The sequence below is a fragment of the Nelumbo lutea genome, chromosome 3 (genome assembly GCF_056320005.1).
Source record: "Nelumbo lutea isolate HS-2025 chromosome 3, American lotus-T2T, whole genome shotgun sequence".
NCBI classification, from domain to species: Eukaryota; Viridiplantae; Streptophyta; class Magnoliopsida; order Proteales; family Nelumbonaceae; genus Nelumbo; species Nelumbo lutea.
The window spans coordinates 21744716-21816804 of NC_142686.1; the positions used below are offsets into that span (position 1 = coordinate 21744716).

The following is a 72089-nucleotide window of genomic DNA, read 5'->3' on the forward strand; positions in this document are numbered from 1 at the left end:
TAATTGTTGTTGTTCCTGTCTCGTTAAAGAGTGCTGAGAGGCAGCAGATGCTATTGAGTTGAACTTGCCTGGTCATGGTTTCATCCATATGAATGCGTGCTACGAGTTCTATAACTATGACATGCAGGAAACAACCGGGAGAGATTTTAACTGCATCCTTTTTTTTGTCTGTAAAATGTAAAATGTAAACTTTGATAGTGCAAGCACATGCCGTCAGATTAAGTTCATCAGATTTTAACAAAGAAAAATAGATGTACAAATTATATTTTAATTTCTACAATGATGAAAAGTACAATGTTAAGATTTTTTGGATAGTTAGACTGAGTCTTCAAGAATTAAGACAAAACGATAAGTTTATAAATAGAATATATAGGGAAATACTGGGATTTATTTTAGAAAGGACGATGATTCATTCAACAAAGATAAAGATAAAATGCTTACTATTTGAGGATTACCATATGACTCGGCCCAGAAAGGCTCTTCATTATTCTGCTCTCCAATCTCCGGTACATATCTCCAGCCTGCCAGCCATGTGCCAAGGCAATCCCTACCACAGGCACCAAATGACGAACGAAAAGAATCAAGGAGATAATGTGGCAGGGAAAACGTCACCGATTTTATTTTAGTAAATGCTTTCCCCAATTTGGAGTATGTTCATATATTTTCTAAGTATATTTCTGTTTCCAAAATAGTCTAAAGTAAGCTGACTGGAACGATTAAAACCTCAACTACAAACCAAGCACCACAAAGGGAACCAAACCCTGATCAAGTGCCTCCTCAGAGGCCTATACATCTCTTGGAAGGCCCAATTGTATTAACTCATCAGAGATTCAGAATAGACCTTGCAAAACTTGGTACCATGTTCATGTGGTGTACAGGATTCGTTTCTTGCTGTTCTTAAATAAATTGGGAGGTCCATTATCAATATCTTGCTGTTTCAGTTCTTCCCAGATCAGCAACAAATAAGCAACTCGTGCGACAAGGACAAAATATCACTGTTCACAAATGTATGGCAGGCTGAAAAGCTTCTAATGCTACAACAGCTGCATATATTAGAAGATTTTGAGAGCACAAAACTGCAAGTTGTAGAAAACTAGACCTCCTCACATCCATCTTCCATAACAAAGCTTGTTGGAATAATAATCAATAGCATGTTAACCTTCCTCCCAGTGTATGTCATCCTCATCATCTCCAGATGCATCAGCTTGAACGTTCAAGTCATTTAATTTATGAGTTTCACTTGTGCCTGTAGTGAAGATGAAAATAAGGTCATTGTTATTTGAATTACAAGGACCCAATTCCCAGAGGAAGTCTGTGTCACAATTCACAACTTAATCTTATCGGACTTAAAAATGCATGGCCATTCTTTAAAACAAAGATATTGAAGTCAACTTTAATCATGTTGATAGCCAACAATAACAAATAAAAATTATTGATGTTAAAGAACTGATGGAGTTGCATAACACTGCATATGAGTTAGATGATGAGCACGCTTTATGTTAAATGAGCTACAAAGAGTAGTAATATCTTATGACTCTATCACAATTTCACAATGACTCCTCCTAGTTGTTAAGGCAATGCCTAAGTTGAGTTCGAAAGGCTGTCGACAAGGGTTCATGGGTGGCCTGAAACTGCATTGCTTGGTTACTTCATCGGCGGCCTGAAGGAAGAAATAAGAATAGAAATGAAGTCCCTCCAAGGCTCCAACCCACCCTATCGGCGACAATGGGTTTGACAAGAATGGTTTAATCGACTGAAAAGATTGGGTTGACCAGACGCATTCAACTCTAGACCAGTCTTGGAACCGACAACTAAACTGACCAGGTAATCCTTCTATCCTGGGATCCAGCCTAGCAGTCACAAGAAATCAGACACATGGGCAGGCTGAAAATCCTCAACCTAAGGACCAAGCCATTGTACCCGCCCCAGTGCCATTAAGAAGATTATCTTGGGCCGAGATGCAAGCCCGAAGAGATCACAGTCTTTGTTATAACTGTGGCGATAAGTTCAGTCTAGGCCATAAATGCAAGAATCCCCAACTATTCTTACTACAGACAAATGAAGCTGAACCTCAGGAGGAAATCCCTTACACACCCATTGCGATACCTACTGAATTAGAAAGTTCGGATGGGCCAGACCCACCCGAGATATCCTTTCATGCATTAACAAGACTGACCTCCACCCAGACAATGAGAGTGGCTGGGTCAATACAGGGCTGAGCAATTTCAGTTCTAATTGACAGCGGGTCATCTCTCAACTTTGTGACCTAAATGGCAGCAAAACAATTGGACCTAACACAAGAACAAGTGTTACCATTCAATGTACATGTAGCGGATGGCAACAACATCAGCTGTGATAGCATATGTAGAGGGGTCCACCTGAAGTTACAGCAACATTCATTTCTAGTAGACCTCCATCCATTAGACATGAGCAGAGCAGATGTGGTATTAGGTGTGCAGTGGCTACAATAGTTGGGACCGGTTGTATGTGATTGGTCAAGACTAACAATGGATTTCTCCATTAATGGACAAAAGTATCATCTGAACAAGGTGGCTAAGGGTGCACCACAACAGGAAGGATTGAGATCCATCCTCAAGACTAGTTGCAGTGAAGAGCAACCCCTCCTATTGCATATGGGATTGAATACCAGACTGGTTTTAACAAGTCCAAAGGAAGCAGCCACGCTACTGGAAAACCAACAAGCACTCCAGCGGTTACTCAAATGTTAGACCTCCTTCCAGATCCATGGACCACAGAATTGAGATCATCCCGGGGAAAGCTCCATTAAATGTTAGACCTTATCACTACCCCAGATTTCAGAGAAGAGATGGAGAAAATTGTTCAAGAATTACTAGAGAAAAACATCATACAGCCCAGTTCAAGCCCATATTCAGCACCCATCCTTTTAGTCAAGAAAAAAGATGGAACATGGAGGCTGTGTAGACTATCGGGCTCTAAATCAGATCATAGTAAAGGACCGGTTCCCCATTCCAATCATTTATGAGCTACTGGATGATTTACATGCTGCTACCATATTCTCCAAAGGGGGTGATATCCATGAGGGACTTGGAACCCTCTTAGTCTGGGCAGAACTTGCTATCTCTTTCTAGTTTCTCAACAGGTCATCCAAGGACAAATCTTGTGAATAAGTCAAAGAATTCCAGCCATTGTGTCACACCCATATATGGATCAACTCTATTAAGTTCTCAATGTTTCTCTCCTTTTCTGAGAAAATTCTTGAATTTCTTTCCTCCCATAAAGTCCAGCATACAGCAGCCCTAATACACCTACACATGATCATACCTCTTTTCATTGGCCAGCTGAAGAAGGATAGAGAAAACAGGCTTTGTACATTCAATGGGGGGGTTCCAATTACACCCAAAAAGTGAGAAAACCCATTCCCAAATAGCTTTAGCCAAAAAGGCAAGACACCAATAGGTGGTATCCAATTTCCTCATCAACTTTCAGAGAGTGCATCTATGTGGGGATAAACAAGTCATGGATCTTTTTCTTTCAAACAGATCACTTGTGTTGATTCTTTCCAGGAAAGCTTCCCAACAAAAACTCCCAACCTGAGGAGGAATGGGCTTGCACAAACCTCTTTAACAAGGAAAGGCAAACCAAGGGCAGTAGGTTGTTGAGTTAAGGTTTAAAAAAACGATACACAAGAGAAGGATCCCGAGGGAGAGGGCCTCCAAAATCTGAAGTCTTCCTTTGAAGAGAACAAAAAAAAACCATTTTCAAGGGTGGCCAAGAGGGTCAGGGTGCTACCCAAGTCTGTATCTCTGACAGCCCTTCTCAGGCCCAGATTCCACCCAAAGCCAAAGGTCGATTCTTAAGGGACTAGGAAAGAAGAAATAGGCTCATTTTTCAGGTTAGAGAGAGGTTACCTAAATTCAAATCATACTTAATAAGGGGAGAAAGCCGGTAGAAGGTCATGGATTGCTTTCCATGGAGAAGCACTTGTAGTCCTTGCCAAAATTCTAAGATCTCAGCCTTTGCCTCCAGCCCATGAATGGTAGCCACTATCTTAGTCCACAACTTGTCCTTTTCTAAAGGAAACCTCCACAGCCACTTGCCCATTAAAGCCATATTTCTTTTCTTAATATTCCCAATCCCAAGACCTCCTTGCTCCTTAGTTCTAGTTAGCACCTCCCAACCCACCCAATGGTTCCTCTTTTCCTCTCCAGGCTCCCCCAAAAAATCCCTCATCAGCTTTCCAATTTTTTAGAGACCTTTGTAGGGATCTTGAACACTGACAAAAAGCAGACAAGTAGATTAGCTAGGGTAGACCTAATCAGTGTAATCCTCCCCCCAAGAGAGAGATAATTTCCCTTCCAAGATGTAAGTCTTTTCAAAAAACTTCTTTTCACCATCGAATTTCAAAAGCTTCCTTTCCGCCATAGGTCTGTTTGCTCTTTTACCTTTCAATAAGGGTTAAAAACAATTGATGAACTAATATAATAGGATATATATACATACACACACACACACACACACACACACACATATATATATATATATATTTTTTTTTATGTATTGCTTTTCACCAATGGTCTTGACTTACATATAGTTTTCACAGCTCAACAAGAGAGAAAGAGAGAGAGATTGAGCATCATTCTCTTCTAATTCATTTTCTCTTTGTTTTATTATTTCAAGAAATCATAAACATTAGACCCAAGTTACGTCTCTTTATTTCGTTTGTTCTTGTCTTATTTATTGAAGATTAGTTGACTAAGCGACAGGATTGCATGCAACCTGTTGTTGCACTTCTCCACAAAACACCCAGATCTAATGGCTCATTCAGTTTTTTGTTCCATCCTGGTTAACTGTTGAACTGTCCTGTAGAGTAATAAATTCACAGGCCCATGACTAACTTTTCGGGCTAATCTAGTTTTAAAACATTGGTTTTCCCTAAAACCACCTTTGTAGTAGAGGAGTTTGACACATGGTACTACCCTAACACCATCCTCATAGAAATGTCCAAACAATAGCTGCTCCCATCCGTTTCAACATGATTTTTTGTCTTCTTTTAGATGGGATAGAATATGACAATTGAATAAGACTTTCAATATCTTTATATGGGGTCTACTTGCAACCAAATAAAGAAACCAATTCCAAATACTGAAGGAAAATGTGCGAGGGATTAGTATATTGCCCTCAACTAGTATATTGCCCAACTAGTATATTGCTTTTGTGGGGATATATCACCAGTTAAACCTCCTTTTTGTAAGGTTTCGTAGGAATTGGTCTTCAACTAGTATATTGCCCAACAAAATGCTCTAATCTTGGGTAGGAGTGGTCCCACCCAAACACATAGGAAAAGCCTAGGATGAGTCCTTAAGACCTAAAGAAGGGTGGACAAGAAAAGCAACCTCTTAGGACTCATACAAGGCCCACAACTACATCCACACCCCGTTCACCTATCACATGCAATTTGCCTACCACTAAACAAGTCTACCATCAAAGGCCACATGCACTAGCTTCCCAGGAATGATTCCAGACATAAGATAGAAAATCCCATGTAATTGCCTGAGTAGAGCACTTCTAATTGCCTGAATAGAGCATATAAATAAGGTATATCAATCAAATCATTCTGTAGAGAACACTGATGTGGGCCCCACGCAGTGGTCCCCACTGTGTTCGTAGGACAGCAGTATTTGTTTTAGTTATAGTAGTGTCAGTTTGAGTCAGTTTGCTAATTCAGCTTTTATTTATTTCAGTTTTATTTACTTTCTTTATTATGTAAGTACCAAGGGCAGATGTGTCCTTTCATCATGTACTAAACATAAACCTATAAATATTAAGAGAGTGGTGGTGGCAGATCTGTTAGAATCTGTCCCTCCTTTCAGCAACTTGTGTTCTCTTGCTTCTCTTCTATTCTCTCCTTTTCTCTCATCTTCTCTTCTGTTTTACAAACCTAAAACCTTTTAGGATTCAAGACTGATTACAGTCTTGATCTTCTACATGGTATCACAGCCTATCTAGGGCTTCTCATGTGTATCTAGTCCAGCCGACCACATGAGAACTAGCTAGGGCTGGAAGTCTTGAAGAAGTTTTTCGGCGGCTGAATCTTGGAGATTACCAGGAGAGGTTCGCAGTAGTTGAAGACTTGCCGCAGCCTGCAGAGAGTTGGTAATCAGGAAGAGGCAGCAAAGGTTAGGGTTCAGGTAACCCTAAAAGACAGTACACCGAAGGCAGGTAATCAGTAAGTAAGTTTGTTTCGTTACTGATTTTTAGAGATTGCAATCAGCCGAGATAGGTTGGACCTATCTAGAAAGAGGGGCCGAACTGTGTTCAAGTTTGCTCTAGGGTTTGGCTTGCCGAACTGTGATTAAGTTTGTGTCTATGGTTTGATTGTTGGGTCGAATCCTCCTCTTCAAAGGGGATTAGTTTTTAGGGTTTCACAGTGCCTTACGACAAGTCCCACTGGTGCGGACTGCTTGGAGAGTGCAGCTGAGAACTTTAGTGATTTCAGATCACTAGTTTTCCTCAAACCTACAATTACAACCCTATTTTTGCTCTCACGGTAGTGGGCCCCACAGTAGTGATTTCAGATAACAGCATCTCAGATTGATAGGCGATTGATTTCAGATCAGTTTTGTGTTGGTATTCCTGATCGGATCAGACCAGTTTCAGATCACATCGGTTTTGTGTTGGTATTTCTGATCGGATCAGATCAGTTTCGGATCAGCTTTCAAACTTACTCTGTTTGAAAAGTAATTGTCTTTTCAGATCAGATCAGTTTCGGATCAGCCTTCAGCTTTCAGATCAATTCTTTTCTTGTAAGTCATTTACTTTTCTAAGAAAAGATAGGTTAAAGTGATCTTGCAGCAAGCCCTAGTGCTGGACTGAACCTTGTGATCTACCTAGAGCTGTCCTCAGGTTTATTGTTGGCATTGATCAGATTCTAGGGTTTCATATTAACCCTACTGCAAGTCTATCTATACAGTACTGATTAGATTATGCAACTGAATTGATCACTTTAAGGACTGATTAAAACCCTAATTCTGCAAAGGCAAATCAGACCTCCTTCTAAGCTGTTTTTCAGAGTTTTTTTGGGGGGTTTTCGAACTCTCTTAAAGGGGTTAGAGCTCTATGGACAGCCACTGTTGTGTTTGTTTGTTGGTTTCATATCAGAGTTATCCCAATTGTGCACATACACTGTGAATACAAATCAGGCCTATACTGTTTTTGGTTGTGATTGGTAGTCCAAGTGCTGTTTTAAGACTTGACCGAGATTGAATTTAAAAATCAGGCAGAAGGCAGCTTTGGGAGCATCAGTTATGGTAGTTTTTCTGAGATGGGTTGTCAGCTTACAACCGTAAATTCAGGTACTCTAGCTTCAGCCTACCATGCCTCAGCTCCAGGTACTACTGAACCTTGTTTGGTAATAGATTCAGGTGCATCCGACCACATGACTAGCTTGCCTTCATTGTTTACCTCTTACCATTTGTCATATGGTAAGGATAGAGTATCTATTGCTGATGGCTCCCTGGTTCCTATTTCTGGGAAGGGGGACATTAAGTTATCAGATACGATCTCCTTGTCTTATATCTTACATGTTCCTAAGCTTGATACTAACCTCCTTTCAGTCAGTAGTATTACCAAACACATGAACTGCTCAGTAACTTTCTTCCCTGACCGGTGTGTTTTTCAGGACCTGGAGACGAAAAAGGTGATTGGGACTGGCCGTGAGACGAATGGGATCTATCTGCTCGGAGAGAGTTCTCGTCAGGAAGAGTCAGTGGGTAAGAGGTCACTTGTTTCCCAGAGTGTGAGTTCGGTTATGCTTTGGCATAACCGATTGGGTCATTTGTCTTTTCGATCCTTAAAGAGTTTGTTTCCTACTTTGTTTGAGTCTATTGAGTTGTCCCAGTTGCAATGTGAAAGCTGTGAGTTTGCTAAACATTGTAGAAACTCTTATTCATTGAGTAATAAAAGGAGTAATCGTCCTTTTGATCTCGTGCATACGGATGTTTGGGGGGCATATCACATTCCTTCTATGGGTGGATACAAATATTTTTTGTTATTTGTTGATGACCATACCCGCTTTTCTTGGGTTTATCTTATGCGTTCACGAGATGAGGTTCCCGCCCTGACCCAAAACTTTCACCAAATGATCCTAACCAAGTTTGATGCCAAGATTAAAGTTCTTAGATCTGATAATGCAAAGGAGTACTTTGCTAAGTCATTGGCATCTTACCTTCTTACTCATAGGGTTATCCATCAGAGCTCTTGCCCTCATACACCATAACAGAATGGGGTTGCCGAAAGGAAGAATAGGCACATCTTGGAGGTGGCTAGAAGTCTTATGTTTACCTCCAATGTCCCTATTCGCTTCTGGGGTGATGCTATCCTCACAGCGGTCTATCTTATTAATCGGATTCCTTCCCGGGTTCTTGATTTGCGATCTCCTTTTTCCCTTCTATACCCACATGAGGAGTTGTTTTCTATTCCCCTTAAGACATTCGGTTGTACCTGCTTTGTTCAGCTTCTCGGACCCCATCACTCCAAGTTTGAACCCAAGGCCTCCAAATGCATTTTCCTTGGTTATGCACGAATTCAAAAGGGGTATTGCTGCTATGATCCTGTCTCAGGGAGGAAGTTCATCTCCATGGATGTCACTTTCTTTGAGGAGACACCCTATTATCCTCGGGTTTCTCCTCAAGGGGAGAGCAGTGAGAGTAGGGGTTTAAGTCCTTGTCTCCAGGGGGAGAGCAGTGAGAGTAGGGGTTTAGGTCCATGTCTTCAGGGGGAGAGCAGTGAGAGTGGGGTAGTTCCTTTACCTATTCCATTGGGTGATGGGAGCTGCAATGGTGAGGGTGGCCAGAGGGATCGGGAGTTGAGGGGGAGCTGCAATGGTGAGGGTGGCCAGAGGGATCAGGAGTTGAGGGTCTATCACAGGCAGTGCAGGCAGGTTGATCCCGATCATCAGTAGTCCAGGCCAGCTCCAATCTCATATGCGGCTCCAGGTCCAGGCATTACAGTCCCAGGACCCACAGAGACTTCTTCTATTGTTGCCATTTCACCTCCTACAGATGACCTTGATCTTCCGATTGCAGTCCGTAAAGGGAAACGACATTGTACCACATCTACAGCCCACTGTATTTTCCATTTTTTTATCCTATGAGCGCCTATCACCTACCTACAGGTCCTACCTTAGTTCCATTTCCAATGTCCCTATTCCAAGAACAGTGCAAGAGGCTCTATCAGTCCCGGAGTGGAGAAGTGCAATGCAAGTTGAAATGGATGCCCTGTTGAAAAATAATACCTAGGAGCTAGTTGACTTACCCAAAGGAAAGAAACCAGTTGGATGCAGATGGGTATTTACTGTAAAGCACAATGCAGATGGTTCCATTGAGAGGTACAAAGCTCGGCTAGTTGCAAAAGGGTTCACTCAGACTTATGGTATAGATCACTTGGAGGCGTTTGCCCCGGTAGCCAAGATGACCACCATTCGGGTTTTATTATCTCTTGCAGCAAGCCACACTTGGCCTTTGTACCAAATGAATGTTAAAAATGCCTTCCTGAATGGGGACTTGCAGGAAGAGGTTTACATGCAGTTGCCTCCTAGATACTATGATACAGAGACAGGTAAGAAGGTCTGCCGATTCAATAAGGCATTGTATGGTTTGAAGCAGTCACCTAGAGCTTGGTTCGACAGATTCAAACTAGCTCTTGGGAAGTTCGGTTATGTACAGGCCCAATCAGATCATACACTGTTCATCAAGAGGGTGGAGTCTTCATTGACACTACTTGCAGTATATGTTGATGATATTGTGGTGATAGGAAATGACAGCCATGAGATTGAGTCCCTCAAACAGCTCCTTCATCAAAAGTTTGAGGTGAAAGATCTGGGTCCACTACGGTATTTTTTGGGTATTGAGGTTGCTAGATCTAAACAGGGGATCTTTGTCTCACAGAGGAAATATGTTTTAGATCTGTTGGCTAAAACTGGAAAGCTGGGTGTTAAACCTGCAGATACACCCATTGAACAGAACCACATGATTAGTGCAGAGAGTGGAGAGCTGCTTGAAGACAAAGTCATGTTCCAACGGTTAGTGGGAAAGCTCTTATATCTGTGCCTCACTCGGCCAGATATTAGTTATGCAGTTAGTGTTGTCAGTCAGTACATGCATTCTCCTAGAACCACGCACCTTCTAGCAGCAGAAAGAATACTAGCATACTTGAAGAGATGCCCAGGTAGAGGTATACTGTTCAAGAACAATAACCACATGAAGGTGGAGGTCTATACGAATGCCGATTGGGCTAGGAGTTTTGATGACAGACGGTCTACCTCAGGATATTGTGCCCTTGTGGGAGGAAACCTTGTCTCCTGGAGAAGTAAGAAGCAGAGTGTTGTCTCCCGGTTGAGTGTTGAAGCAGAATACAGGTCCATGGCCAATGGAGTGGCTGAAATCCTATGGCTAAGATCTCTACTTGAGTTGGGTATTGAGTATGAGAAGCCTCTGATGCTATATTGTGATAATCAAGCAGCCATTAATATAGCACATAATCCAGTGCAGCATGACGGAACCAAACATATCGAAGTTGATCGACATTTTGTGCGAGAAAGAGTTATATCACAAGAAGTGTGTCTTCCGTACATCACATCCAATATGCAGCTCGCGGATATCCTCACCAAGGTTGTACCAAGGAAGAAGTTAGAGACAGACCTATCCAAGTTGGGCATGATAGACATCTACTCCCAACTTGAGGGGGAGTGTAGAGAACACTAATGTGGGCCCCACTGCAGTGGTCCCCACTGTGTTCGTAGGACAGCAGTATTTGTTTCAGTTATAGTAGTGTCAGTTTGCTAATTCAGCTGTTATTTATTTCAGTTTTATTTACTTTCTTTATTATGTAAGTACCAAGGGCAGATGTGTCCTTTCATCATGTACTAAACATAAACCTATAAATATTAAGAGAGTGGCGGCGGCAGATCTGTTAGAATCTGTCCCTCCTTTCAGCAACTTGTGTTCTCTTGCTTCTCTTCTATTCTCTCCTTTTCTCTCATCTTCTCTTATGTTTTACAAACCTAAAACCTTTTAGGATTCAAGACTGATTACAGTCTTGATCTTCTACACATTCCAATTCTCCTTCTTCTCTTTTTCTCTAGAGGTGGGTTCCCATTGAAGGAACCTTGTGATAGGCAGAACTTATCATCTAGTATCAGAGCAAGGCACAATGGCAAACACAAGAGTGTCTATTGGCGGTGTTGTCCATGGTCAACCAGATGTCTCAAGGTGGGAGCAAGGAAAGTGAGCTAGAAGGATCGAGTACCAGTAGTGAGCAGTGACCTGGGGCAATGGCTGATAAATCTATTAAACTGGTTTTCCCTACTTTTACTGGCGATGACCCAATTCCCTAGATCTTCCAAGTTGAGCGATATTTTGATTATAATAAAGTACCTGAACCTAATAGGGTGCCCTTAGCCTCACTATACTTCGAAGGAAAAGGCAGTTCTCTGGTACCAATGGTACCACCGCTCCCATTCTCGGATGACCTAGCTTGACCTAACTGACACAGTCACAGCTTGATTTAGGCCGACAGGATTCGTAGGCTACGACGAAACCTTATCAAAACTAAGTCAGATGGGACCTGTTAGGGAATATTAGGTGAAGTTTGAATGCCTAGCTACCCACAAGGGTGGTTGGAGTCACCGGACAAGGTTTTAGTTGGTTGTTTTATTAGGGAGTTGAAGGAGGAGATAAGGTTGGGGTTGAAGGCCATGCAACCTATCATGGTGATGGAAACGGCTAGGCTGGCCCAGTTATAGAAAGAGAATTTGAGTCGGGTCAGGCAACTGGGCTAGCCAAGTGAGCCAATCAACTAGAACCTGGGTGTAGTTATTAAACAAATTGGCTTTTGGGGAAACCCAATAACAACTTAGTTCGACCTAAAATTCCCTTTAAGAGGCTAACATGGGCTAAGATGCAAGAAAAGAGGGAGAAATGGTTATGTTACAATTGTAAGAAGAAGATTGGGCTTGGGCATCGATGCAAGGCCCAACAAGCTTTCTTGTTACAAACCAAAGGGCCAGACTATGAGGAGGAAGGGGGTGACCAGGAGATATAACCAACTTCCATGACCGACCCTCAGGAGACTAAAACCCTTGATCTCTCTACAGGCCCTTATTGGGCTAACTTCCCCCCAAACTATGAGGGTTACAAGGCTTTTGGAAGGGTGCCACATGGCAATTCTGATTGACAATGAGACTACAATGAACTTTATAACCCATCCCCTTGTGAGGTAACTAGGCCCGGTGGTGTAGCCCACTCTTGCCTTCATGGTGCACATGGCCAATGGCAGCCAACTGAAGTGTGATGGGATTTACACTAAGCTGACACTGAAGATTCAGGCTCACCAATTTTCTATGGATCTTCACCCATTGGAATTCAGTAGGGCCAATATTGTCTTGGGGTGCAGTGGCTGGATCAGCTTGGGCCAGTATTTTGTGATTGGGCCCGATTAACAATGGATTTTATGAAAGAAGGGAGTGTGATCCATAATACAAGGCCACTTTGGTGGGGGATCAATGAGGGAGAGTATTGCCTCAATTTGGGACCCAGGGCAGCCCATTTTCATGCACTTGGGGACTGTAACACTTAGCCCAACAATATCACAGCCCCTTGGGCCCAATGAAGACCACCCATATTTTTCTCAACTACAGGACGTACTCACTGAGTTCACTGAAGTGTTCTAGGAGCCACCAGGCATACCACCTAGTCGCATGCATGAACACCGGATTCCCCTCTTACTTGGAACTGTTCCAACTAATGTGAAACCATACCATTAGCCCCACTACCATCAAGAGGATGGTCCAGGAATTACTTGACAAGAAGCTGATACAACCCAGCCATATCCATTCTCCTCACCCGCATTTCTAGTTAAAAGGAGAGATTGAACTTGATGGTTCAGCATGGATTATAGGGCCTTGAATCATGTAACTATTAAAGGCCAGTTTTCCCATTCCATCATTGATGATCTTTTGGACGAGTTGCATATGACTAGGGCATTTTCCATAGTTGACCTACGGGCTGGTTATCATCAAATCCAGGTCCATGAAGATGATGTACATAAGACTGCTTTCCGCACCCATGACAGTCATTACGAGTTTCTAGTCATGTCCTTCGAGCTAACAAATGCCCCAACTTTCCAGGCTCTTATGAATGATGCCTTCAGGCCCTACTTAGTAAATTTATCTTGGTTTCTTTTATGACATTCTTGTGTACAGCCCAAAGTGGGAACAAGTGAACAACACTTGGTCCATTTTCTGATTGCTCTTAAAACTCTCAATGAAAACAACTTGTATGCTAAAGAAAGCAAATGTGCCTTTGGGATAACTCAGATATAGTATTTGGGACATGTTGTGGGGAACGGAAGTGTGGCAGCAGACCCAGAAAAGATAGAAGCAATGGTTCAATGGCCCGAGCCTAGATCAGTTAGGGACCTCAGGGGATTCCTTGGACTCACCAGCTACTACCAGCAGTTTAATAAAGATTATGGAAGGAGAGCAGGCCCGCTAACTCAGTTGTTGAAGAAAGGCTCATTCAACTAGGTTCCAACAGCAAACAGCCCAGCAGGCCTTCAAAATTTCAAGTCAGTTGTGTCCTCACTGTCCACCTTAGCCCTACCAGATTTCTCTAAAGCGTCATCAAGTGTGCTGCTTCCAATTCAGGGGTGGGAGCTGTACCTATGCAGGATGGGAAACCTCTGGCCTTCTTAGCAAAGCTTTCTAAAATTCCACCATGTCCAAATCAGCCTACAAAAAGGAGTTAATAGCCATGGTGTTAGTTGTCCAACAGTGGAGATCCTACCCTCTAGGGTGGCAATTTACTATACGCACAGACCACTAGAGCCTCAAATTCTTCTAGACTCTTGTCAGTCATCTGCCTTGGAATACATCAGTCAGCATCCAAATAAGTCTAGCATATCTCCATGGCATTCTAGATTGGGTCATCTTAATTTCAGTTGCTGATTGTCTTTAATCCTGAATTATTTGTTTGTGTCAGTGTGTAGTCTTTGTTGTGAAGTGTATCAGTATTCAAAGCAATGTAGAACATCATTGTACCATACTAATAAAAGAAGTTTAGCTCCTTTTGATATTGTTCATTTTAATGCTCGTGGACCTTTTCCTATTTCTGCTATGGGTGCCATACGATATTTTATCATATTTGTGAATGATTGCACAAGATATGTCTGGTTATGTGCTTTTCTCTCCAGGGATGAAGTGCCAAGAATTGTAAAGAATTTTTTATCAAATTATTCAAAGTCCTCTACTGCGATCAGTAGGAGGTATCTCAAGCCCCCCACCACCAGCTCTAAGGATTTAGGGATATCTTTCACTGACCTGCTCCAGACCAGCAGATAAAGGGCTTCGAGGTTTCTCCATGCCGAGTTACTCGGATCTACTGCAATACCAGTCGCATTTCCGATCTCCTTGAACACCATAGGGCACCAGGCTGAGAGAGGTATGTCGAATATTCTAATCTACCATTTCCAAAGCCTTTCGCAAGCCCCTCTCCGAGCAACCTCGAAGAGACCAACACGACAGTGAGACTTGCAGGCCATTTAACGATGACAAGCCAGACAAGAGGGACCCGCTAGCTTCTTCCTACGACGCAAAGACGATGAGCCACTTATTCCCTTCCATCTTTCTCACCGTCAGTTTCTGCAGGTTCCTCCATCGCAAAGGCAGAGCAGGTTCAACCTCTTTGTTTGAAGGGATGCACCAGAGAAATGAAGAACCAGACATATTCGAAGAAAACTCTCATGTTCCATTTTCCTTGTAGTACCTTCCCAAGTTATTCCATTTTCAATGTCTATTGATGGTTCTTTACTCAATATTCCTATTGATGACTCTCCTATTCACATTGAATCTCATGTTGATGGCCCCAATCTTCCTATTGCCCAAAGAAAAGGAGTTAGTGTACCTTACATTCTATGTCAAGATTTATTTCCTACTCTCATTTATCCATGTCTTATAAAACCTTCCTTACAGCCATATCATCCATTCCTATTCCTAAAAGTGTATCTAAAGCCCTTCCTAAACCAAAATGGAAAGCTACCACAAATAATGAAATGGGGCTTCTAATTAAAAATGAAGCCTAGCAAATGGTGGATCTTATGAAAGGGAAGGAACCAGTTGGGTGTAGAAGGGTCTTTATATTTAAATACAAATCAAGCAGGTCTATGGAGAGGTACAAGGTTTGACTTGTTGCAAATGGTTATACCAAAACTTATGGTATTGCTTATATAGAAACTTTTGTTCCTATTGCTAAGACAATTCAATAAGGGTTCTATTGGCTTTGGTTACTAATAAATCTTGGCCTCTGCATTAGTTAGATTTCTCCATGGTGAACTGAAAAAAGAAGTGTAGATGCTTCCTCCTCTTGGTGTTGTGATACCTTCAAGGAAGGTTTGCAGGTTGAACTCCAAGAGCTTGGTTTGAATGATTTAGTATTGTTATCAAGCAATTTGGGTGCACTCAAAGCTGGACAGATCATACATTTTTTGTTAAGCTTGAAAATGGTCCTACATCTGCTATTATTGTATATGTTGATAATAGTTGTTATTAGTGATCATCATGTGAAGATTGAGAAGCTTAAGATTTTTTTGGCCTCTAAGTTTGCAAATGAAGATTTGTGGAGATCTTAAATATTTCTTGGGCATTAAAGTGACAAGGTCCATGAGGGGATCGTCTATATTTCAAAGGAAGTATACTCTTGATCTTCTTAAAAGAAACAAGGAAAATGGATACTAAGCCACTTGAACAAAACAAATTGACCAAAAGAAAACATTTCTCATGCAAATAATGAGATACCAGAGATAAACTAAGACACTTGAAATTGAATCAGGCCCCATTTGGTTTGCAGAAATAGGGGTCTGGAATTGGAATCGGAATGGCTATTCTTATTCCAACTGTTTGGTTGGGCGGAATTGGAATCCCATTCCCATTCCTGGTGGCATGGCCTTCTCCCATTTGAGGGAATGGCCATTCCCTCCCCCTCGGAAATGAAATCCCATTCCTGCTGATTCCAATTTTCATTCCCATTCCTTTTGAACTAAACGGACTATGGGAATAAACCATTCCGATTCCGACAACAAACCAAATGGACCCTTAGAGTAATAAAAATAATGAACTAGATGTAGATGACAAATAAGAATGTTTCATCTTATAACAAGAATGAATTTTCTTCAATTTTAAGAGGAACCCAATTGATATACAAGCGCCCATCCTAATCATGAGTTTTAGACCATGAAACTTGACACCATTTAGAGCCCATCCAATTACTTCTTGCATACAGAAACAAGTCATTTTAATAGCAATCACATCTTCCCAGAAAAGAATATTGAATTCATATGGTGCATAAAGATAATGCTTGTAGTGTTCTATGCAGAATAAGATTTCCTCTAGAGAGAGCTATTTGAAAGTGTGGATAGAGTTTATTGATGAATACCTGTAGTTGGAGCCTCTTCCCACTCAACATCATCATCCCTCTCATCCTCTTGACGTTTTGATTTCATTCCAACCTTACGATCAGAAGATATGTCATTAGGAGCATTACTTGCATTCTCCGATTCTTGTTGTTTCTTCTTTTCGGCTTCTTGCTCCTGTTGCCTCTTGATAAATGCAGCATAATAAGCTTGAATGTATGCATCCTGTAAAAAGTCAGAAAATACCAACGAACTGAGCTTAAAGAAAAAGTTAAAAATCATAGGGAGATCAACCATGGAAGGAATCTTTCTACTAGGATGATTGATAGAAAAGTTCAGAGAGAAAAACAGAGATCTTCATATGGTTTTTCACTGGTCTACAGAAAGCATACTATAGATACCTAGAGAGGCAATATGATGGGTTTTGGAAAACAAAGGAGTCTCAAATAGGTATAATGTGCACCTATTTAATGATATGTATGACGGTACAAAATCAAATGTTAGGGCACCTGTAGTAGAGACATCTGATTTTGCAGTTACAATGGATTTTCACCAAGGTTCAGCACTTAGTCTTTGTCTATTTGCACAAGTCATGGATGAATTACCTAAACATATTCAAGAGGAGGTCCCATGGTGTATGATGTTTGCTGCTGAAACAGTATTAATTGATGAAACTAGTGAAGGATTAAATGCAAAATTAGGTTTAAGGACAGTTGCATTAGAAATAAGAGGTTTAAAATAATTAGGACTAAAATAGAATACATGCAATATAAATTTAATAATAATAGGAGTGCAAGCCAGAGTACACTTAGGATTGGAGATCAAGAGATAACTCAATGTGACCTCTTCCATTACCTTGGTTCAATAATTCATAACAAAGGAGAAAATGGGGAGAACATCACCCATAGAATTAGAGGATGGACAAAATAGAGGGGTGCACTCAGTCTTATGTGATAGGCAAATACCACTTCAACTGAAAAGAAAATTCTATAAAATAGATGTAAAGCCAACTATTTTGTATGGAGCAGAGTGTGTGTTGGGCAGTTAAGAAACAGGTGTCCAAAAATAGTGTGGCAGAAATGTTTATGCTCAGATAGATGAATGCTAATACTTGAAAGAACAGGGCTAGAAACGAATTCAAATGAACCAAGGAGTAACTCCAATAGGTGGTGATAAAATGAGAATAGATTGAGATGGTTTAGTCATGTCCATAAAAGGCAACCTACAGTGCTTGTTAGGAAAAGTGATCTGTTACAAGTTGAAGGGGCTAGAAAAGCTAGTAGCAGACCAAAAAGAAATTGAAAGTAAAAAATAAAAAAAAAATGAAAAAAAAAAGATTTAAGCACCCATAACTTAACAATGGTATGGCACTGAGTAGAAAGGAATTTCAAAACAGGATTCATGTAGCCAACACCATATAGTTGGGACAAGGCTTAGATGATGATGACGATGATTAGAAATAACAGATATAAAAATGGCTTTCCTTGAACTTACTGATAAAAGGTACATATATAAAAAACCAGAAAAAATACTCCAGCATTCATCTCTCTGTAACAACCTGTATGTCCTTTTCATCCTCTTTGTCATTAACTTTTGACTTCTTGTCATCAGACAATCCTGAAGATGTTAAATTATGATCAACTTTTGGTTCCTGCTTCACCTCCCCACGTTGTTCTTTTGTAAGGTTCATTCCTTGCTTAATCATCCAAGGAGGCAAAACTTTCATAGATGTAGATGCAGCATCGGGCTTGCTATCTTCTTCCTTGACCTCAACACCAGATAAAGCAACTTCAACCTGCCAAGAGACAGTCATAAAACTGTTTATAGATATTGCAAATTTATTATAATCTTAGCTGAATAACTATTAGCTCAAATATTTTATTCAATTACTTCCTTGATGGAAAATATTATAGAAACTAGCTGAAGACCAACTGGTTGGTTACAGGGATAAGAAGTGAAGTTGCCATAGAAACAATCATATGGGCTGGTAGGTAGAAGGCAACGTGTATAGCCTTGAGTCAAAATTCCACGAAGTAGGCTCTGAATATAGGGAAAAATCCATACAGTAGTTGCTGCCTTGCAGGCTTTCTTCCAGTAGCAAAGAACTATCATAAAATAACAAAGAGAAAAGAAGTCACATGTTTCTCCAACACTGATTTCAAGAGGAGAAGAAAGGTAGCTACAAGGAAAAATAAAAATTAAATCACTCATTTTCTTTGATTGGGAACTGATAATTTTATTAATTATGTTAAGGCTGCATTTGGCATTTCTTAGTTTAAGGACTTGCCCCTTTTGAGGAGAAAAGTCTTTTAAATAAGGAATGCCAAATGCAGCCTAAAAGAATGAGTATATGCAAATGCTGAGCATCCCCCAAGAAGTAAGTGTCAATCACCCTATTGAGGCATATTCCTTACCCTATACTTTGCTTTTTATATCAAATGGACCCATAACATTTGTGCCCTGCTCAACCCTTTCCTAGACATCGCATCAGCAAGCAGGCAAGCAGCCAAGCACTTCTGTTGATCTATACCAAGCAAAGCTTGCCTTCACTTTTGTGTGGGCGTGTGTGTGTGTGTGATAATTAATATGAAATTCATTAAGATGAGGAACATATATACAAATTTACAATCCTCTGTTCTAGATATATTTACATGTATCTATAGAACCCTTCAAAGCTTTGATTAAGTAAAAAATTTAGCAATTACTAAAGTTACAGCTGACTCCTAATTAGGGTCCTAAGAACTTCTAAGAATAAAAACTCAAAAAATAGTATTTCGCTTAAACTAATAATTTCCTAAAGAAAATAGGAAAATACTAATTGCAGACCTTCAAAAAAGAATTGGACACTCAAAAAGAAAACAATAGATGGTTTGAAAACATAAAAATAGAAAGTTTGAATTTAGAAACTGCCATCAACATTCAAATCTGGATTTAGGCAATTATTCCTCCTCTCATATATTTTAGTAACTTCAGGATGCTCAAACCTCTCTAGAAATTGATTCGTTGTATCCTCTATTTCTATAGATGGCTGAATTACATCATTCAAAAATTTAGCAATTACTAAAGTTACAGCTGACTCCTAATTAGGGTCCTAAGAACTTCTAAGAATAAAAACTCACAAAATAGTATTTCGCTTAAACTAATAATTTCCTAAAGAAAATAGGAAAATACTAATTGCAGACCTTCAAAAAAAATTGGACACTCAAAAAGAAAACAATAGATGGTTTGAAAACATAAAAATAGAAAGTTTAAATTTAGAAACTGCCATCAACATCCAAATCTGGATGTAGGCAATTATTCCTCCTCTCATATGTTTTAGTAACTTCAGGATGCTCAAACCTCTCTAGAAATTGATTCGATGTATCCTCTATTTCTATAGATGGCTGAATTACATCAGTCACATCCCCCATCCCCCTGAAAAGAACTTGCCCTCTAATTCTCACTATCATGGTCCCCCCATAATATAAAGTAAAAAATGTCATACATTGGAAATGACAACTATTGCAAATCTAGTGGCAACTTTACTTTGTAGACATTATCAATAATCCTTGCTAGAACCTCACAAGGACCAATCTTTTAAGGGGCTTATGATGCTCTCCACTATGATACCACTCTTTAGAAAGATGCACCTACGCTTCATCTCCAACTTCAAAGACAAGTTTATAACAATGTTGACCAGCTTGCTCTTTTAGTGGCGTCCTGTAACGAGGCTTGTTGAAAAGGAATGCACCAAGTATAAGATCAATAAGATGTTGCACACTATACATAGGAGGCGATTTAGGTAGCAATTCGTCAGTCAAAACATCCTTAAACTCTTCTAATAGGGGTTGTACTTGTTCTGGAACACCATCACTACCTTGTTAGTATGAGAAGAGCAAATACAATCTTCTATTGTTTAAGCCCATTCTCAAATTCAGGTCTAGAAAGACATACTATGTTCTTCCCCTTTTTCAAGTTCTTGTTCACCTTTAGAAGGCATAAAGGTAAACTTGTTACCATCCTTATAAAAGGTATAGCTCTTGGTCTAGCATCATGCTTAAGTTTTCTATCAAACTCTCAAGGTCTACCGAGGAAAAGATGGTGTGCATCCATGGGCACATCACAGCACAAAGTATTCTTATATGCATCATAAATGGTAAATGACACGAGACAATATTTAATAACATTTACCTCATGGTCTTTATCCAATTATACAAGCATGTAAAATTGTGGATGAAGCTCTTTCTTCAAGTTGAACTTATTGGGAGTTGGGAAATTACATTCTCACACCTACCTGGGTCTAATATCAAGTGTGGCACAATGACCAGGAATAGTGTACTTAATGGGAAAGGTATTATGCTTCAACAAACATTCACTGTTACCCTTTGGAACATAATATAATCGTCTATTAATTAAACTAGGACCACAGAAGTCTTCATAGAGAGCATGATTTGTATCCTTTGCTTTTTCTTTATTAGGACCTTCAGTTTCTTCTAGCGGTAATTGATTTTCAATCTCTCTAACTTCTTGCACAAATAGTGCGTATTGGGTATGCATGCAGTCTGCTACAACATGACTCCATTCTCCATAGAAAAAGCGCTTCACACCAACCTTATTAGTTATTGGTTTGCGCAAATTGGCTTGTTTAATAGTAGATAGAAAAGTTATTTTTTAAATTTTGTGGACTGAAGAAGGCCTTGACCAAGACTAACACTATGAAAGTTGAGATAGGCCTGCTAAGCTAGTAAAGCATCTGAAATAGATTTCTGAGGCTGGGTTCCCCAACAAACTCTTTTGACTGACTAGAATGTGGTTTTTTAGGGTTGTGCCTGCTGCTTGATTCAACTTCTTAATTGTGTGATCAACTCTACCTTAAACTCTTGTTCATGTTGTAACAGGTCTTGTTTGTGTTGTTTGTGTCTCTCTTCTCGTTGCCCTGCCATCTCTTGTTGCCGCAACAATAATTCCTTTATTTGTCTTCATAGTAACTTTGCTGGTTTTTCCATTGGAAATAAGATCAAAGTTCAAACTTCAAAGGCCTTTTTAGGAGGCATATTAGCTCTGATATGAACTAGCCTAGTGATTGGGAGGTAAACTCTCTCCTAAGTTTGCTGCAGACTTTATACAGTGTCAGATTAAATGGAGATTTGAAAACTCAGGAATTCTCTGTCAAATCTTTCTATAACAGCCTGACAAGGGAGGAGTTTTCTGTTTTCCAGGACAAGAAGATTTGGATAAGGAATGTCCCTTCAGTAGTGTCTTTTTTTGTGAGGTCAGCAGTGTTAGACAGAATTCAGAATAGAGAAAACCTAGTTAGAAGGGACATTCAAGTGCAGGATGAAAGTTGTGTCTTGTGCAATAAAAGCACAGAAACCTCTAATTGTTCAGGGTTAAGGTGTGTTTTCCTTCTGATGTGAAGAGTTTTTTGCTTGCTTGGTGGCTAAAGGGTCTAACTGAGGCTGGAAGAGTTGCTTGCAACACTGTTCCTGCAGCTGTATTCTGGGTAGCTTGGCGTGAAAGGAATCAGAGAATCTTCGAAGGGCATCGCATTTCAAAGGAGGAAGTTCTTAAAAATATAATGGGCGTGCTGTATTATGGTTGCCTGATCACTCACTTTTTAAATCTAGACATACAGTTACTTTTTTTGACAAAGAGTTTAGTTTTGGATAGTTTTATCTGTAAATGCCTAAAGGCTTAGTTTTGGGGTTTCCTCCAATACAGCTTCTCATTGTACAGGTAATTGGGGCTGATTGTATATCTTCTTTCTTTTTGCGTTTTAATACAATACCTTATCTTTTACAGAAAAAAAAAAAAAAAGACAAGGTCGATGAGTAGCCTTGCTTCAAAATCCCAAAAGTAGGCTCTGTTCTTCTACGAGAAAATAACTACTAGAAAATGGAAAAGAGAAAAGAAGAAATTATGTGCTTCTCCAAGACTTATTTCATGAAGAGAAGAAAAGCGGCTCTACAAGGAAGAATAAAACTAGCTTAGTTCTCATTCAATTCTATTATTCTGGATGGATATATAACAAACTCCTCAAAGCTTTGACTAAAATAGAAATTTAGCAATTACAAAAACTGCAGCTCACTCCTAATTAGGATCCTAAAAACTCCTAGGCATAGAAACTCAAGAAATATAAACATATAAAAAGAGTAATTGATTTTACCAAAAAATAAATAAAAGGAGTAGTTGACTGAAACTAATAATTTCTTTTGAAAAAGTTGTATTAGTATAGCCAAAAAGATGCATCAGCTCATATACATTAAAAAGTTTTATAGTGGAAATATACAAGAGTATTTCTTGTGAGAAATCATAGAAATAAGGATTCAGTACAAAAAAACCAAAGAAAAAGTTAAAACTGAATGCCCTGGAATGGTTTCTCTATAAAAGATTGAATGAAGTGCTTAAGAATTTGTTTTCATCCTAAATATCAGACCACTTGCATGTGCGTGGCATACAAGTATCAAAACAGAAAACCATTTCATGCAAATCCTAAAGCTATTAAATTTTAGATAGGGAGAGGGGGAGCACCCTTGTTTCACCAAGAAATGGCATTGGTGTACCACCATAACCTTGTCCTTGAGATGATTTAGATGAATCATTAGCACCAGAATCACCATTAGCTGCACGTCCAGCAGCATTTGCTCGAGCTTCCCATGCCTGGAGACTTCCAAATTCAGGAACAGGCAAGTCCTTCACTCTGGCAAGTTGATCCATCAATGGCTTTAGTTGTACCTGCACTGATTTCCAGCTTGTCCAATTTAGGAAGGAAAAGGGCAATATTTCATTTACTGTGAAACTTCAGAGATAAAATGATAAGTATTCAACTACTAGTAAAGAGGTATCAGCATCATCCAAGTTTTGTCCCAACTATATGGGGTCGGCTACATGAATCCAGTTTCACCATTAAGAAAAACTCAAAATTACATGAAGTCAAAATGAAGGGATGTTTTTGGCACATAATTATTACACTGTTAACTGTTCCTTTTAACATATCAATATACTAACAGTTACTGGTCAAAAAAATTAACTACAAGTATCTATCATATTGAAGCAAATTGATTAAAATAGAAATGATTTCCAATTAAATAAACTGTTAAAGGTATTGAAGCAATCAACTGGTAGGAAATGCAACGTATTTATTCCAAATAAACATCAAAATCAACATAGAACATGGCATATTGGACTATGAAGAAAGATCGGGAATTATTAATTCCAATACTTCCTAAAGACCTGATTATTCAGATAACAAGATTGAAAGACTAACAGCTTAAGACAGAACAACATTTTAACTAAAAAGGGGGTGGAAATAATAGCTGAAACATTTCAATTTGAAAAGCTCCACATCCCCTTTACATTGAAACAGTCTCGAGAACAAAACAGTATATATCTTATAATGAACGACTATACTAGCCTCCATCTTTTGAAGCATATCCCTCAACTTTTCACGCTTTCTCCTCCTCGCATTATCATCCCCATCTCCCATTTCTTCTGCAGCCAATTTGTCACTCTCAGCAACAAGTTCAGCATTGCAATTTTCACAATGAAAATATTCATCATTGGGGGAAACCAGCCGCATTGCATCAAAAGCATTATACCTGAACACAAGAATACCGCATAATTCTGGAGTATTAAGGAAATATGCCGATACAACAATACATAAATGGAAAGTAGAAGCAAAGAAAGAAGTGATTAAGACCTTCTCCCACAATCAGGGCATATATATTCCTGAACTGTGTTTCTGTCCTCCAATTCATCTTTTAATTTTTTCTTCATACGGTGCAACCTGTACCTCACAACATCATATATCTGCAACATATTCACTATTAGGCCTTTCAACAGATACAGTAGCCCAAATCTTTCAACATTCTTTTATCAATTAGTATATAAAAAAACAATATAGGTAATAGTGGGTTCATAATGGTGCTAACTGTCCAGGACAATAACACAAATGTATTATTCCAAATATTCCCCATGGTCTTGATGATATCAATGTCCATCTAAATATGTGGATACAACCTAGAGAAACAAAGGCCCAAAAGTTGAACCAAGACTTACACAGAACATGGGATATGAAAATGAAACTCCCATAAATGGTAGCAAATTAAGATTATTGATGGAAATTTGTTATCTAAAATTTAAAAAAACAAAAGCAAGCTAATTTAGGTACTTTCAACACAGTAGTTTCAATCATTCCCCCACTTGCCGCATGCCTATCTGAAAAGCTAACTTTATCCAATATTTTTTTAACTATTTATCTGATATTAAAGAAAGAAAAGGCAAAAGTATATATAATCTTCGCCATGGAGCCTTGTTATCAAATAAAAACTAAGCTCCATTAAGAGATATATGAGTAGATTTATAAAAAAGAGCAACCTGTGCATAATCTAAACAACAATAAGAGTGTGTGTGCAGCTTCTGCTTTTCTTCTCCCTCCTTCCCAGTTTGTTGGCCTTCACTGGTAGCAGCTACTGCAGCACTAAAAATTTTTGCACCTTTAGCTGTCTGCAATGAAATCAAACAGAAAATAAACCAAAAGATGAATTAGTATAAATAACATGGAGCAAGCAATATGTGTATGACCATGAACTTCTTTAGTAAACTATTAAGCATGGCAACCAATGTACAGACTGCAACATTCCAATAATTTCCTATTCAAAAAATTCAAAAAAATATGCATTTTTTGAGAAAAAGTATATTGTACTAATTGTATAAAATGTGCCTACAAAAAAAAAGTATAGAATGGGTAAACCCATTACAGTGAGTCGCTCTACAAGAGGTGAGAATAGCCAAAAAACAGAAAACATAGTAATTACAAAAGAGGGCACTGGTTGTGACTTGTGATTTTGAGGCCTTTGCCCAAGAGAAAATCTTTTTCTAATGATTGGAAACAGCAACTTTCATTAAAATTAGTAATTCATCACTATACATTGTCAACCACTCAGAAAATGAGTGTTGACCCCAATCAAACTAGAAAGTTACAATACAGCCCAGAAAAAGTTCTCCCTGAAGGTCCCCTGTTTTGCCAAACCATCAGCCACAGAGTTGGCTGATCTCCTTACCCATTTGAATATTACCCCAGCCTCCCTTGCTAAGCACAGTATTTCCCTTATCTGTTGTCTGAAAGTCCTTACACCCAGACTTTTTGTCTGCAGCCATCCTATTAACAGTTGAGAATCTCCCTCCACCTCAAAGTTCTGAAATCCCCATTGCTTAGCCAATCTCAAGCCTTGTAGTAGAGCCATAATTTCAGCTCTCAGAGTCTCCCACAACCAAGAGAAAATCTTTGCTAACATGTTGTGTATGATTTAATCTATTTGAGAGGATTTTCCTTCAAAAATCCTGCTGTTCCTCTCCATCCAAGTAGTCCAGAACACATCTGCAGGAAGCATACTCCCCCGGGCCCAAATAAGTGTGCCATTGCTAGATAGACCTTCAATATGCCAGCTATTTAAGAAGTTAGAAAGGGTACTAGAAAAGACCCAGTTCAGGTGCAGTCATGCAGGTTGTAATGGCAAATGATTCTGTAGTTCGGCAGACCTAGAAGAGAGAAGGGAGAAGAGAAGAGAGAAGAGAGAAAAGAAAAATCTATTCAAAAGTACTGTAGCTGGCGGTGCCTAAGTTAATATTTATACTTAGGGCAACAGTTCATAACTAATACACTGAGAAAAAGACAAAAAACCCCTTAGTAGGCCGCAGGCCTCTACATACACATTACAACACTCCCCCCTCAAGTTGGAGCATATATGTCAATTATGCCCAACTTGTCACACAGTTCATTATGTCACAAATAGTGAAGACCCTTAGTAAGGACATCAGCTAGTTGTTCCTTGGAACTGATGTAAGGAGTACAAACTTCCCCCTTTTCAACTTTCTCCCTTATGAAGTGCTTGTCGACTTCAATGTGCTTGATCCTGTCATGAAGAATTGGATTGGCTGCAATATTAATGGCGCATGCCTTTTTAAGAAAAGCATAAAATTAAAAAGAAAAAGCTAAAAAATCAAAAAAAGTCAGAAAATTCCAAAAAAAAATTAAAAAATGCAAAAAAATTTAAAAATGTTAAACATAATGTTAATAAAAATATAAACTTATATTTTAAAATAAATGATTTAAAAAACCTATTATCTAAAATTAAAATATATAAACATAACATGTAAAGTGTATTCAAATGAAAATTTAAAAATAAAAACAAACGTATAAAGCATTTTCAAGCATGTAAAACCCACAATCTCTTTTTTTTCCTTAATTGCATTGCTTCAAGTGGTTAATGTGATGTAAAACATATTGCATTCTTGATTCTATGAGTCGCCTTTGTAGCACACCCCTCAAGGCAAGCCCGAACAAATCTATGTTAGGGTCTGAAATTCTTATTTCTCACATAAAAAATAATGATTTTACAACTTCCATAGCCTTTTAAGAAGATATTTATTGCAACGAATGAATGATCTAGTGGGAGACAAAGATCCCAACCCCGACGGGTTCCTAATTGATTACTAGAAGAGAGATATTGGTATTTTCTAAAACAGGTTCTTTTTGGAGGTTACGAAGAAATTTCATGAGGTCTCTATCTCAAATGCAGCAAATTCAATCTCCATCCTTCTAATCACAAAGATTCAAGGGGCAAGAGACGAAGACTATAGGCCTATCAACCTATGAACCTAATCGGCAGCATTTACAAAATCATAGCAAAGGTATTAGCCAACAGACTAAGGAAAGCCTTGAGCAACATAATTTCCCCCAATGTTTTAAATGCACAAAGTGCAAAAAAAAAAAAGTGCAAGGGGCATTTTATGCTTTGTCAGGGGTCTCAACTGCTAGGATTAGACCCATGGTATAAGTATGGATGTTTATGAAACACTTTTTTGTTGTAGTAAATAAATAAAACAAAAAATTATTAAGAAGAAGAAGATTACATCAAAGAACAATGGATAATGAGGAATCGCCTTGGTGGAGGTCCCTAATTGCAACAAAATTTGGTGTGGATTGGGGTAATTGGAAGTCTCAGGATCCATACAACATGGGTTGTTCGGTTTGGAAAGGGATTCTAAAATCTCTTCCTGTGATGTATGAGGGAGTGAGGTTTAAGGTGGGAAGTGAAAATAGGCTGAAATTCTGGAAAGATCCCTGGTGCATGGACAGACCTTTAGTTGAGGCGTTTTCCCTTCTGTTCCAATGTACAGTTAATCAAGAAATATCAGTGGCAGAGTCTTATGTGATTTCTAACTCAGTGATCTGGAATCCTCAGTTCAGAAGAGAAGTATTTGATTGGGAAATAGAAGGTGTGATGCAGCTTCTGCAGATTTTACAGGAGCAGACAATAGACATTGCAGGTGAAGATGAATAGGGCTGGTCCTGGAGTAAGGATGGCTGTTTCTCAGTCAAATCCCTTACTTTGAAGCTTAGTAGTACGAGGGTTACTGAGTTCCCCTACCAGCAGGTATGGAAGTCTTGTGCTCCCTATTGATCAAAAAAAAAAAAAAGTCTTGTGCTCCCTCGAAGTCTATATTCCTTGTTTGGACTATGGTGCTGAACAAATGTCTCTCAAGACTCAACCTGGACAGAAGGGGTATTCAGCTCCTTTCTCTGATGTGTGGGTTGTGTGGCTTATTGCCTGAGTCCACAGACCATCTGTGCTTACAGTGTCCTATCTCTTCGAAAGTCTGGTACCATTTCATAGGTGCAGCTGGTCTTAATTGGGTCATGCCTAATTCTGTGAAAGACCTGCTGCTTTGCTGGAATCTCCAAGGTTTGAAGAAAAAAGGAAGTTTAATTTGGAGAACTATTCCTGCAGCAGTGATGTCGGTAATTTGGTCTGAAAGGAATAGAAGAATCTTCAGCAATAAAGCTAAGAGTACTGAGGAGATAGTGCAGCAGGCTGTCAGCAAGCTGATTTCTTGGGTGTCTGTTACACCTGATTTTAAAGAACTGAATGTTCCTGAATTAGTTAGGTCTATATCCATTTGGGATCTGTAACTTGTGGCTTGCTCTTCTATTGTACTGAGTTCTTTCTGATTCAATAAATTTATTACTTTACCTTTAAAAAAAAAAAAAAAAGAGGAATCACCTTAGAACAAAAACAAAGAAGAAAACAACTATTTCAAACTTTTACGTCAAAGATCAAAACTATCCACTGAACCCATAAACAATAAGTGTTTATGAAACTCTGAACTGGGCCATTTCCAATACACTCTTGGACCTACTGATTAGTGGCAAATTTGGATTGCCACACATAGTCCCTAGACTCAATAAAGATACTATGTTGGGCATCAGACTTATCTACTTTTAATATGCCAACCAATGGGGTCCTTCTAGGGCCAATACCTGTAAGTTGTTTGGGCTGGTGATCATTGTGATAGGATCTACCACTTTGTCAGACAGAGAATATCCCCAACATGCTCTCTTTGATGGAAACTGCAAAACTTCCAGAAGTGGATTTCAAATTGTTTTGAAATTGATTTGCAAAATAACTATTGTATAAATAAATAGTTTATTTTGAAAACTGTTTGCAAAGTGTTTTTCCGGGTTCCATCATTAAAAAGAGTGTGACGTTGGGCTTTAAGATTACGGGAAGAGGTCCTTTCCTAATTCCCAATGTTAAGATACTATTGGTAGAGACTGGAGAGAGTACATTGCAATTATTCACTTAGTCTCATTTACCTAATGAATGTATTTCATTATGGGCCTTTGGGCCCAAGTTCTTAGAGCGGTAGACTTGGGTGATTTATATTAGACATAAATTGGCCGAATTTAAGGCCCAATCAGTCAATCACTTTGGACAATTTCTCCTTTATGAAGGGAGTTAAATCAGCCTAGGTGGGTCCCATCTTCTCTTAGACAAGAGTGGATCTTATTTGGTCCAAATAGATAGCTTGTGGGTCCTACACCACACAAGTCTTTCCTTCTTACTCTTCTCTTGAAACAATTAGAAAGTGTCTAGGATTGCTAGTTACTATTTTGGAGAGTTTCTAATTAAATTAGAAGTTGTCTAGTTTGACTAGTCAAGGAATATGCTGAATAGGAGTCTTGCTAATTAAGAGACCTCTCCTATTTGGATTAGAGAAGTCTTTAAGTAATTAAGCTAGACTCTCTTAAAGGTTATAAGATGGAATTGTCCAGACTTAGTACTCTTACAAGAGCTTACACATTCTCTATTATCCAGCCAAAGGAACTCTCCTATCTCTCTAGATTCGATCTAGACTTTTGGTCTCCATCTTCTTCTACCTTTGCAATCAATCCTAGACGATTGAGTTGTTGGGTTTTTGCTGATCAAATCAACACTAAAAGAAGAAACTCTTATTGCAATTTGTTGTTGAAATCAAGAGGAGACAACAGTTGGATTGAGTGGAGGTGGTGCCATCTTTAACCTTCACATCTAATTGGCGAGAAGCACTAGAAGACATGGGCATGTACTTCACAGTTGGTGTTGCATTTGCTGTGACCATTCTCCATCACATTGAGGTATTATTCTAACCCTCTTTGGGTATGAAATAATGTGATTCAACTCTATGTTTGATCTTAAAATGAATAAATTGTTTCTCCCAAGTGAGATCTGAGATGTTTCAGCAAATTCAGCTTTGAGCAATTTTCTTGATATAAAATTTTTAAACTTCAAACTTGCTTTGGGTTGAAATTTTTCACCATATTTAGTATTAGCCCTTTCAACTTCTTGTCACCTTCATTAAAGTCTTCTTTTTTTATTTCAATAAAATGTTTATTTTACTACCAAAAAAAAATACTAATCTTTTGTCAATTGTCCCACACCACAACCCCTACCATTCCAAGTAGCATCCTATTCTTCTAGCACACTATCTAATTTGTCTTTCCCTATTCCAATAACCTTGATCTTACCATACAAATTTATAACAAGACCTGAAGCATCCTCAAAGTATCAAAGGACACAATTTAAGTGATACAGACTCACCAAATACCCAAAACAGAAAATATCAGAATGACCGGTTAATTCTTGACATCAAACATTAACAAGTGCAGTTTCTACTAAATTTTGGAATGCATGCATAATTTTTCCATGTAATTATTACTGTTTGAATCTACACCATTTTCAGGATAATGGTAATAAACAGGATTTCTATAAAAGAAAATTAGGTGGTCAAATACTGAAAACAAGAGAAACAAAACACAGAACAGAATGGAAGTGACAGAATTGCTGTTACATGAATATATCAAACAACATATGTAAATAAAAATACTAGAAATTACTAAAATTATTGACCTCTCTCCTGTGATCCCTGGTGACAAGCTTTTCTTCTTCAAAAAATCGTAAAGTGCGGCGTAGTTGTTTCGAGTGCAATTTCAAATCCTTTGCCAGATCTTCTTCTCTAACCCACTGACGTCTGAAACAAAACAAAACAAGAATCAACTGTCACTATTGGGAAATAAATTATGCCAGTAATGCATATGCATGTATGAGAGACAAAATGACTCACTCCAAATATTGGGGTGTGGTTATATAAAATGAATATTGCCTTCCTTGCCCTTGAAAGTGAATAAAAGCTTAACCAATCACCCTTTGAGCTTAAGGATGGCAATATGTCAGAATCAGTTAAGGCTCACACAATCCAAACATGGCCTGATTAATCTCAGTTTTGGCCCTACCTCCTCCCCCAATAATAAAATGAGGTGATGCTCCACATAGGTAGGACAGAACAGCCACAAGCAAATATCATCCACAAGTCTTCTATTGCTCATCATGGAATTATCTGGGCAACAACTTTCAAAGGGGAAAGAGTTTCCAAATTTGCTTCTACCTCTTCCGATGGTTGGAACTGGGATTTGGGTCTCAGAAGAGGGGAGAAGGATCAGAACTACCAGAGGTCTTGAATATGCTGAAGGATCTGCAGATTCCAAGACCTCCAAACGGAACACACTCCACCAAATCAAGTAGCATACCCATTCGATAGTTTGTCCCGAGCCAAAACCCTTTTCTAGGGCTGCAGTCCGTACAAAATTTTAATTTTTGAAGAAGCACAAGATTTCCAAATTTTTCTAGCAGGAAAATCACAAGCAGCTTCCTATAGATTCTTATAGAAAGATCTTACTGAAAATATCCCATTCTTTGGAGGGTGAATTCCTGAATTGTTTGGAGGAGATGCATCAACTGCTCCACCTCCCAATCATTAACATTCCTATTAAAATGGGATTCCTGGAAACTAAGCCCTTTGTGGCTGAGTACAAATCCTTAACAATCACCTCCCTATTCTGTGCCACCAAGAAAAGGGAACAGAAACACATCCATTAGAGGCTGTTGCCCACACCACCTTCCATACAAGAATCTAATCCTTTATCCCCCACCTACCTTGTACTGGATACCCTTTGAGAGAACTGGATAAATCCTTTCAATACCCTTCCAACTAGAGGTCCCATAGATCTGTATATTGCTTCCAAGGGCAGAGTAAAGGGAGGGAGAGGAAATAATTCAGTTCTTTGAGGATTTGTTATGGTGGTATTTCTTCAGTGCTATGGTAGGTTTGGTGGGGCCTATGGGTGCTCCTTTGGTCCTCGTTGGAGGTTCTTGGTGTTAAAGGATTTTGTTTAGTGCTTTGGTAGTTATTACTCTGGGTTTGCTTGCTATTTTGGGGCTTGGCTATTTTTTGGGTGGTTTATATATGATGTATTTTTTTTTTTTTGCTAGGCCATTCTTTTTGTATTTTATTTTTTCCTTTTTTTCTTTTACTACTAAAAAAAATTGCTTTGACCACCTTTCTCCATAAGCTGTTGATTTCCACACTAAACACCAGCATAATTTTCCTAATAGAGTAATGTTGAAGTGTTTTACACTTCTGACCCCTAAACCACCTTATTTTAAGGGCTTGGCTACCTTCTTCCAATCCACTAAATCGAACTTAAGCTCTTCCTTCCTGAGGACCCCAACACCATCACCTCCCTGAGAACCCCTCAAAAAGCTACTATTTAGAGCTCTATCTGTCATTTTGTTTAGGGCCCAGCCACACAAATGAAAAGCAACAATGCAACAGATCACCTTGCCACACACCCTTGGAGCTCTTAAATCCTCCATGAGAAGACCCATTAACCAAAATGGAGAAAGGAGTTGTGATACAGCTTTCATTCATTTCCTCCATTTACTACCAAAATTCATACACTGAAGGATGTAATCAAGAAAGTTTCAGTTCACATTGTCATAGGCCTTCTCTATAACCATTTTGCACAGAATCCCTCACACACCACTTTTTACACTTGCATCAATCAATTCATTTGCAATTAAAACCCCATCCAAGATTTGTCCCTCCTTCTAAGAAGGCACATTGACATTGAGAGATAATTTGCCCCGTAACTTGCCTCATTCTCTTAGCAAGAACCTTGGCCAGAATCTAATACACCAACTAAGCTTATTGACCTAAAGTCCTTACCATTGGAAGCCCCTCTCTTTTTTGGAATTAAAATGTAAAGGTGGAGTTCAAACACCTCACCAAGCCCATGGTGAAGCCATTGGGTCCTGGGGATTTGTCCCCTTCCAAATTGCAAATGAACTGAAATATTTATTCCTCTGAGAATTCCTTTTCCAACTCTGCTGCCTGATCAGCACTCAAATCTTCTAGCATTTGCTATCTAATTAAAATACGATGTATTCTGACTACCAGATTCCAGCCAAAGAGCCCTCTTCCTGATGAGCTAATTTATCAAATATCGGCTATTCAGCTTAGACACCACAGATTCCTTTTACAAAAAAAAAAAGGGAAAACACAAGTCAGAATTGGACTTTTAGGTGAGAATCCCTCACCCATAAGTCTTTCCAAAAGAGAATATTGCCTCTTGAGCAAGTATATACTTAATTAGGTTCAAGAAGAATGAAAGATTGCTGTGGATTGCTTTCCATAGAGAAACCAACATTGCTCTAGTTAGGGGCCGGGCCAGGCTGAGCTTTTGGACCTATGATTAAATATGTTATATTAAATTATATAATATTTTATATTATATGACATATAATATATGTATGAAATATATGTTATACTTCATGTAATATAAAACATTATAAAATTTATATTACATCACCATCATCATCATCCATGCCTTATCCCAACCATTTGGGGTCAGCTACAAGAATCCTGTTTCACCAATCCATTCTATTTAAAGCCATATCCATTGTTAAATTATTAGTGCTTAAATCATTTCTTACTACTTTTACCCATGTCCTTTTAGGTCTACCCCAAGCTCTTCTAACACCTCCAATCAATAGCAAATCACTTCTTCTAACTGATGCAGTTCGTGGTCTTCTATGCACATGCCCAAACCATCATAGTCTACTCTCCCATTTCATCACCTATTGAAGCTACCCAATGCATAACTTCATTCCTTTTTTTTTTTTTTGAGAAGAGGTGAAGTATTGATTCGTTAAAAAATAAAAAAGGAAACCCATGTACAACCAAAGCCTATACAATGGGGAATACAAAATAAACCAATGTTTTAAAACGCGGAGGCATGACGCGAGGCATGAGGCGTAATTCAGAACGCAAGAGGCATAAGCCTCCCGAACACAAGGAGGCGTAAGCCTTCTTAAGAGGAAGGGGGTTAGGAGGAGGATGAAGAGGAAGGGGGGATCTCATTTTTTTTCTTTATTTTTAATAAAAATCTTTTATATTAAGAAGAATAAAGATGCATAACAGTAGTTCAAAGGGGCAGGGGGCAAACCATTTTCTTTCCCCTTATCTTTTCTTCCCTTCCCTTTCCTTTTCTTTTCTTTCCTTTTCTCCTTTTTCTTTTCTTTCCTTTCCTTTCCTTTCCTTTCCTTTTTTTCTTTTTTCTTTTTTTTCCTATTTTCATATCAGGTGTGCATGAGGCGCAAGAGGCATATGCCTCAGAGGTATCAGCGCCTCTGGCATACGCCTCAGGGCATTTTGGGAGCGCCTCCAGGCGCACGCCTCCCACACCTTTTAAAACACTGAATAAAACGTAAGACCACTATCCCATTTGTCATTACAAAAAGGCCTGCAAAAAGAAAGAGATAACTAAGGGGAACGATGTTTCTTGATAGATGCGCAGATGACCAGGAAAATGCCATAGCATTTCCCTCTCTTACTCAGACCATGTGTCCACCAACCTTTTACAAAAGCTTCCACTGATACAGGGCAGCATCTTTTAATGGCAAAATTTCTAAATATTTTCACCCATATGTTGTATATAAAACTGCAAATGCAACAACAGGTGGTCAGCTGACTCTTCTATTCCGTTACATAACGCACAAACAGGTGAGTCGATCACCATTCCCCTCCTAATCAGGTTGTCTTTTGTAGGAATTTTGTTCAGATAAGCAGACCAAACAAAGAAAGCTACCTTTGAAGGGATAAACTTACTCCAGATTACCTGCCACGGGACATCCTGCTCATCCTCTTGTGTCGGTTCATAATAAAAAGATTTTACTGTAAACTGACCCTTTCGATCTGCTGTCCACACCCTTCTGTCCTCTGAATTAAAATCTATTTGCATGCTGTACAATTTCTGAAGTAGTTGCCCAAGAGGTTCAATTTCCCAATCAATTAGAGCTCTTCTAAACTGTGGGCTCCAAACATGATCACCATTTTGAACATGCACATAATCAGCCGCTTTTGCTTCCTTATCCACTGCAATTGCAAACAGGTCTGGAAAGTCATCCTTTAACAAGTTGTTTCCACACCAGCAATCCATCCAAAATCAAACCCTGGTTCCTCTTCCTACTACAAACTTGATTTCCTTGCTAAATGAACTGTAACTCTTTTCAACCCCTTTCCAAATCAAGCAACCAAAAGACTGATTTGTCTCTCCTGGATCCCATCCCTCATTTCCATAGATAACTTCATTCCTAATCCCATCCTTTCTAGTTTTTCCACTCATCCATCTCAGAATTCGCATTTCTACCACATTCGTTTTCTGGACATGTTTCTTGATTGCCCAACATTCTGCTCCATAAAACCTAAGATAAAGCCCAGAAATCTGCAGGTTGAACCAAGATGGGATAAAAATGATCACCCCTAGCTCTAGTAGACAAGTCGACATCCTATCCATTAGCCATCAATCCATAAATACTAGCCACCACTTTATGCCACATCTGTCTATTTCAAGGGGCAATCTCCATAAGCACTTCTCATGCAAAGCCATGTTCTTTTTCCCCAAGAAAAGAGTTACAGTTCATTTAGCAAGGATATCAAGTTTGTAGTAGGAAGAGGAACCAGTGTTTGATTTTGGATGGATTGCTGGTGTGGAAACAACTTGTTAAAGGATGACTTTCCATACCTGTTTGCAATTGCATGAGAAGTGCTTATGGATAAAAATGATCACCCCTAGCTCTAGTAGACAAGTCGACATCCTATCCATTAGCCATCAATCCATAAATACTAGCCACCACTTCATGCCACATCTGTCTATTTCAAGGGGCAATCTCCATAAGCACTTCTCATGCAAAGCCATGTTCTTTTTCCCCAAGTTTCCTAACCCACACAGGCCACACCTCCTTGATCTTTTCTCCTACTTGCCATTTTCCATTTAACAAGATGATCTTTTTTTGTCTCAACTTGTCTCCCATAAAAAACCCCTCATTACCTTCTCCAATTTCTTAGCTAATCCATGGGATTCTAAAAACTGAATGTAATACAAAGGGAGATTATTCAATGTGAATTCAATAGGAGTCATTCTACCACTGAAGGAGATATAATTCCTTCAATAAAACTTTTGATTACTCATTAAAGTAAAAATGCCAACCAAGCCTATTCAATGCAAGGGGAGAGATCCTTTCCTTGTTAGATATACTGGCTATGTAGACAAAACATTTGCGAGTGTCCACTGCAATGAATTGTAACATTTTTGCATCTGTGATCGATCACATTCATACAGCAGTAGGAAGATATTATGCTCTCATGAATATATCAAGTCAATATCAATCAAAAGGAGCAGCTATAACAGTGCAGCACTAGATCTATTATTCCCAGAATGAAGCATTGTTTACCTAAATCGAGCCACTAGTAAGCAACTAAGCAGTTACAAATTTTCCATAGTTGTACAGTTTCCATTAATTTAAATGTCTTTATGGTGTAGCACTCTTAACGACTGCTCACCCCAAATCAGCTATTCTTTAGATTTGCTTATTCCCCCTTCCCCTAAGGGCAGAACCTTCACTTTATAGTGTGTTACACACTACCCATTGGGTATTAATCACAATCATAAGTTGTAGTCTTTTTCGAGCACAAACATCGTGAATAGACAAAGAACAACGCTCCACAGTGGCATACAGAAATTTTAGATATCAAATTAAAGAACAAGAAAGTTTTTCCGTTTATTTACTTCAGCTTAGTGTGTTCTATCATTCTATTGCTCGACCCGCCAACTAAAATTGTTTGGCTTGAATGAAATGAAATCGTTAAAAAAAAATAGAAAGAGAGATATGATAAAGAGAAAGGGGGGCACCTTGTGAGGGCATCAAGGATGACCACCGCCATTCCTCTGTTATCGCTCCTCCCAGTCTTCGGCTGGTTATCGCCTTTCATAGTTATGTCATCGTAAAACGCCCGCGCCGCTAGCTTCACCAGTCTGATCAAAACCATCGGCGGAATTGTTAACAATAAAGATGGTCAAATCATAAATGGGAGTTGCGAAATTTTGAGAAGGTACCTGTTGAAGGGCTCCACGCTCATTCTCGACAGATTAACCTGTGATTTCTGATCATAAAATTCGAATTCTCTTGTTTATAGTAGTTCGTGGAATCAAAGAGAAGGTGAGTCCGCTACTTCGATATCTTTTTTTCTTTGAAGCCTTCCACTATTCGATATCGATTCATGTTGCAGTGGTGGGAGAGAACGGGAGATTGGGGAACTGTGGTTAAATCCCTTCTGTATCCTAATCGAAATACTTTATGCAAAGAAGCAATTTCCATAATATCAAATAAGCCCTCCTCATATTTTAGAATATGTAAAAGTCCCTCTCGTTTAAGTGAAATTTCACCAAGATCCTTAAGGTCTTTTTTTTTTTTTTTGGTATTTAACTTAACACAACAATTTTTTTTAATCTTCAATTTAACACAAGTTACAAATTACAACACATTAATAACTGACGAAGGTACGTGGTAATAGCTGAATTCCAATCCGCAGAGAACTTCGAGGCTCCGGCCACCACTCGTTAATGAGCTAAAGTTAGGCTTATGGAATGGGAAGAGAAAATATAGAACATTCTTCCTTTTTTTTTGTTTAGTGTAATAAGTAATGTGAAATTTTTTTCTTTATATTAATTAATTGAATTTTAGATATATTATAATTAAGATAGAAATTAAAAACTAACAAAAGTAATATGATTAAAAATAAACTTTAATTTATTATCATTATATTTGTATTTTATTTTTATCATAAATAAAAATAGTTTTATTTTAACAATTATTTTTATTTAATATGATGAATATATAATATTATAAATGCTCTCAAAAGTTTTAGACAAAATTTTGTACATTTTCATTTTTGGTGCTCTATCATTTTTTAAATTGATCATTGACCCATTGTCTAGATAAGAAAGTAGCTTGATTGTACTAGTGGTATAAGTGTGTAAGAAAAAAAAAATGGACGATTAATACCAATTCTTATCAAATTGGTATCATTACACCAATTTGATAAAAATTCACAAGAAACTCTTGGTTGTTATGTTTACACTAACTTGATAGAAATTTTTAACTTGATTGTATAAGTGGTTGGTCCCTTTAGTTCTTTTATATGGCCATATTAATATAATATAAGTTTATAAGAAAAAAATAATAAAAAATAACAAGAGAGGGAATGGGAGAAAGACTGAGGGAAAACGACAGAGATTGAGGGAGAATGACATACTGATCGAGAGGAAGAGTGAGGGAGAATAATGAGAGAGATTGAGAGAGAATGATAGATTAGAGAGAAAATGGGGGGAACAGAAATAAAGGTTTTGATTTGGTTACAGATCAAAGCTGAGAGAGTGAGAGAGAAAAAGGGAGAGATAGATTGGAACATGACTATGAAAGTGAGAGAGAAGGGAGGAAGACCAAGAGATGGAGGAAGCATGAAAGAAACTAAAAACATATTTTCGGTATAGGCTTTTTGTTGTGTCCAACATGGATAAAGAGTCCCATGTTGGCAACAACCACATAACCCTCCGATGACATGGCGAGGGTTTTTATAATTTGAAATGTAAAGCCAATTGTCAAAGTTTGGTTGGTTTTTGGGCCATCCTACAACCTAATTGTAAATGTACAACTAGCTTTGACTATAATTTTCCCTTTAAACTAGGGGTGATCATGGGTTGGGCGGCCAGGCCTGAACCAGGCTTTGCACTTATGATAAGGGCTATAGCTGAGGCTCGGGCCTGGCCTGGGGTTTCGGGCATGAAACATAAGCCCTAGCCCAAGTCTATACGGGTCCGGGCCAAGCCGGGCCTAATTCCAGGCCAATGTCACTCATACATAAAACATTATATATCTATATATTAAATGACATAACATGCATATAAACTTATTTTATACATTATATAATATAAAATATTACATATAATATAAATTATACATGTCATGTTATAATATTTATATATAAAATATATAATATAATGTAAAACAACATGTATACATATGTATACATTATACACAAAATGTGCAAGGTATTAAGCCCAACCACAGCCCTAAAAATTGTGGACCTGGTGTCAGCCTGGGCCCGGGCGGGCCTGAACACAAAACACAGGCCAAAGCCTAGAATTTCTGGGCTAGACCAAGCCGAGCTAAAATGATCACCCCTACTTTAAACTATATATTTAATGTACATTATATAAACATTTTTTACTTATTACACAATTTTTGTTTGTCTATGATATCATTTGACCCAAACCACTAACCACCACCTAAAAAGAAAAATAATTTGATTTCTATGTAGACATTAAATTTTGTATTACATTTCCATCATTGGTAAAATTATTTCTTATGTATAATACTTATTTTTGTTCAATATAATGAATGCATAATATTAGAGATGTACCTAATATTTTATTTTTATAAATATATAATATTAGATATGCACCAAAAAATTTCCCTATTTTTTTATTTTTGTGATTCTTTGTATTTTCTATTTTTTTAATTTTATTATTTGACTATGACATCATTTCATTTCTAGGTAGATTTTAAATTTGACATTCCATTTTCATCATTAATAAAAATAATTCTCACATTTCATATTTATTTATTTTAGTTTTTTATTATTTAATTATGGCTTTTGATGAGGGCAGATTTGGCCCTCTAATGATAGTGTGCCATATGGAAATCCTATAATTATCGCATGACACCTTGACACCACATAGGTGATGACTTGCCTTAGCCAAAATGATAGAGACCCATCTATCGACCTACTGGAGACCTAGCTGGCGACCTACCTCCGTCGACTTGGCAACCTACCTCCGACGACCTAGCAACCTACCTTTGGCAACCTAATGGAGACCCAACTGATGACCTACCTCCACTAACCTAATGGAGACCTAGTTGGCGACCTACCTCCACCGACCTAACAACCTACCTCCACTGGCCTAGTGACCTACTTACGCCAACCTGGTGACTTGGTGACCTAATGGAGACCCAGTTGGCGACCTACCTCCACCGACCTAATGGAGACCTAGCTGGCAATCTACTTCTACCAACCTACTGAAGACCTAGCTGGCAATCTACTTCTACCAACCTATTGAAGACCTAGTTGGCAACCTACCTCCACCATCCAGGGGTATTACCTCCATCGACCTGGACCTACTTCTGCAAATTGACAACCTACCTCCACTGACTTGATAGAGACCCAACTGGTGACCTCATACGAGCACCTCAGTAGGGCGGCTAGTGGCACATCATTTAGGGCCAACCTGTAGTGCCTCGTCGTTATCGGTACAATGGGACCTTTGCATGAGGAGCAACCTCCTCGAGGACTTTCAGACTTGACTGAGGTCTAGGTGGCAACCTATGAGATGTGCTCGCCAACCTATTCCTTAAGCAAGTTACTGCTTTCTGACTTCTTCGAGGCAATAATGCTCAACCTTTAAGCTCGCCCACCTGCATTTTTTGCATCAGAGTTAATCAAATGGACCTTAGTCCTCTGCGTGGATCATGTAACTGACTGAGGGATCCTCTTCAAACTTAGCGGAAGTAGTTCCTCGGGAATCTCATACTCATTACAAGGAGCCTTCACTTCCTTACGCCTATATAAAGGCATCACTTCCCCTGAGAAAAAGGTATGCACAATTTAGCTCTCGCAACTCTCTAGCTCTCTATAAAATCTCTAATTCACTGACTTAAGCATCGGAATGCCTACCCTAGGTAAAGTAACGTGGGCACTCTAATATTGTCTCCCTATAGGTTGCCCCAATAAACTATACAAACTGTCATTATTCAGCTTGCCATCTGAGTCACCTTCTAGTAAGGAATTGTCTAGCTCGGCATCCGAATCACCTTCCATTAGGGAGTTGCCAGATTGCACACTATTAGCATTATTTATTAATTCATTTGACCTCAAATGGTCAAATTGCTTGTCCACCACCGGAAGGGAAGAAAATTAATTTTTTTTCAAATTACTTTTAAAAATATTTATTTTTATACTATTAAAATTAATATCGTGGATTTAATTATGAGAAAAATATATCTTAAATATAGGATTCAATGAGAGATAATAGAAAAATACTTTTGTTTCTAATTGGTTTTAAATTTTAAATTCCATTTCCATTATTAATAAAAACATTTCTTATTTATCATACTTATTATTGTTTAATATGCATGTTAAAAATGTTTTTTATTTTTTTTTCATTTTATTATTTAATCATGGCAACATGAATTGACCCATTTGACCCAAAATGGTTTAATTTCTTACCACCACCTAGATGAAAACACTATTTTTTTTTCTAGTTAGATTTTAAAAGTATAAGCTTTTATGCTATTGGAATTAATTTATTAAGTATGGATTTAATTAATTGAACTTAATGATGAGAAGAAACAAAAATGAATTAAATATATGATCCAATGAACATGAATGCAAGTTAATAACTTAAATGTTGGATTTAATGAGAGGGAATTGAATGCTTGAATATCTTAAAATTACCTCTTTTCAACTCATTTAATATCAATAACCAATTACCCTATTTTCCATCATTTTTTATCAATAAATTTAAATATAGAGGGGTAAATTTTGTCCTTAAAAAATTCCAAAAATATTATTGAGGCCATTCGTGCTTTTTAAAGTAGTATAGATCTTTTCAATTCATCGTTGATCCAGCGGGTTGAACCGTTTGAACCATTATCCAATCAAGGTTTTAGGTTTAGTTTTAGTAAAAACCAAAGGATAGTCAAAACCATTGTCTTGGTAAAAAAGTGTTCGACCCAAACGGTTGGACCATTGATACATTCAACCTAGTTACCAAGTCACAGGTTGCATACTATATGCATATGCAAACTTCAAGAGGCCATAAGTTTGCACTTTGATGTCTGATTGAAGTGATTTTTTTTTTATAACTTTTCGAGATCTATGTGTCCCAAATGTAGGTGCCTTGCCCCGGTATTTTTGTCAAAAAAACTTTTTTGGCCTGAAATTACATTTTTTAATATTTTTTACAAATAAAAAAATAAAATAAATTAAATATTAAATAATACATTATATTATTTATTGATAAAATACATGTTTATACATACCTATACACATATATATGTATGAAAATGTGAGATTATAGATCAAATTCATAGGATGTGAAATTCCACCATTTTTTAGTGGGAATTGAGGGGGATACTTGGTTAACAAAGAAACACCTTCCTTATAGTATTTTTAACACTCATTAATAAAATATTAATTATATAAGAAGATATTAATAAAATAAATAAATTAAACATAAATATTAATTGATTAATTAAAATTTTATAATGAAATATTATAATTATTAGTTAAGTCATAAGAATTAATAAAATAAAATATAAAATAATAAAATTAAAATATTAATTATTGGTAATAATTAAGTAACTATTGAATAAATAAATAATTAAAACAATTAATAATACAAAATAAAAGGTATTAATTAATTCATAATAACCACAACTAAAATAAAAGATAAAACATCAATCTTCATTAAAAATTAATTAACCCTTTATAGATAATAATTAATTAATAAAAATATGATTAATTATTAATTATTAATTAATTAATAGTAAAATATAAAATAATAAAATATTACTAATAATTAATTAATTAATTATTGTTATAAGGGTTGATTTTCCCATTATTTTCCCTTTTCAACCAAACAATGAAACACGAAAATTTTCCACCCACTCTCCCTTTTTCATCCCACCACACCAAAAATCTTCCCTTATCCTCAACAAGTAAAGGTAAATTGCAAATAGGTACCCTATACTTTGGGGTAGTCTAATTTTAGGCCCTAAACTTTCAAATGTGTCACTTTAGTACTTGAACTTCAAGAAATATGTATTCAAGTTCAATTCCATTATACTAAAGCTACAATAAAGGGTAAAATTACAAAAATGCCCCATGTTTGATTCTCTTTTTCATTATTCATCTTCTGCTATATTTGGACATCGGATACAAACTATAGATTGGTTAGCGAAGCCCAATAGGGGTGAAATGGATTCTCGTTGATTTTTATATACCAATTGATCTCCTTTTAGAACTTTTGAATGTGAATCAATTGTTTTGGAGAATCCTTGATGTAGAAAATTAATTGACCAATTTGCAAGTGTGTAGAACAAAGATAAAGAGCGAAAACAATAATATATAGCATGCAAAAAAAATTTATTATAGAGGTTCAACCAAAACTGACCTATGTCATCTCCCTACGTACCCTATCTAAGCTTATCGACTAAAACTAGTTAGGCTTTCGGGTGATTGCCAATCTTTACACTACACCTCCATCTTTACACTTTAAAGACTCAAGGCCCTTGGATAGTCTTACCAGTCATATCTAAACCTTTTACATCTTTTACATTGAAAGCTCAAATACAAGAAAATACATCTCAATAAGTTGATAGAACAGATATAAGTAAATTAGCCCAATATGTAAAATAACACCATGAAGACTTTGGGCTTAAATGGTGCTCTCAACTCTTTTAGCTCAAGGGTTTTCACTTTTTCACTTTTTCAGCTATTAGGGAATTCAATAGATTAACTTCTTTTGATAGCTCACGAATGACTCTTGCTTTTCTTGCTAAACCCTTTTTTCTTACATGATTGCCCACGTTTTCTTCTTATTCTCACACATTTTTATAGGCAAAAACAATATAACCGTTATTTGAACGTTAGGGGCTAGTTAATTACCTATTTGAATAATTTAAAAATATTTATAAACTGTTTCAAACATTTCCAAAGACGGAGCTCAAGTCTTTTGAAAAACTTTTCTTTGTGTAGTAGTCGACTACTTAACTTACTTAGACAATGCTGCCATGGTTAGTTGACTACTACTTCTAGGTAGTTTATGAAGTAGTAACTATTGACTATGGGTAATAGACTAATCATTATTTACAACATTAGAGACTTTGATTAATTTTGATTTAAACCCGTGAATGAGTTCAAGAAATTTTTAAGTAGTGGTGGCAATTTGGGCGGATTGGGTTGAGTTTCAACCCAACCCATTTAATCCGTCAACCCGTTAATGACCCAGTTATATAAAATTAAATGGGTTGGGTTCAACCCAAACCCGCTTTAACCTAACCCAACCCACCCAAACCTATTAATCTTATATTTATGTACTTAAAACAAAAAACTAACTCCTTTTTAACAAATAAGTTAGTCATGGCTTAGTGGTAAATTGGTAATAGTAGTTGCTATTTACACAAGTGAATGTTCAAATCACATTACATGCATGTTATTTTTATACAAGCAGTAAAGCCATTTAACTATGTTTGGGTTTCGGATTTGACAAACCACATAGGTTCAAACCGGTCAGATCAACTTGAACTATCTAATTGGATTGTCTTCGAGGTAATTACACCAAGTTCAAGAGTGGTTGAACCATTTAGATCCAGATCAGTCCGGTCGGACTAGACCCCGCCCGAACCGATTAAGTCTGGTTGGACAAAACCCAATCAGACCAGTACTGGTTCAGTTGGGTTGGGCTAGACCCGACCGGGCCGGTTCAATCTGGTCGGATTAGACCGAATTGGTTCAGTAAACGGTGGATTGATTTGGGTCAACTCATAGTAGGTTTGTGCACGGGTTTGGGGCCAAACTGATTGGCTCAAAGCGGTCAAAAGAAGTAAATCAGACTGTGCCTGATTCGGGTCGGTTGAATGGATATGAACCAAACTAGATGATCCAAACCGGACAAAGCAACCAAGGTGGTTTAGGTTTTGATCCCCACCCGGTCCTACCCATTTTCGAATTCGGGTCGACCAGATCAATGTATCGATCGAGTCGGGCTGTGTGAATAATGGTCTATTTCGGATTCGGGTTCACTTGGATCGGTATATGTTAGATCGGGTTGATTCAAGACTTTGGTCAAATTGATTTGGATTTATGTTGGGTGAAATGTGTTGATTCAAGACAAAACTAAATTTAATCAATAATTAATAAAAAATTAGTGCATTAATTATAAATTATTTAATTCAAATGAAGAAAATAAAAAAAAAGGGCTAAGGAATTGATACTAATGTTTGCAATGGATAACCCAACGGTTATCCACAACCCAACCCATTTAAATGGGCAGGTTGGATGATGGGTTGACCACACAACCTTCCAAGTAACTGGGCGAGTTAGATACTGGGTGGGTTGGGTGGGTTCAGCAGGTTAGGTGAAAATTTTCCACCCCTACTCCTAAGAATAAGATTTAATATTAACCATTAGTCTTTAAAGTTTGGTCAACCAAGTTTACTCTCATTTAAATCCATGTAACGTATCTTGTATCCAGTTATTTGGTTACGTCAAGTCATAAGAAGATAAAAACAAGTAAAGACCTTTAGAGCTTGATGTCTTCTTTTTTCTCCTTTCTTCTTAGTATCAAATTTTATTCTTAGAGTCTTTAATTTATCATTTGAATTATCATCTTATTTGGATAGTTTATTTGAATTAGCTACATATTCTTGCATCAAATCAACCAAACTGGATTTTCTAAACACTACTCTCTACCCGCAGTGAATTGCAACCGCACATTGCCATCTTGAATTGTGAGATGTGTGGCTGCAATTTATAGCAGATAAAAAAGTGAGTAGGAAACAAATGTTCATTCAATTCTTTTAAGCTCAATCAAGGTATGCTTCATTGCAGTTGCACATTTATCTTTCAAACTATTTGTACTCATAATGAGTTTATTATCATCAAAACACATAGGATCAATGCAAATCAATGATGACAAAGTAAGATCACTTTGGTCTATTCATTAGGGGTGGGCTCACTTTCAAGTGCTTACTTTGTTGCCATTGGTTTGTATCTAAAGTCTAAAGGCAAAAGACTGATGATTTTTAAAGAAAAAAGAGAACCAAAACATGGGCATTTCATAATTTTATCCCTTATTATAACGTTAATTTAATAGATTAGACTTAAATACATATTTATGGAAGTTCATGTAGTAGTGTGCCACATTTGAACGCTTAGACTTTAAAGTGAGATTACCTCCAAAGTACAAGGTACCTATATTTGCAATTTACCAACAAAACATTAAATCTACTGATTATCTAATAGTTATCTCATTGCTAATATGAATGCCTAGTTGGTTTTTAGTAGGGGTGCAATTTGAGTGGGCTAGGCCAAGTTGAGCAAAGTCTGGATCTCCTGCCCACAAGAACTCTACCCATGTCTACCCACATAACATTGTAGTCACACATGGAGAACATCTCATCCTCCTACATAGTATTATGCATGGGGAGATGTTTCCAATGCACGTGGGTAGTGTGTTGTGTGTGGACCATAATGTAAAAATACACCGAACCGGATTTTACACCCCATCCAAATGTAGCCTTAGCTGCTGGATGCCCCATGGTCTGGTTGGGGGTCCAATACATACTACTTTTTTTTTATTTATTTGGAATGTTAGGCAAAACATGCAGAATTTGAGATAGAGTGGATAAAAGGAAAAGTAGTTAAATATAATAGATGGACTTATCCATGTTACAAAATTAAAAGAAAATAAAAGCAAAGTAGCATACCTTCCTTCTTAACCTACTCACTTTTTTCTACCCACACTCAGACCCCTATGAATTGTAGCCACACATCTCACAATTCAAGCGATTTCGAAGAGAATTGTAAGGGAGTGAATTGGAAATGTCTGATTTGTTTGTTTTCTCATGTTTATGTGGATGAGGCAGAGTCTTGTTGTTTTTTGGGTAGTGTCTCAGTGTGTAGCAGTTGTTGGTGTTTTGCGCTTTGGCTTAGGGTGACAATTCTGATTGAACCCTTTATAAATTCATAGGTTTTTTTTATTTTATAAAATTCTTTTTATTTATCTTAAAAAAAATGGCGATGTGGGGCTACAATTCACGGCGGATAGAATATGTGTAGAGAGTAGTGGGCAGGAAATCTGATTTGGGTTTAGTATCGTTTGTATGTTTGTTAATTTTGTTTGCTTTTTGAAATGTTATTCCGGATTAAGAGAAGATTTTTTCCTTTTTTTTTTTTCAATTTGGATGTAACATAAGTATGATATTCAAAAAGAGAGAAAAGAATTCCTGCATATCGAGATGGAAGAAGAAAAATCCATGAAAGAGGAGATGTGAAAAAAGAAAATGAATGCGTGAAGCCGTGAATGATAAATAAATCCTGGTTTTCCTGGGTGACCCAAAGGATGGTTGATCTACTGTCCTCTGAGTCTGAGGGTTAGACCTTTATCAGAGTGGTGTGGTGCCCACCAATATTTGGTAGATCTCTCCCCTTTGTAGCTTATTAGCTTTGGCGTTTTGGGTAATATCCCATGATATAGCTTGATGAGTCAAAACTATCCTTATTATTCATCAAACCAGATATCTAGCCATTGAATAATCGAGGTCAAAACTAGTAATTAAGCAGAAGAAGAAAATCTAATCCAGTAATGCAGAGCCTTCTAGATTAATGTTACGTAAGGAAACACTGGCGTGTTTAGTCTTGATTGGTAACGTAACCTCTTGTACACGCCTTTGTTCCTCATTAATGAAACCCTTGAAATGGTTTTTGATCTGCTTCTCCTCCATTCAAGCAATGAAGGAATACTAGATCTCTCCCTCTCGCTCTCGTATTGGCCAGTACTAAAAAGGAGGCAAGTTGGGGGTTCGCATCTGACCCCCACAGATTTGTCCCCTAAAAACGTCCCACACAACCGGAACGCGACGCGTGTCATGAGACACGCGCACTAGGCAGATACATGCGAAATCAACTTTGACGCCGTTTCTTCTCTCGCCCAAAGGCTTTCTTCTCCAGTTTTCTCCATTCACTTCGAACCCTGAAACCCTGAAACCCTTGCCCTTGCGTAAACCACCCATCGGAGATTAACCCGGTTGAGTTCCGCCGGCCGATGCCGACGGTAAGTAGTCTGCAAGGTAAGTTTTTCTCATTTTTTTTTAATTTTTTCTCATTCGTTTTCTAACATTTACAGATCTGAACCCGCCGGAGTGGAAGCCCCCTGACGCCGCTTTACACCCCCTTTGGTGACCCACCGGTCGACGCAGACGACGATACCGGCAGGAGATAAGTCTTCTGTAAGGTAGAAATCACCCAACCCAAACAGTAGAAATGATTAGATAAACCACAAGGAAACAAAAAAGTTCTTCAACAGCAGCAGTGAGGGCATTGGCACTTTGTTAATTTGCTGATTAACCGAAGGGGGTGTAAAGCGGCGTCAGGGGGCTCCCACTCCGGCGGGTTCAGATCTGTAAATGTTGAAAAACGAATGAGAAAAAACAAAAAGGAAGAAATGAGAAAAACTTACATTACAGACTACTTACCGTCAGCGTCGGCCGGCGGAATTTGACCGGGTTGATCTCCGGTGGGCGGGTTACGCAAGGGCAAGGGTTTCAGGGTTCGAAGTGAATGGAGAAGGAAAGCCTTTGGGCGAGAGAGGAATTAACGGGCGAGAGAAGAAACGGCGTCAAAGTTGATTTCGCATGCGTGTGCCTAACGCACGTGTCTCATGACACGCGTCGCGTTCTGATTGTGTGGGTCGCTTTTGGGGGGCAAATCTGTGCGGGGCAGATGCGAACCCGCCAAGTTGGTCTGATGGGCTCATCAGTCAAAGCTACAAGCTGGTACGAACGATGGAACTTCATTAGTTGCGACTGCTTGAGAAATGAGAATGAAAAGATAATATATCAGAGTAGATTTTGTCTTCCTGTTTGGGTGTCTGCGTACGTAATTTCGGAAATTTTTTAATGATACTCCATCGTAGGACTCACCGATATTAGAAAGTTACGTACATTGTCACCTCACTCGTCAAATCAAGTCACAACCCACGAAGTAACTAACCATGAAAATGTCACTGTTTCTACTGTTCGCTGCTCCCGACGATCGAGCAATCTGTGTTTCTTTTCAGCCTATAAACCTAACTGGGGTCCTTCGACGAGACCATCTTCTGCGTCTCTCATTCCGGGGGTTTGACACCTCATCTTCTTCATCTCGATCACCACTGCCACCGTTGTGGGTTTTCTGCTTCTTCAATGGTTTGTTCTTCTGGTTCTGTTCATCCATTTGTTTGGACCTTCAAAAAGCTTCTGTCCCAAATGTGGCAAAGCAGGAAGCAAGGGTTCGAAACTCGAAAGGAAAGCAACTAACGGAATAGGGAGATGAAGCGTTCCAGGTAAGTAAACTGAACTCACATTTTCTCTGAATCTTCTTTTGCATTGATTTTCTCTTGGGAATTTCTATTCATTAGCTATTGTTATTTTAAGAAAGTAAACCTTTTTCCATATATACATATATCTGTTTATTATGTTCTTGAAAGCTGGAACTATGGTAGTTGTTATTTGTCAATGGTACTTCTGCAATCGAGCTACCTGCACCGGCCCATGGGACCCATAAGGCAGATTTTACTCATTTAGAAACGCTGGTCATTAAATGATTGTAATCGTGTGTGGGTGTGTTCTTTCTTTATGGGCATGACGTGATGGATAGAAAATCTGCAAAAGTATAGGGTTAGGGCGTAGACTAACCTGGTTTCTGCACGGAAGAAGAAGGAGGAGGAGGAGGAGGAGGAGGAGGAGGAGGAGGTTGATATCGAAATTCCAATCAGTAATTAAATGGGTCCATGGTATTCTAATTAATTTATCCTTTCAGAAAATAATTTTCTATTGTAGAGGCTAGGCTGTAATGTCTGGTTGTTTCCAACGCATCTTATTGGAGTATAATTAGTTTGGATGGTGGAAGACCAATATCTTAAGTTCTAGTTTCAGTATACAACACTTTGTCCCCAAGTTGAGTCTATTAGTTAATTACTGCGACTTGTCTTCCCATTCTAAACAACAACTTTCTCTTCCCAGCTCAACATAGTAAACACTTATTTAGTATGGCTTTCAGTCATGGACGAGGCTTAGATGATGATGATGTTTAAATGAGGGTCGTCACCTGTTATTTGTTTTAGGCTTGAGAGAAGAGAAGTGAAAGAAAGATGGAAAGGACGTCGTTGATTTGCTTCACCCAAAAAAACTAAAAACCAGAAAATTAATATCTTAAAATGCCTGTAATCATTAAAAACTATTTTACACTTCCACAAAGAAAACTAGAAAAAATAGGCTTCTCTTTAGTGCTTAGGCTACGTTTGATTTGACAGAAAATAATTAGAGACAAACAGACTCAACTTTCTGTTCATCTCTTATTAATTTCTACCAAACCAAGCATAGTGACTTTGATGCAAACCATTATGAGACAACAACTACTGGTACGTACTTTTGCTATATATCTATATCTAGTGAACCTCTTTCTCAGCGTTCCTTTGATTTAATTAGTACGTCCTAGTCTTATGACTAACCGCTGGTTTTAATTAAGTTTAGAATCTTAGGAAGAGCCACTGCTTTTTCTTGGAAGGTTGATGGCTCTGTGAAAAGAAATATTATCCCCGCGAGTCACTGATACGCTGTGTGCTTGGGTTGGTGGTAATAAATTTCTTCTTTCAATGAGTCACACCACTTATTGAATTATTCTAGTCTTGGAATGATTTTCTTTTAATCCCTAAAGCAAATTCCATTCACCCACAAATATTATATCTCATCAACTACCAATGACCTAACAAAATCTGGAGCATTTGGCCATGTCATGTAATTATTTTGCCTGATAGCATACTGATCAGTTAGCCACTGGGCTTCTCTTTTACAAGATTGAAATGTAAAAGGAAGCATTGGACTAGGGGAGAAGAATATTTCAAAACCGACCTTTTTTTTCAGAAATTAATATTTCAGTTAGTTTAATTTTAATCTAATAAAGGATTTTAATTTACATAAATTATATAATTTTACATTTGAATGAGTAATACGAGGCTTATGATAAAATTTTCTTTCCCATAAAATACACATAATGACTTCCCAATTATTCGGTTTTAGATGTATATATTGATACTATAAGGGTCAAAACTGTCTATAATTAGTGGTGATTATCATTTCTTTTTCTTATATTCTGTTATTTATTTTTTTATTTTTTGTTGTTGGAGGGGTGGGCGGATGTGTTGCTGGATATCTTCACAGTTTTTTCCTTCTAATTCCTGTTCACTGAAGCCAACAGCCGAAATTAGATATGACCATTTGTATGGAGGCATAGAATCCATTTGAGTTGAACCGTTTGTGCTTGTTGTGTTTGCATATATGTCAATGGTTAATAATGAAAGTTTTACCAATATTAATCTCTCCAAATGCCTAATTAATCTTCTAATTTGGAATAGAGAAACATGGAATATGCATTTTTTTAATCACATGCCAATTTTATAATTAGAATTTTATGTAAATTTATAGACTTATTCTACCGAAAAACTTTTAATATGTGTTTGGTATAGCTTCTGTTTATTCACTAAACGTTTGTATTTGGTTTATTTGCAAAACAGAAAAAAGTAATAATAAAATTGTTTATTGACAACTAGGCACCATTAGGCACCACATCAGCATAACGGTGAATAAATGCCTAACCGCGCTTCCCCAACGGTAGGCGTGCACATAAATCGAGGCCAGCTTTTGCGAGTCTCTATGCGTATGGATCAGCATGATGGGCTAAAAGCTAAAGTGGCACTATGTGGCAATGTTTATTGAAAAAACGCCCATGGTTCCAAACACCGCCTTAAGACCTGCACTTTTGATTGCAAAGAAATTAATAACAAAAAGAAGTAAAATTGCATGGTTCAACTTAAGGTTATTTATATTTTAAACTATGCACGTTTTTATTTATTTTTTGTTTCTTTTTTCAAAATTTTATTTTTATAAAATTTTTATACTATTTATAAATAAATGGTTTCCTAAAAGCACCTTTAAATTGGTGTATTGAAACCCTCAAAATATGATATGATTAAACCTGTTCATGGGCCGGGTAGCTTGATGGCCCGGCCCGGCCCGACTCAGCATTATATATTTCATAAAATATATATGTATTTTATATATTATATAAAATATATAAATAATATAATATTTATTAATATATATATATATTTATTTATTTATAATTTAATATATATATTTTTTATTCTTTTCTTTATAATCTCTCTCTCTCTCTCTCTCTCTCTCTCTATTTAGCCACTAACAGTATGGGCTAAATTTCGGGCTCGCTCGGGCTTCGGGCCCAAGTTGTAGGCCCGATGGTCGGGCTGGGCTCGGGCTCGAGCCTTAGAAAATTCTGTTAATACAGAGTGAAAGCCCGGCCCAAGGTCGGCCCGGCCGGCCCGTGAACAGGTTTAGATATGATACACTAAATAAAGAGTGTATTGTATCAATACTTTGAACCTTGGTTCAACTTTCTCTCTTATTGTATCAAATCAAAGGATCATAGGGAAAAAATAATGGAAGTGTTATTTAGGAGATAACAATGACCTCCATCCTTCCATTCTTTCTTTTTCACTCGGTTTTGGATTCCAAAACTAGGCATCCTATAATCTACATGTAATTATCACTTGAGCTTATGTGAGGAACCCAACAACCATCTTAACAAAACAATATTTGTGTGATTTATGTACGACTCAATCTATCAACAAAAAAAGAAAAAAGAAAAAAAAGAACCCTCATCATGGAATGGAAAATTAAATCTACAATATTTGAAGTGATTTGTTAGAGGAATTACTTTTTTTTTATTTCTTTTTGTAGGGCTACACAACAAGGGTAGCCCATCCCCCAACCTAGGTGTAGGTGGGATTCGATCCCAAGTTTCCACTACGACCCAACCAACCAGTTGGTTGACACCTTATGAGGGGTTACTTGTTAATTGTTAATTTGTTTACCCATACATATCCGATCCACTTCATGCAAGAATCGAAGTAGTTAACCACTTCTTGTTTCGAGCTTTAGTTCCTAATGTTGTTTCAAGGGTAAGGTCTCATGCCCCTTCCCTTTTGTTCATTAATAAATTCTTTTTCTCTTTAAAAAAGTTCATCCATGCAAAGAAAATATAAGAAAAAGTTAACTAATAAAATTATCTTTACTAGGTAAGTTCAAACCCTCTACCTGCTTCATATGGATTTGTTCCTCCAGCTTCCTATGCACAAAAATTATCTTTATGTATTGATGTATTGAGCTAGTTCTTCAAATCTAAGTCAAATAAAACAACTATGGTAAAGAACCTCCTCCTCCTCCTCCTCCTCTCCCTCTCTCTCTCTCTTCTCTATTTTAAGTTAATTTTTTTTTCTTATGAACACCTATTTAGAACTAGTCAATTTTCTCACCTTAATTAGTATTTTCAAACCTTCCAATGTTCTTCTTATGACTCCATTGCTTCCATCATAGTCATTATCCATTTATAATTATTCCTACTTCTCATAGCATCTTAGGAAGGAAATATATCTTCCCTACTAAATGTTGGGATAAAAGTAATTTAATCTTTAAAGCTATAGTTAATTAAATTTTTAAAAGTAATATTGAATAAAACAATGCAATTGATACTATATTTTGCTCTTGTGGGAAGATTCTTCATTTGTCACTATCTCAATTGCTCAAAATCTTAAAAAGATAATGATTATTACCACTAAATATTAGAGTAAAGGTAGTTATATTTTCAAAGCCATGTGTATTTATTTGGAGATTTAAAGATTCTTTTAAATGAAAGTATAATATTAGTCGTATTGCTTTGTAATATTGTATAGGGGTGGATTCGATTCAATCCGAGCCGAAAAGCTAGCTATTCAAGCTCGACTCGCCAAGGCAATATGAGGCTTGAGCTTGGTCCGAGCTAGAGACCTGAGCTCAAGTTCGACTTGAGTCAAAAGCTTATAACTCGAGCTTGGCTTGGCTTGGCTCGAGCTTGACTGCAAGTCAACTGCTTTATAAAAGTAAAAAATTATATATAAAAATATTTTTTTATTTGATATTTAAAAATTAATAACTATAATAATTAGTTATTATTATAATATATAAAAATAAATAAAAATATCATGTATGTGTATGCATGTATGTACCATCTTCACTTCACCCACCACCTTATCACCTTCTAGCAAAAGACACCAAGTGCACAATGAATAATCTAGGTAGACCAACATATCAGTTAGTCTATTTTCCTCCTCCTTATTTGCCTCTACCTCCTAATACTTTTAGGGGGCATTCTTTTTTTAGATTTTGAGAGGGGGGAAAGTTGGTCAATGGGATTTTGGTTACCATTGACCAAGAATCCCATGTTCATTTTTTCAGATTTATGTGGGGACCAGGGAAAGTTTATTTTCCTGGGTATGCCCATCTCCAAGGTGGGTAAATAATTTTTCCACTTAGAGGGAAAGTTGCTAATATTTGAATAGGACAAAAATGCCCCTTTTAATAATGGATTTTTATGGCTAAAATGATCATTACCTTATTTACCTAGGAAATAAAAGAACATAGGTAAATGTATTTACCCGGGTAAGTGTTTCCCAGGAAAAACTTACCCAGGTAATTGCATTTACTTGGATAAGTAACTTACCGAAAAACAAACGGGGCCTTAGAGTTGCCTAAAGATGCAACTTTCATTGGAAAAACAACATCCTTGTACAAATTCAAAACCTTTTTAACTTGTCATTACCCAAAATCACACTTATAACCTCTATGCCAATAGATGCTATCTCCCCTTCCATATTGCAACCTATTTCTTCCCCCCTTCCCCCTATTTGTCTGAGATTTATTCCGCCTCTCCTCTAGCCTTCTGAACGTTTACTTTGCCCACTCCTCTCCACCTAATAAACACAAGCCATTCTTTTTGGCTGCCCAAACCTCATTCTCTACCAATTGCTTAACCGGGATGAGATTATTCACCTCACCAGCCTCCTTATAAAGACATTCATCATCGGAGTGAGAAAGAGCACAATAAGTCTTCAATTGTAGACATGGATGAAAAGAATATTTTAGAGTTAAATAAGATTTTGAAAGAAAAAAGCATGCAAAGGCAGAATTGCCAGCCATTTCAAAAGGAATTGGCAATTTAAGAGGGCATTCTACAATAGGAATTGTTTTTCTTGTTGCCGGTTCCAAAAACAAATCAATTAAAACATCTGATTTGAAAATAGTTTGTTTCTTAAAACAAAACACAAAAAACATGTTCTTAGCTGTGTGTTTTTTATTTACAACACTGAAACTAAAAACATGTTCTTGAATCTGATTTCAAAAATATGTATTCATCTAATTATTCAACATCATATTCCATAAATCATATAATTTTTATACTAGAAAATTTGTTTTCGTTTTAAGAACCATTATTTTATTGACAAAATACATGGGAAATTTATATAATTTCCATAAATCGATTACTGTGCTCTCAGTCAATCTAACATTATTGTGCTCTCATCTCCTTCTCAAGCCATGGCATGCTAACATGCCATGAGCAAGTTACTCCAAGCAGATAACTGAGGTCTCTACAGGAGAAGCCGTTGGGAGTTTAGAGATGAAGCCGCTGATTGGTTTTTTAGAAAAAGGTAAAGCTTCGGTCTAGGTAACTCCGTTGGGTGTAAGAGTGCGAGTTCGGGATTTGGGGGTTAGGGAGAGGGAAGCCTGGTTACGTAGCTGTTTGGTAGGGGAACTTGAAGGTGAGAGGTCATGATCTCCAGATCTGCAGAAACAAGTAGCAGGGCTATGGAATTGGAGAACTGACCCAGAGGTTAGATGGTTGGCTCAGTCACCGGTAATGGGTGAGACGCCGCTGCTCTTCCTGGAGGAGGGGAAAATGAGGGAGGAGATGGGACCCACTTCCAGCCTGCCCTTACCCCCTTCCAGTTGTTCAAATTTGAACTTAAACTGCATTTGGAAATAGTGTAAAAATACATTGATGACGTTTTACACTGAACAAGAAAGTGATTGTTGCTATTTTGAAAATAGTGATTGGTGAAAGAATGTAAAGTTTTACACCGATAAAATTGATGTAATTTTTACATCAATTATAGATGTAAAAATTTAGAGTTGATGAGGTTTTACATCGATTATCGACATAAAACTATACTCCATCCAAATACATGAAAAACTGAACTGAAATATAATTTTCAAACACATACAAAACTGAACCGGTTTGATTTACATTGCATCCAAATGCAGCCTGTATGGTGAAGGTGCATCAGGTAAATAGGGCCATTGGGCTGAGGGTCACCGAAATTGGGCGTCTTATTAACTCTTGCAAAATTATTGGTCTGGGCTTAGAAGATGCGAAGGTAGAAAAAAAGAAGAGCTCGGTGGCGGTGGGGCACTTAGTCCTACGGCTGTTCACGGGTCGGGTTGGGTTGGTTTACTGCGGTTTTTCCAACTAACCCGACCTGGTCAGGTTACCTAACATAGAAACCGAAACCGACCCAGTGTTAAGTAAAACCGACCTGGTTGGTTTGAGTCGGGTTGGGTCGGTTTTGGTTCTAAGTTCATCCCTGTGATAAAATCTTGCTAATTTTAAAAACAGTCATAAACTTAACATCATTTCAGCCATCTCCTATGATAAAATTTAAATGAAAAGTTAATCACAAAAGTTGTTCATTAATCATTATTCACTAATCCAAAGTTTCTTGCAACCATTCAAAAACTAGGTGGCCTAATGGGTTTTGGAGCTTCATGTTTGAACTAGGAACTAAGTCGGTTCAGTTTGGGTCGATTTCGGTTTTCTTGTGTAAAAAACGAAACCGACCCGAACAATCGATTTAGGAATTTACACAACCCGAAATAGACCCGAATAATCAGTTTAGGAAATTGCACAACCCGAAAATGACCCGAACCACCGGTTTAGGAATTTGCACAACCCAAAACTGACCTGTGCTGATGAAAACCCGGTCAGCTCGAGTTGGGTCAGTCCGGATTGATCGGTTTGGTCGGATTGGGCCCTACTTAGTCCCGATTGCTTCAGTGTGGGACCGGCTGAAAGATGCCACTGCTCATAGAAGAGCCAAGCTACCGGTCACCCTGGCTAGAATTCTGAAAAATTTACTACGAGCAAAAAAGTGTAAAGAAAGTTAGACTTGAGAATAGCTTGCTAAAAGAGCGCTGACAGGAAGGTTCGGTATTCGGTGGTTTTAGTAAGGGACTTGGTCCTCAAGTAATCGCTGGACAACGATGAGAAAGAAAAAATCTCCGACCCAGGTGGCTTCGGAGACTGAGGGAGATAGTTTGGGTCAAAACTCGCAAACAGAGAGGGATCTAGTTGTAGAGGTGCCTAGAATTATCGATACACGAGCGGAGAGGAACATTCAGGTGGCAAAGTTTTTAGGACTGCAAATTTGGTGTGGGGAGAATTTGCCAGAGAGGCGTTTCGACTGATAGAGGAAGAAGCTCAAAAGGCGATGGATCGGAGGAGAAGATTTCTATGCGGGTAACGAGGCTTTCAGATACGGAGGTGCTACCCGGAAGCAGGAAACTACAAAGACTTGTAGACCTATACGTGGATGCAACAATGTCAACATACTTAAGAGGAAAGAAGGCGGTTAGGGGAAGAGGGAGAGGAGGAAGAGGCAAAGCGAGCTGTTAGCTGTGTTTTGGTTTTGGGTATTTTTCTGTTCTCCTCACATATTGACGGTTGATGATACCAGGTTTTGTTTTTATGTATTTGAGGTTGCAAAGGGGTATAAGGTTTATTATTATTATTTTTTTACAAAAGGGTATAAGGTTTATTGAGCTTATTGTTTTTTTCTGGAGAGATGTTTTTTGGGGGATCCTTTTTTGGTTATCGTTGTAGACCATCCTTTTGAACTAGGGTGGTGGCTAATTCTGCATATCCTTCCTTTTCTTTCTTAATAAAATTTTCTTTCCTAGCAAACTAAAGGTTTTCAAAGGCTAATGGCAAAGGTGAGGCATAGTTGTGAGTCAAGGAGCAAGGCATAAGCCTCAAGGTGGTTTGAGGCATAAGCCTCAATGTGTATTTTATTTTATTTTATTTTTTTTTCTTTTTATGTACACATGAATACATGGAAAATGTTGAGATGGGTGGATTGAATACAGATCTAACCTTAGGAAGTTTTTGCACAAAGTGACTGCTCTTGTGCTTGAATTCATGTTCTCAGATCGTTGACTAATTGTGGGTGATTTTAATGCAATATTAATCACTAATGAAAAGGTGGAAGGTTGTTTACCATATGTAGAATCGATGAATGATTTCTAGAACATGGTATGCATGTTCAGACTTCCTGATTTGGTTTGTAGGTAACTAATTTACTTGGTGTAATAACAGAGAAGGACAAACAGTTATTTGGGTTACATTGGATTGAGCAATGTTAAACACTGAATGGTTGAGGACAATGCTGATAAAAGCACTACATCATATCAATAGAAAATATTATGATCATCCCCACTATTATTTTTTTTTATGGAGGATGTGGTCCCAAGCCATTCCAATTTGAAAAGATGTGGACAAAACATGCAAATTTACTTGGTGTAATAACAGAGAAGGACAAGCAGTTATTCGGGTCACATTGGATTGAGCAATGTTAAACATTGAATGGTTGAGGACAATGCTGATAAAAGCACTACATCATATCAATAGAAAATATTATGATCATCCCCACTATTATTTTTTTTCTTATGGGAGGATAGTTTTGGTGGTCCCAAGCCATTCCAATTTGAAAAGATGTGGACAAAACATGCAAATTTAAAAAGTTCAGTAAGTTTGGGAAGAGGAGAGAATAGAAACATATGATTTAAGAGGTCGAAGTAGAAGACTATGGAATGGAATAAGAATGTATTTAGTGGTATTCACCAAAGGTGAGAGAGGCAAGAATGGAGGTGTAGAAAAAACAATTGTGAAGCAAATAAAGGGGAACTCAAGGAAATTAAGAATTGAGAATGAGCTTCATAATGTTCTTATTTTTTTGGTAAACCTTAATGTTCTACTTCATGAATAAATTTTCTGGAGGTAGAAACCTAGAGTAAAGTGATTGGTGGAAGGAGACAAAAACACCAAGTTTTCGCACACAATTCTAAAAGCCAATAGAAAGAGATAAAATATTAATAGAATATAAACAACATAGTAATGGGAAGTGGGAGGATAATAACTCGATTAAACAAGAAGCATTGTAGTCAAAATCTGGCCAACAGATAAAGAGGAGGAAAGAAAATGAAATTAGTTGAGCGGTCAAACCAAGTTGCTTCCATATAACTACAAAAGGGTAGAATTCCTAGGTATATTCGCAGGGTGAGCTCTTCGATGCCTAAGTTGGTGAGCAAGGGATTGTTGGGCTGAGCGAAAAAAAGGTTGGTTGGTAGGAAAGCAAGTAAGGAGGGAGCTAGGAAGTCTATGTGTTACGTACCTTTTACCTGAGGAGGCCGTATAGGATACATGCCATGTCGATAGGCAGTTGGGCTGGTTTGGGTCATCAAGAGATCTCTTCATTTTGGACACGTGGTGGCACAAGCCTGGGCTATGCATATGGCCCCATCAGGAAGCAATATATTTTTATGAAAGAATGCCATCTTTGGAAGGAATTCACTTTACTGAGAACATAATTCCAAGTAATAACTAAATGGGACAATGAAAATCTGGTTGCAACTATCACTATAGGCTCCGTTTGGTTTGTGGGAAGATTTGGGTGGGATGGGATGGGAAAGTGTAAAAATTTACCTTTTCATTGTTTGGTTTTATATATGGGAAAATAATAGGAAAACACTGTTATGAGGGAGAAGAGAGAAGAAGGTGAGGGAGAAGAGAGAAGAGGAAGATGGAGGGAAAGACAGAGAATTCCATGACTGAAGCTCCGAAGAGGTCCTTCAGCACCGATAGTCCCCCCTCTTCCGCCGGTGCTTAATCGACCACTGTGTAGTGGTCCCCCCTTCTTCGCACTTTCTCTATAACAAACGGTGAAAGTAGTGGCGATTAGAGAGAGCGAGAGGGAAAATGAAGGAATGGTAGAGAGATAGGAGTGGGAAGACGGGAAGAATAGGATGAAGAAGATGAGGGAGACGAGAGATCATTGAGAAAGGTGAGGGAGACGAGATCGCTAAGAAAGGGAGAAAAGGAGGAAGACGGAGTCGCACTGTTTCTCTCCCTCCTCTATTCGTTGTTCGTTGCTAATTCGTTTTTCTTGGCCCATCCCTCCTTTATTCGTGATCGACGGTAAGTGGTAACAGTAGTTTCTCAAGTTTTTCTACCGGGGTCACACTGTTTTGGTGCCACCCCGATTCCATGATTTTGAGATCTGGCACCCGACATTTTTCTCATCCCATTCCTCTATTTCCCTCAAATCAAATAAAAGGAAATATTTTTGAAATATTATCTTTTTCTCATCCTTCACTGGCCTTTTTTTTTTTTTTTTTTCTTTCATTGAGTATCAGGACATTTTAAAGGAAGATATGCTCAATGCAATGATTATGTTCTGTGAAGAAGGTATTATAACCCACAACTACTCATCTTCCTTTATCACACTTATTCATAAAACCATTAATTTTTTCGGATGGGTAAGGTAGCAGCTTTATTAAAAATAAAAGAAAAAAAAAGGATAATAGAAGCTTTAGGTAAGTTCAGCTATTAAAAAGAAAAGAAAAAAAAGGTAAGGTAGTAGTTTTTTGTAACTTCAGCTACAAAATCATCTTGAAGTTGATGGAAAATAGATGCATTCCATAAAGCCTAAGTTAATTTCTTGTAAACCAGGGGTTTCCGTTTTTAAACTTCTACAACAACCATGGATTGTCCATTAAAGATTTTGAAAGCAACATCAAATAACTTTGTTAAAAGGAACGATATCAGATCCAAGTGTTTTCTTTGTCAGGAAAGAAACCAACAAAATCCTCGATCGGGGGCGGGAAAGAGATATTCCTGCCCACAAGCACAACCACTGAAAACTTTAACAATCTAAACCAGTACACTCCCTTGAAGATCTCGAAATCTAAAATCTTCATCAGCCTCATCAGGAGAGATGTTGCTTTCCCACCCATCCTCTTCCTCACTTCCTTGTTGTTCTCTTTCCCTTTCTTTCTGCGACTCCATATCAAAGCTTCTCTAACCAGACTCTCCCCCTCCCAGAAAAGAAAGGCCACACGATTCCGCCACTTGGATTTCCCGCTCGATGAGATTCTCCACCAACCTCGGGGTCTTTGCACCCTTCCTCTACTGCAAGTGATCCTTCCTATCCGCCTGACTCCCTAGAAGACACACAACTGATCGACTCTCTACTTCTATGGTCCCGCCTGACCATTGTCTTCTCGATCAACTACAGACGACGGAACTAGCTATAACTTTGCCGTCGCCTGAAAACCAAAACCCCGGCGTGCTTGAACATATACATATAAGACTAGATGGTGTGCCAAGTCGTATTTCATTCTCATTTGGCATCCCACTACTATGAAATCTAATCATCTTTGAACAATTGAAAAATTTAGCGTTATAGCTATAAATCTGAAAATTTTAAAGATGCATCTTATATTCCTTTTCATTTCCATGCACCTTAATTAGCCATCACTTGTAGAAAACTTGGACATGTCTAATGTTTCAAAATAAGAGACATATAGGTTCTCTCTCTCTCCCCTCAATGAGTACCGAATATTTTGATATTTCAGATATATACAGTTTAAATTCAATATATTTGGGATATTGCAGTTTATTTACATCATAACACAAGGTAAAGTTAATGGGGGGTGTATCGTCAAATATTTTAGCATTTTATTTCTCATGTAAATAAGGTAATGACCGTCTTAGCCACAAATTACATTATTAAAAAGGGCATTTTTTGTCCCATCCAAGTATTGGAAATTTCCCCTAAATGGGAAAGTTAATTTATCCACCTAGGAGATGGATATCACTTACACTGGTAAGTGCTGCCCAGGAAAATAAAACTTTCATTGATCCCCACATAAATATGAAAAATGAACATGAATTTTTTGGTCAATGGGAATCAAAATCCCATTGACCAGCTTTCCCCCTCTCAAAATCCAAAAAACGAATGCCCCCTAAATGTCAAGCAAATAAGGGAAGAGTGTAGGGACCTGATGGCCTCTATCTAGCTAGAGTAGAAGTCCTCTCTTGTGGATGAGTTGTATAGTTGTATCAAAGTGAGCCGCGTGGGAACATTGGCAATATGAGAATTTCCTTTTATGATTTGAAAAATTTTTAGTTGATAAGATATGTCTGAACCAGCATATATTGCTTGAAGCTTGTGAAATGCTGTTGATATAGATATCACTCATGGAAAGATCACAAGGTGACTGAAACAGTTGTTTAGCACCTTTGTATGTTAATGAAAATGCTGGATCAATTTTCTTATGATCCCTTCTGAAGATGTAGACATTGTGTGGAAGAATCTGGAAAATAAGCAAGAATGAATCTGGATAAAAGTTCATTGTACTTCGGAGGAGTTTTACCGGTTCGAAAGTCACTTCTCAAAAAGGGTTACTTGTAAAATTGAGGAATGACAGAACTTCATAATGCAAGAGGATCATGTAATTAATGCTAGTTCTATAATATATAGACTGATGGGGCCACATCAAAAGATTCAAGAAAGATAACCAAAAGATGGTATAGAGCTAGTTTCAGAAGGCAATTCATCTAGAAGTTGGGAATTCTTGAGAGAGAGGGAGAGCAAACTACATCTTAGGTTACATGAATCCTGATTGTCCTTTTTGGTTTACCACTAGCTCTTTGAGCCCCTTCCAATTGTAACAATCACTTCTGGTTGGAGCTGTTAGTAGTCTTTTATGCACGCCACCAATTTATATCTTAGGTTACTCTCTTTCATTTTATAATATATTGGAGCTATACCTTGGTTTCTATGGATGACTTTGTCTCCGTTCCTATTCTTTAGGTGTTCCACTCATTCATCTTAGTATTTACATTTCAAGCACACTCATTTTTTGAGCATGTTGTTTCTTAATTGCCCAACCCACACTATGGGAGGGTCAAGCCCACACTATCCAACACCATACTAACTAAACAGTCGATGATAGACAAAGAAAGGGCCCATAATCCACTAGGCTTCACCACACAGCCCACCAGGACATAGACAAACATCAACGAAGGGTAGGTCAGCATGGTCAGCTCTCTTTACCCACGAACCAATCAAAACTTGGGAGAATGACGGTTCAGCCCAGGGTCAGAATTTATAGGCTCAAAGTACATTTGGGGTAGGTGCCAGCTTGGAATTGATGACAATTCACGGGCGGGTATGGGTGCATAGAGTGGGTTTTTGACATTTTGAATGTTTATAGATTTGCAGTGGGATTCAGAAATCTGCATTAGGCCTGTCCGTACTTTTCCATAAAAACTTTCCTCCTCTCTGTGGTGCTTCGAGAGCCTCTACCTATTCTACCCTTCCCTCTGAAGCTTGGTGTGTCTCTAGAGGTAGGTTACGGATCGGCAATATATATATCATAACTAGCTCCTTCGAGTTGATCATCCACTTGAACCACCTTCTACTTCTACTACTAAGCATGAGCTTCCTGATGATACTAGCATTCAAAATCTCACCAATTAGAAACATAACACCAAGGAATTTTCCAAAATTGATCCTAATGGGGGGTGATTTGGCCTGACCTCATAGCATAGGGACACGTGTCCGTGACCTGGCTCAATGAGCAGCTCAGCCTAACAACACAACCGTGACTCGAAGGGAGGGATCCGTCGAGTCCAACGATGGCCACTTGGCGGGTTAAGCAACTCGTCGGGGACTAGCGCTCGACCAACCTTGACTCCCGCCAAGTATGGGAGACCCCGAACTCCCCTCAGGGCTCGAGCTCCCCTTAAGACCTGAGCTCCCCCTAAGAGGCCTCGAGCTCTCCCTTTCTAAGAAGGGAGCACCCCAGTTTTTGGCTAAGTGTCCTGAGGGAAAGACACCTCGGGGCAGCATTGTCGAGACTCCTGTTTAAACTTGCTTAAAGCCCGCCTCTAGTGCAGGCACCTTGGCACCTCGGTGCAAGGCAAACCTGCCCCAGGTGGTTTGGTGTACCATAGCTTGGCAGGCTGTAGGGAGACCTGCCTGGCATCCGTACCTATCGAAGCCGGTGGCAGGGCTCTGGCCCCTTGCCAAGCGGCGTTCTACTGGCCAGGCGGCGCTCTACTTGCTGTCTCTGAAAAGCATGGCATGCCCGACAAGTTCGTACCTTGCAATAGCAGCCTGTAGCAGCAACCTGCACCTGCCACGCCTGCCCTGGCAGTAACGGCTAGGGCAGTGGCGGTTATGCCAGATGTGACCGAGCTCCGATATAAAAGAACCCCAACCCTCATGAAGCGAAGGTATTGAAACTAGCACTCTCAGCACTCTTACTCTTTGTTTTCCTTTGAGATTTCTCCAAAGTTCTAACTTAGCCATTGGAGTGTTCTTGTCGGGAGAGCTTCCCGGGAACCCTTCACTTTCTTCATCCTCTCCGGTGCCGTCCGTCACAGTTAGGAGCCAACTCTCAGCCAGCTAGGAGTGCTCAGATTGTGCAGAATCAGATCCCAAATTCAACATTCTGGTCAAGAGATATTGAATGTCCAAACACCCTTCCCCACTTGTAGGATTAACATTTTCATTCTTAGAATTGCACACGACCTTGCTCGAAGATGACTCTCCCAATCTCACCACCTCCTCAACTTCTAAACAAACTCAACATTCTGCCCCTGCAATTAGACAAACTCAACATTCTGCCCCTGCAATTGCACACGACCTTGCTCGAAGAGCCCCTGCGGTCTCAATTGGTAAGCTTCTTACTTGAAAATTTAGATATTTTTGCATGGTTAGTGGCAGAAATGCTCGGCATAGACCCCAACATTATCACTCATAGACTTAACATTGATCCTGTAGCTAGGCCCGTTAGACAGAAGAAACGCAACCTAGCCCCGGAGCGCTGGAGGGCAGTCGACGAGGAGGTCGAGAAACTCCTTGCAGCTGATTTTATCAGGGAAGCCCATTACCTGAGCTGGGTGGCCAACCCCGTTCTGGTGAAAAAGGTTAATGGTAAGTGGCGCATGTGCGTCGACTACACTGACTTGAACCGAGCTTGCCCAAAGGATTGCTTTCCCCTTCCCAGGATCGACTGTCTAGTGGACGCGACCTTGGGGCACGAGTTGCTGAGCTTCTTGGATGCCTATTCAGGCTATAACCAAATCAAAATGGACCCAACTGATGAGGAGAAAACTGCCATCATAACCGAGTTCGGCCTGTACTGCTACAAAGTCATGCCCTTCGGGCTGAAGAACGTTGGGGCCACTTTTCAAAGACTTGTAAATAAGCTGTTTGAGCCACTGGTTGGCAAAAAAGTAGAATGTTATGTAGACGATATGGTCGTCAAAACCCAATTTTCACATGAATTAGTGCAAGATTTACATTCAATTTTTGAAATTCTACGTAAATTTAATATAAAGTTGAATTCAAACAAATGTGTCTTCGGCGTCACCTCGGGTAAATTTCTAGTGTACATCGTTAACCGGCGAGGCATTGAGGCCAACCCGGACAAAATCAAGGCTGTCTTAGAAATGAGACCACCCCGAAAATTAAAGGAGGTTCAGAAGCTGAACTGTCGGTTGGCCGCCTTAAGTCGCTTTTTGTCCAAGTCAGCAAGTCGCTGTCTACCTTTCTTTCAGGCCATAAAAAGCAAAGGCTTTAAATAGAACAAAGAGTGACAGCTCACGTTCGACGAGCTCAAAAGGCACCTCGCCAGCATCCCAGTCTTAACCCGATCTAAAGTGGGTGATGTTTTAGAGCTATACCTCTTGGCGAGTGACGAGGTGGTCAGCTCGGTACTAATAAGAGAAGTAGATCGGGTTCAATGATCCGTCTATTATGTTTGTAAAGTGTTGTAGGGAGTAGAGACAAGGTATCCAGAGATAGAAAAGTTAGCCTACGCACTGGTTATAGCAGCTCGAAAGCTCCGCCCATACTTCCAAGTTCACACCATCGTTGTCGTTACCAATAAACCTCTGAGGCAAGTTTTGCTCAAGCCCGAGGTCTCGGGAAGGTTGATAAAGTGGGCCATTGAGCTCAGCGAGTACGAACTCCAATATAAACCGCGAATTGCTATCAAGGCCCAAGCCTTGGCAGATTTCGTCGCTGAATGCACCTCTAGCTCCGAAGTTCCCAGGCTAGTGGAACACGAGGCCCCTAGTATGGGAGAGCTCGGAGTTCTCGGGCTGGTTGAACCCGAGCGCCGTTTAGTAGCAACCAGCGCGACATCTCTCCTTGTTAGGCCGAGCCCGAACTGGGATGAAGAACCCTGGATCCTTCACATAGATGGCTCGTTAAATCAGCAGGGTAGCGGAACTGGGATCGTTCTGTACGGACCAAACGGTGTGAAACTGGAGTACACGCAACGCTTTGAGTTCATGGCATCCAACAACGAAGTAGAGTACGAGGCACTGCTAGCCGGGCTGGATCTTGCAAAGGAAGTGAATGCCAAGCACATCGTCATCTACAGTGACTCCCCACTCATGGTCAATCAGGTTCTGGGTGAGTACGAAGCTTGCGAACCAACCATGGTAGCATACTTAGCCAAAGTAAGAGGGACTCTACTCAATTTCCGGTCACACTTCATCTAGCAAATCCCGAGATTAGAGAACGCTGGGGCTGATGCCCTATCGCGGTTAGCCAGCACGGGAGATAACACCATGAGGACTGTGTATATAGAAAACTTACCTCGGCCTAGCATTCTCAAGGGGGTGGAGGAGGTCGCTCCCGTCATTCAAGCAGAGCCGAGCTGGATTGATCCGCTCACGAGCTTTCTGCTACATAGGGCCCTCCCCATAGATCATAATGCCGCCAGGAGGGTAGAGCGCCAGACAGCCAAATACTCCATGATAGATGGACGACTGTACCGAATATCCTACACACTCCCCTACCTGCGTTGCCTACGACCCTCTAAAGCCGAGCTCGTCCTCCGTGATACCCATGAGGGCCTGTGCGGCGGACACCTGGGGGGTAGAGCCCTCGCTCAGAAAGCACTACGACAAGGGTATTACTGGCCAACAATGAAGGCAGATGCAACCGAGCTTGTTAAAAAATGCGACAAGTGTCAGAAGCACGTTAACATCCACCACCGACCTAAAGTACCTCACTAGCCCGTGGCCATTTGCACAATGGGGGATTGACTTACTTGGACCATTCCCACCGGCTATAGGACAAAGGAAGTTCCTAGTGGTGGTAGTTGACTATTTCACAAAGTGGTTCGAAGCCGAACCTCTCGCAACAATCACAGTTCGGAATGTGCAGAACTTCTTTTGGATGAACATAGTGTGTCATTTCGGAGTACCTCGGGTACTGATCTCAGACAATGGTAAGCAGTTCGAAGACATCAAATTCTAAAACTAGTGTCGAGACGTGGGAATTCAACAGAACTTCACCTCAGTGGCGCATCCTCAGGAAAATGGTCAGACGGAAGTCACAAACAGAGCTATCCTCCATGGACTAAAGGTGCGACTAGACCAAGCTAAGGGACTATGGGAAAACGAGCTGCCCAGTGTATTATGGGCCTATCGTACCACAGAAAAGACCGCCACAGGAGAAACCCCCTTTAACTCACCTATGGCACAAAAGCAGTCATTCCAGCCGAGATCGAAGTACCCTCACTGAGAGTAGAAGCGCATGATGACAGGGCGAATGAAGACGAGCTACGCACCAACCTCGACTTGCTTGAAGAAGTACAAAACCTCGCATACATCAGGACCGCGGCCTACCAACATAGGGTAGCTCGGTACTATAACGCCAAGGTAAAAAAGCGGACTCTCTGCGTTGGCGACCTGGTCCTCTGTAAGGTTATGGTGCCTGAGCCCGGTGTTGGCAAGCTCGGTCCGAACTGGGAAGGACCCTACCAAGTAAAGTGGGTACTCGGGAAGGAACGTACGAACTCGAAACCCTGGAAGGGGAACAAGTACCTTGGGCATGGAATATTATCAATCCTAAGGCAATATTACCTATAACTGAGTAGACCACGAGTCACTCTCAAGGCTAAAGGGCCAAAATGCCGAGCTAACAAAGACCTCGGTGTAATAAAACCCCGAGAACGGACCACCTCTATGACGCAGATAAATTTTAAGGGGCTACCACAGTACATGACGAATCGAGGGCGCAAGAAGACCAACGGATCCCGCGATGCTTAGCTCACCTCGGCATACAACCAGAAGACAATTCGGGCATATGCACTACTGTGCCTTACTTTGCCTTACTGTGTCTTACTACGACAACATTACCCATAAATTACCGAATTGAGTAGACCACGAGTCGCTCCTAGAGCCAAAGGGCCAATTCGCCGAGCTAGCGACGACCTCGGCAACACGAGACCCAATCACCACCTCGATAGGGCCAACGCACCGAGTTAACTGAGGACCTCGACGCTATGCATGACTTAACCGTCTTGCCAGCATAGGCTCAGTATGCCAAGGACAAAATGAGTCTTGGGTACGAACTCCCTAACACTTAGCCTACCTCGATATAGCCATGTTAGGCACATGCCTTAGTATGTCCCCCTCAAGGTATGTTGTAAAATCTTATGGTCACCCCTACCAAGTACAAGGAAACAGTTCGGGGTGACAGCGGTAAAAGGATGCCCGCCTCGAGAACTAAACTCGATAGCTTGATAGCTCGGGATAAGACAAACACTTCGGAAGAAGAGAATTACACAAACACTTAACAAAATATGCACTCTCATTACATAACATGCGTTTCCATTGCAAAAACCTCAGTACAAGGGATCAAGAGAAGGAGAAAGTAAAACTGAGATCGCAGGCTCGGGGTACAAGGAACACACAACTACTTCGAGGGCTTTTCGACCTCACTTGAAGCCTCTTCGTGGGTGTCATCCAGGTCGGTAGCACCAGCCTCCTCATTTCCGCCCTCCTCTTCGGAGTTTGGGTCATCCATGGCCTGACGGGCCATGTCGTCTGTGATCCTCCAGGTGGTGATGGCACTTGTGTCGAGGTCGGGGTATGTATGCCTTATCAACCACCTGCTGAGCTTAAACCCTCTACGGTAGACCAACGACATCACATCATCAAACTTAGATGATTTACATAGTCGATGACGGCCTGGACCTTCGTCTCTTCGAGAGCTTGATTGAAGATCTCGGTCTTCTCCTTAATGTCAGCCTTGAGGTACTCCACCTCATGCTCCAAGGCCCCCTTGGCTTCCTTAAGCGCCTGCGCCTCGAGCTGCGAAGCCCTCTGACTCGCCTTGAGGCTCTCCACCTCGCGCTTTAGGGCCTCCTGGCCTACTCTGAGCCCGTTCACCTCAGCCTTCAGCATGTCCCTCTCGCGGGCTAGCTCCTCTTTCTCTAACAACAGAGCTTCGATGAAGCTCTTCTGAGCTGCAGCGTCACCTTCCAGCTGATGGATCTTGCACCGAGCTGCTCTCAGATCAGTATAAGTTGCGCGAGGTGATTCCTCAGCAGCCAAGGCCCGATGTAGATGTCTGTCAGACTGAAGGGTCAGCGAGTGCATGATAGTGTTCACCTGACAAAAGGAGGTAGGTCAGTACCAAAGAGAAGAACGAAAGAATGGGAAAATGGCGATTCTTAGAGTGTGAACTCACCACCATAGCGTGGGTTTCAGCACGGGCCCCGAGTTGACCAGGAGTGAGATTAATCCAGTTCACAACCTTTACGGGATAGACAACCCCTTTACTTTTTTCAATGCTACAATGGGGAATAAAGATGCTCTCCTCCTCCTCCTGGCTCCCCGAGCTGGACACCGTCGTCTTAGAAGCACGATGAGCTGATTCTTCGGAAGCCTCAACAGTAGCCCCAACTGGCTCAGCGACCAGCTCTGCCACCACCTTAGGCTCCTGAGATGGCAAGTCCCCCTCCAAATCTATCACTGGAGGGGCCTTAGGGATCTCGGGTTCCGAAATGGGAGCCTGAGGGAGCTCGGGTTCCGGGACGGGAGCTTGTGGGAGCTCGAGCTCCGAGATGGGAGCCTACGGGAGGTCAGGCTCTGGGGTGGGGGTACTCGGAGGCTCTATACGCGCCTTCTTGGCGGCTCGCTTCTTCCTCTTCTTTATTTGACGAAGGAGCCTCTGACTGGTAATCCTCTCTTCCTCCATGGGACCTACGATAGAGCTCGGCGTCAGTAAACTTGAAAACACTTACCTGATTAAGCGATACACTAAGGTAAAAATAGACCTACCCGGGCTCAAACTGGCCTAAATGAGCTTCTCTTCGGCAATGTAATCTTTGTGATCGAACTCGACCCAAGCCCATGAGTGGAGTGTCTCCCTCGTCTTCCAATCGAGAATAATGCAGGGGTCTTGGGTAGCCACCCTCCAGCTAGTGAGGAAGGGCCACCCCGTGCTGCTTCGGACTACAAAGTAGTCCTGCTTCTAGGTTAGGACCTTACTTGGGAGTTTATGTAAGAATTTGAAGCCCGGGTGAGGGCACAGATAGTAAGTCCGCCTGTGCTCGAGGAGAACGTCCGAGGCGCTCTTCTTTATTGACAAAATGGAACAAAGGATGTCTATGTTTAAGGGAAGGTTGTATTCGAAACAAAGGGAGATAGTCCCGACGACGTTTCGGATAGAGTTTGGATGAAGCTGGTCTAGCGTGACGTTAAAGCGTCTCAACACCTTGGGGATAAGAGGGTGAAGAGGGAGACGAAGTCCACTGACGAGTTGCTCCCTAAAGACCATGATCTCATCTAGACCGTGCTCCCAAGGGAAGTTGTCGGTAGGAAGACTATAGGTATATTCCTAAGGTAGGTTGAAGTGCTGGATGAGATGCTGAATTCTTTCCAACATCGTAGTGGATGGATTGGACTGATCCGGCACCTGACCTCAACGGGAGGTGGACGCCCGCCTACCTGAGGTCACTCATGCCTCGTGGGGAGGCTGGGCAACAACGGGGTCACCCTGACCCGAGGTGCCCACCTCGGGCTCATCTAAAAGACTATCCCTGCTAGGCATTGAATAAAATGAACTGAAAAAGAAAGAAAGGAAAGCTCGGGGACTCATCGAGAAAAAACGCAACCGAACTAGAATTGGACGTGTTAAAAGACCCGAGCTGAAGCTCTAGACACGAGCTTAAGCTAGACGAAGGATACTTAGTGGCGGAAGAAAATGGCCCGGGCCCCCCCACTATTTATAGCCGCTAGGCCTGGGCCCCAATGGTCAAGATCGAAGTAATCTGACGGTTCTCAAGAAAACCGGTTGCGAGGCTCCCGAGGCAAAATCAATTTAGTGTGTTTTTTGGCATCCGCGAAGTCCATATAGCGTGATGTCCGCGCTTGAGTTGTACGCAGCCCGAGTTTTCCCTCCAAGTGAACCGAAAACCAGACTGGTCCGGCCAACGGGTTACCTGGCAGGGTGGTATAAGTGCCGAGCCAAATCCATCTGGCGCACTGTGAACTCCCCATGCTGGGTCAGCACCCCCAGCACGAGGAGGGGGGGGGGCAATTGATGGAGGGTGATTTGTCCCGACCTCGTAGCATAGGGACACGTATTCGTGACCTAGCTCAACGAACAGCTCAGCCTAACAGCACAACTGTGATTCGACGGGAGGGACCTGTCGAGTCCCATGATGGCCACTCGGTGGGTTAAGCGACTCACCGGGGACTAGCGACCGACCAACCTTGACTCCCACCAAGTATGGGAGACCCTGAACTCCCCTCAAGTTCCGAGCTCCCCTTAAGACCCGAGCTCCCCCTGAGAGGCCCCGAGCTCTCCCTTCCTAAGAAGGTAGCACCCCGGTTTTTGGCTAAGTGTCTTGAGGGAAAGACACCTCGGGGCAGCACCATCGAGACTCCTGTTTAAACTTGCTTAAAGCTCGCCTCTAGTGCAGTTACCTCGGCACCTCGGTGCAAGGCAAACCTGCCCCAGGTGGTTTGGTGTATCATAGCTTGGTAGGCTACAGGGAGACTTGCCTGACATCTGTACCTGCCGAAGCCGGTGGCAGGGCTTTGGTCCCTTGCCAGGCGGTGTTCTACTAGCCAGGTGGCTCTCTGCTTGCCATCTCTGAAAAGCATGGCACGCCTGGCAAGTCTGTACCTTGCAATAGCAGCCTGTAGCAGCAACCTGCACCTGCCACGCCTGCCCTGACAATAACGGTTAGGGCAGTGGCGGTTATGACAGATGTGACCGAGCTCCGATATAAAAGAACCCCAACCCTCACGAAGCGAAGGTATTGAAGCTAGCACTCTTAGCACTCTTACTCTCTGTTTTCCTTTGAGATTTCTCCGAAGTTCTAACTTAGCCATCGGAGTGTTCTTGCCGGGAGAGCTTCCCGAGAACCCTTCACTCTCTTCATCCTCTCAGGTGCCGTCCG

General features: G+C 39.6%; 1 protein-coding gene across 2 annotated transcripts; it reads right to left on the bottom strand.

Annotated features, from left to right (window-relative positions):
• Positions 1–248: 248 nt before the first annotated feature.
• LOC148863521 (Transcription factor TFIIE, alpha subunit) lies at positions 249–37253 on the bottom strand. Of its 2 annotated transcripts, none has more exons than XM_088980228.1 (10): positions 37037–37253; positions 36833–36955; positions 30654–30774; positions 24799–24927; positions 24122–24231; positions 23837–24020; positions 22954–23157; positions 18002–18238; positions 16467–16668; positions 249–1246 (listed from the first exon to the last, which is right to left on the bottom strand). In XM_088980228.1, the coding sequence occupies exons 1-10, from the start codon at positions 37057–37059 to the stop codon at positions 1155–1157; spliced, it is 1425 nt and encodes a 474-aa protein (XP_088836354.1). In that variant the 5' UTR covers positions 37060–37253; the 3' UTR covers positions 249–1154. The 2 variants fall into 2 exon arrangements, 1 of the variants encoding a protein (XP_088836354.1); XR_016110516.1 differs by having other exon boundaries at positions 595–1246; positions 17938–18238.
• Positions 37254–72089: the final 34836 nt, after the last annotated feature.

Coding starts and splice junctions, on each gene's coding strand:
- LOC148863521 (XM_088980228.1), bottom strand. CDS start 37,059: ATGAGCGTGGAGCCCTTCAACAG. Junction 30,775..36,832: donor ATCCTTGATGCCCTCACAAG/GTGCCCCCCTTT, acceptor GTTTTGTTTCAG/ACGTCAGTGGGTTAGAGAAG. Junction 24,928..30,653: donor CCAGGGATCACAGGAGAGAG/GTCAATAATTTT, acceptor ATTTCATTGCAG/ACAGCTAAAGGTGCAAAAAT.